The sequence below is a fragment of the Trachypithecus francoisi genome, unplaced genomic scaffold, assembly GCF_009764315.1.
Source record: "Trachypithecus francoisi isolate TF-2019V2 unplaced genomic scaffold, Tfra_2.0 Lachesis_group9, whole genome shotgun sequence".
In the NCBI taxonomy this organism is placed as follows: Eukaryota; Metazoa; Chordata; class Mammalia; order Primates; family Cercopithecidae; genus Trachypithecus; species Trachypithecus francoisi.
The window spans coordinates 71742160-71814248 of record NW_022681474.1 but is presented as its reverse complement, the minus strand read 5'-3'; the positions used below and the strand labels follow the sequence as shown (position 1 = coordinate 71814248).

The following is a 72089-nucleotide window of genomic DNA, read 5'->3' as shown; positions in this document are numbered from 1 at the left end:
TTCTATTGGTTTCTGTGGGTTAGGGATTCGTTTTCAACATGGTTGGTACACTGTGGTTCAGGGTCTCACCTGAGATTGCAGCCAGATGTAGGCTAGAGCTGCAGTCATCTGAAGGCTTGACTGGGGCTGTGGATTCAGTTATAAAGGCTCTCTTACAAAGCTGGCAAGTTGATGCCGGCTATTTTATCCTTTCTATAGTGGCCTCTGCATGAGGCTGTTTGAGTGTCCTCTCTATCTGGTGGCTCATTTCTCTCACAGTGAGAAATCCTAGGGATGCTGCAACATCATTTATGATCTTCAGAAATTAAACACCACCACTTCTGTAGGATCTATATTTACACAAGTCCACTCTAATTCAATGTGAAAGGAACTATACCAGGTTATGAGTACAAAGAGATGAGGATCTATGGGGATGATATTAGGGGATGGGAAATACAGATAAGGGTTTGTATGCAGAAATGTATTTGGACTTGTCAGCAGGGACAATACCTGTGAGGGAAAGAAGAAACCAGCATTAGGCAGAAGGAAAAGTTTAACAGTGACCCCAGCCAAACCCCTGGAGAACTCCAAAACTGCAAAAGCTTTTCAGATGTGTCCTGAATTAAGGACACATTTTATATACCCACATCAAGTAGTCATTGAATGTGGATTCTCCCTGGAGAGTTGCCCCAACCTTGAGCAAGCCATTATATTAATCCAATGGTGATTCTTAGGAAGGGAACAAGCTCTGGGCTATCAGAATGCAATATTCTTGGCAAGAGAAGGAGTAAGTACTATATACTTGAAAGACAGTCTTTGTGGTATACCACAGCAACCTCTACATAATGAAAGTTAGAAGAAAATTGATGAAATCTTTGGAAACTAAAATAAAATGGTTACTAATTTCAAATTCCATATTCAGTAAAAAAATGTCTTTTACCAATGACAGGAAAATATGCATATTTTCAGACAAATAAAATTAAGGGATATTTTGAAATAAGGTCCTCACTAAAAGTAAATTAAATAAATATCTTCAACCAGAAAGAAAACATTCCCAAATAGAAACATAAAAATGCCAGAAGGGAATAAAGACACCAGAAAGAGGAACTAAATTGGTAAATATAAATGATCATTAATTATACAAAACAATAGTCGTATGTGATCTGAGGTTTAAATTATGTGTAGAACAATTTCACAAAAGTGGGAGATAGGTAATAGTAAAGGTAACAATTTGTAATAGTTTATTATAAGCCAAGGCTATATATTTTGTATCTAGGAGAACTGCATAAATAGTTAATGACATATGATTATAAGGTAATAGAAAATGTAAATAAAATAATCATTTAAAAAGTTTTCATTCTAAAAAAGGAAAGAAAAATAGAAAAAGAAGCATAAAAACACATGACCCCAATAGCAAATGAATAGCAAAAATATATATATATAAACTTAATAATGTCCATAATTACATTAACTGTAAATGATCTAAATACACTGAGTAAAGTCTTATGGTGGTCAGATTGGATTAAACAGTAACAACTATATTGTGATCACAAGTCTTGCTTTAAATATAAAGACACAGAAAAGTAGACAATAAAAGAACCAAAAAAATGCCATGTGTGATGGTTAATTTTAGGTAATTTCCCATCAACCTTAATTACAAGCCATGGTAATACTAAGAGATGCCCTAAGAGATCTCCTGTATTCCAGGCATACTTTCTTTACTTCTAGTGTGGAGTAATAGTCCAATTTCTCCTTGGTAGTCTGGATCAATCACTTCAGACTACCACAATTCGTAATTCCATAATTCCATAATTCCCTTCTTAGCCAGCTGACTCAGAGGCATCAGGAGCCCAAAGTGGCTGGATGACAGTCTTAACTTTAATGGAATCATTGTGTCTCCTTATGGGAGCCTTCCTCCCTCTGGAACTAGGACCTGTAGGCCAGCAGAGCATAAAGTTGTGAGAACAGGAAATATGCAAAGGCAGCATATTCATCCCCATTCAACTCTCCTATTTGGCTTGTGTAAAGACAGATGAATTCTGGAGAATGACTGCGAATTATCATAAGCTTAGCCAAGCAGTGACTTCAATTGCAGTTGCTCTACCAGATGTGGTTCCATTGCTTAAGCCAATTAACACTTCTCTTGGTAACAATTGTATGCAGCTATTGATCTTGTAAATGTGTTTTTATCCATATCTGTCCATAAGGCTCATCAGAAGCAGTTTGCTTTCATTTGGCAAGGCCAGCAATACACCTTCACTGTCAGACTATGGGGATATATCAACTCTCTAGTCTTATGTCATCATTTAGTTGACAAGGATCTTGGTTGCATTTCCTTTCCACAAGATATCACACTGGTCCATTACATCGATGACACTATGCTGATTGGACCTAGTAGTGAGCATGAACTAGCAACTACTCTGGACTTACTGGTAACATATTTCTGTGTCAGACCATGGGAAATTAATTCTACTAAAATTCAGGTGCCTTTTACTTCAGTAAAATTTCTAGGGTCCAGTGGTGTGGGGCATGTCAAAATATCCCTTCTAAGGTGAAGGTTAAGTTGTTTCATCTGGCCCCTCCTAAAACCAAGAAAGAAGCACAATCTTAGTGGGCTTTTGGAAGCAATACATTTCTTATTTGGATGCATTATCCTGGCCTATCTATTGAGTGACTAAAAAAGCTGCAAGTTTGTAGTGGAACTCCAGGAGAAGGCTCTGCAGCCTCCTGGAGCAGCAGGAGCTCCAGGCTGCTATGCAAGCTGTTCTGCCACTTGGGCCAGATGATCCAGTAGATCCAATGGTACTTGCGGTGTCAGTGGCAGACAGGGATGCTGTTTGAAGCCTTTGGCCCACCCCATAGGTAAATTGTAGTGGAGGCCTTTAGTCATTTTGGAGCAAGCCCCTGGCATCATCCCAGATAACTACTCTCCTGTTGAGAGACAGCTCTTGGCCTGTCACTGTACTTTAGAAGAAACAGAATGCTTGAACATGAGTTATCAAGTTACTACATGACCAGAGCTACCTATCTGGGTGTTATCTGACCCACCAAACCATAAAGTTAGGTGTGCACAGCAGCACTCTATCATCAAATCGAAGTCGTATGTATGTGATGGGGCCTGAGCAGGTTCTGAAGGCACAAGTATGTTACGTGAAGAAGTGGCCCAAAAGCTCATTGTTTCTGTTCTTACTACACAGCCTTTTCTCTCCCAGTCTACACCCATGTCCTCCTGGGAAGTATTCTATGATCAGTTGACAGAGGAGGAGAAGACCAGGGCCTGGTTTATAGACAGTCCTGCATGATATGCAGTTACCACCTGAGAAGGGACAGCTGTAGCACTACATCCCCTCTCTGGGACATCTCTGAAGAAAAGTGGTGAAGAAAATTCTTCTCAATGGGCAGAACTTCACCTGATTGTACACTTTGTTTGAAAGTAGAAATGGCCATATATGCAATTATATATTGACACACAGGTTGTAGCCAATAGTTTTGCCAGTTGGTCAGGGACTTGAAAGGCAGGGGATTGGAAAATTGGTGACAAGACATATAGGGCTAGATCTGAGTGGGCAAAAGATATGGGGATATTTGTGTCCTATGTGAATGCTCACCTTCTCAGCAGAGGTCTTTAATTATCAGGTGAATAGGACGATCCATTCTGTAGATACTAGTCAATCTCTTTCCTCAGTCACTCCTGTCATAACACAGTGGACCTATGAACAAAGTGGCCATGGTGGCAGGGATGGAGGTTATGCATGTGTATTAGTCTGTTCTCATGCTGCTGATAGAAACATACCAGAAACTGGGTAATTTACAAAGAAAAGAGGTTTAGTGGACTCACAGTTCTACATGGCCGGGGAGGCCTCACAATCATGGCAGAAGGCAAAGGAGAAGCAAAGGCACATCTGTCCTACATGGCAGCAGGCAAGAAGGAGCATGTGCAGGGGAATTCCCCTTTATAAAGATCTTGTTAGACATCAGATCTTGTTAGACTTATTCACTATCATGAGAACAGCATGAGGAAAATCCATCCCCGTGATTCAATGACCTCTCACTGGGTCCCTCCCATGACATGTGAGGATTATTATAATTCAAGGTGAGATTTGGGTGGGGACATAGAGCTAAACCATATCAGCATGGGTTCAGCAAAGTGACTTCCATTCAGTAAGGCCAACTTGGCTATTGCCACCTGTGAGAGCTCAGTCTAACAGCAGAGACCAACACTGAGTCTCCAATACGGCATCATTTCCTGGGGTAATCAGTCAGCCCTCTGGTAGCAGGTTGATTACATTGAACTGCTTCCATCATGGAAGGGGAAGCATTTTGTGCTTGCTGGAATAGACAGTTACTCTGGATGTACATTTGCCTTCCCTGCACAGTGTTTCTGCTGAAACTACCATCTGTGAATGCCTTATCTACTGTTATGGTATTCCACAGAGAGCACTGCTTCTGATCAAGGAACTCACTTCATAGACAAAGAAACGCAGAAAAGGCTCAAACTCATAGGACTCACTGTTCTTACCATGTTCCCCATCATCCTGAAGCAGCTGGCTTCACAGAACAGTAGGATGGTCTTTTGATGTCACAGTTACAGTGCCAGCTAGGTTATAACATTTGGCAGGGCTCAGGCAAGCTTCCCCAGAAGGGTGTGTCTTCCCCAAGTCAGCATTCACTATATAGTACAGTTTCTCCCACAGCCAGGATTCATGGGCCCCAAGAATCAAGGGGTGAAAATGGGAATGGCACCACTCACCATTACCCCCAGTGACCCAGTGGCAAAATATTTGCTCCCTGTTCCCATGACTTTATGCTCTGCTGGTCTACAGGTGTTAGTTCCAGAGAGAGGAATGCTGACACCAGGAGACACAACACTGATTTCAGTGAACTGGAGGTTTAGACTACCACCAAGCAATCTTGACCTCCTCATGACTAAGTCAACAGGCTAAGGGAGTTACAATGTTGGCTAGAGGAATGATCCAGACTACCAAGGGTAAATTGGTAGTCCTTACCTCTAGGAAGGTAAGGAAGGGTGGGATATAGGAGATCCTTTAGGGCATCTCTTATTACTATCATGCCCTGTGATTAAAGTGAATGGGAAATTACAGCAACTCAATACAGGCAGGACTATAAATGGTCCAGACCCTTCAGGAACAAAGGTTTGTGTCACCTCACCACGTAAATATCCACAACCAGCTGAGGAACTTGCTGAAGGCAAAGGGAATACAGAAGGGATAGTAAAAGAAGGTAGTTATCAAAACCAGCTATGACCATGTGACCAGTTACAGGAACAAGGACTATAACTGTCATGAGTATTTTCTCCTTATTTTGCTAAGAATATCTTTGTGTATATTATACACATATTAAGCAAATACATGTTTTCATTCCTTTCTTATTCCTTTTTCATGTAACATAAGATATATTAACTTTACGTAAGTCTTTAAGTATTGTTAATTTTATGTAGTAGTATTTAAGTTACATCAGGAGAAAAGTAAACATCATCCAAGGACTTTACGTCCTCTTCTGGGCAGGGATTAGCGCATTTATGGTTGTACATAGGATGATTTTATCATGCTAGGTGGAATTATTCCCTTTTATTATCTTTATTTGCAGATTAAGTATGGTTCAAGGGTATGCATATGGCTACCAAGTTAACAAACGCTGGACTTGTCATGGTTCATTTTAGATGTCAACTTGACTGTATTAGGGAATACCTAGAGAACTGGTAAATCATCACTTCTGGGTATGTCTGTGGGGGTGTTTCCAGAGGAGACTGCCATGTGACTCAGTGGTCTGAGTAGGGAAGATCTGCCCTCAAAGTGGCTGCATGTACGTGCACCATCCAATCAGCTGGGGGCCTGGATAGAACAAAAAAGGAAAGGACAAAATTTCCTTAATCTTTCTCCTGGAGTTGGGACACTCTCCTCCTCCTGCCCTTGGATATCAGAACTGCAGGCTCTCTGGCCTTAGGACTGCACAACTTACATCAGCTGCTTGCCAGGTTCTCAGGTCCTTTGCCTTGGACTGAAAATTACACCATAAGCGTCCCTGGTTCTGAGACTTCTGGACTTGGATAGAGCCATGTTACTGGCATCCTGGGTCTCCAGCTTACAGACAGCCTGTCATATAACTTCTCAGCTTCCATAATCATGTGAGCCAATTCCCCTAATAGATCCCGTTTCATGTTTCTATGTATGTTGTATGGCACACGATGCTTCTGCCCAAACTATCATCCATGGACTTACTGAGTGCTTTATCCACTGTTATAATATTCCACATCCTGTTGCTTCTGATCAAGGAACTCATTTCACAGACAAAGAAGTACAAAAATGGGCTTATGCTCATGGAATTCACCATTCTCACCACGTCTCCTATCATCCACAAGGAGCTGGTTTCATAGAATGGTGGGACATCTCTCCAGAGAACCTTGAATAATATACCATGCAAATACAAAACAAAAGGAAGATGGTGTGCCTATATAGACAGTTCCTGAAGATGATGGTTGAGCTTTTTTTTTTTTTTTTCACTTTACAATGGTGCAAAAGTTACACACACTCAGTAGAAACTGTATTTTGAATTTTGATGTTTTCCTGGGCTAGTGATATGCAGTATGAAACCCTTGCGATGCTGGGCAGCAGCAGTGAGTTGCAGCTCCCAGTCAGCCATATGGTCACAAGAGTAGATAACCATACCCTACAGTGTTCTGTGCTGCCAGATGATTTTGCCCAACTGCAGGCTAATGTAAGTGTTCTGAACATGTTTAAGGCAGGCCTGGCTAAGCCATGAAGTTCAGTAGGTTAGATGCATTAAATGCATTTTTGATTATCAAATCAAAATATCAATTCTCAAGTTAGAATGGGTTTCTCAGGATGTAATCTCATCATAAGTTGATGAACATCACCAAAATCAGGCGAAGTAGATTTAATGCAAAAATAATTACTATGGAGATGGAGATTTCATAAACATAAAAGGGCCATTTTAGCAGGAGGCAATCACATCCCAAATCTGTATAAACTCCATAACAGAGCTTCAAATATTACTATGGTTGAAATGTTTATTTCCCACCTAAAATTTATTTGTGGAAACCTAATCACAAATGTGATAGTCGGGGGTGGGGCCTTACAGAGGGGATTAGTTCATAAAAGCAGAGCCCTCATGAATGACATCAGTGCCCTTGTGAAAGAGGCCCAGAGAGCCCCTTTGCCACTTCCATCATATGAGGACAGAGAGAAAAAATGTTATTTATGAGGAAGTCGGCCCTTACCAGACACCAAATCTGTGAGAGCCTTGATCTTGAACTTCCCATATACAGAACTATGAGAAATACATTTGTTATTAATAAGCTACCCACTTTATCATATTTTGTTATGGCAGCCCAAACTAAGATAAATGTTAAGGCAAAAATTGGCTGAATTAAAAGAAGCTCATAAAATAGTCTAGAAAAAAAATCTAGAAACATAAAACAACACGATTGAGCAATTTGGCTTATACAAAATACTGCATCAAACAATGAACCTTCTTCTCAAGTGCAAATCGATCTTTTGCCAAAATCATAATAAAAGACTTAGCAAATTTGAAAAAATTAGGATCGGCCGGGCGCGGTGGCTCAAGCCTGTAATCCCAGCACTTTGGGAGGCCGAGACGGGCGGATCACGAGGTCAGGAGATTGAGACCATCCTGGCTAACACGGTGAAACCCCGTCTCTACTAAAAAAATACAAAAAAAAAAAAAAGAAAGAAAAGAAAAAATTAGAATCATTCACAGTGTGCTATCTTTCCAAAACAGCATCAAGGCAGAAAAAATAACAAAAAGTAGCTAGAATGATGCCAACTGTTTGATAATCAAACAATAGACTTTCAAATAAACCATCGATAAATAAATAAAAATGGAAATAAGAAAAATTTTGACTAAATCATAACAAAGATACAACATATAAAAAATTATGGGATTCAGCTAAAGCTGTGCATAAGCAGAAATACACTGCTTTAAATGCATGTATTAGGAAAGAAGAAAGACAGAAGTTAATCATTTAACTTTCAATCTCAAGAAGCTAAAAAAAGAGAAACAAATTAAATTGAAGGGCAGTAGAGAAAAGAAAAAATAAAGTTAAAGCAGAAATCAGTGAAAGGCAAAACAAACATATAATTAATAATATCAGCAATACCGACAGTTGAGTATTTGTAAGGATTAATAAAATGTATAAGCCCAGAGCAAGACTGCTTAAGAAAAAGGGAACATGGCACAAATTACCATTATCAGGAATAAATAAGGGACATTAGTGCAGATCCAATAGAGAAAAGAGAGATAATAAAATAATATTTTAATTTAGCACCAATTAATTTGACAATTTGGGTGACACAAATGAATTCCCAGAAAAATACAACTTACCAAAACTGTGAGCAGTAGAAAATCTGAATAGCTCAATATCTATTAAGGATATTTAATCCACTATTTAAAAATCTCCCCTAAGGAAAACTCTAGAGTCACAATGACTTTACTGGTAAATTCTTGTGAACATTTAAAGAAGTAATAACGCAAATCTTGCATAAAATTTAAAGAAGTAACAACACAAATCTTGCATAAACCCTTCCATAAAACAGAGACAACTGTTTCTCTTATGTATCTTTTATGAGATGAGTACAACCACAATTCCAAAACCTGACAAGTATATTCTAAGAAAGAGAATTACAGACAAATCTCATATAAACATAGTGTAAAAATCTTTATCAAAATATTAAACTACTGAATCTGGATATTTTATGTGTGTGTGTGTGTGTGTGTGTGTGTGTGTGTGTATGTATATTATATACACCAAACTTCCCTTTGGAACACAATATTGGTTTGACATTGAAAAATTAGCACAATCACGGGCTGGGCGCCGTGGTTCACGCCTGTAATCCCAGCAGTTTGGGAGGCTGAGATGGGTGGATCACAAGGTCAGGAGATCCAGAGCATCCTGGCTAACACAGTGAAATCCCGTCTCTACTAAAAACACAAAAATTAGCCGGGCGTGGTGGCGGGCGCCTGTAGTCCCAGCTACTCAGGAGGCTGAGCCAGGAGAATGGTGGGAACCCTGGGAGGCGGAGCTTGCAGTGAGCGGAGATGGTGCCACTGCACTCCGGCCTGGGCGACAGAGTGAGACTCCATCTCAAAATAAAAATAAAAATAAAAATAAAATAAATTAACACAATCGCTTTAAAAAAGGAGAAAAGTTATATGAATATCTTGATAGATGCAGAGAAATTAATTGAAAAAATTTGCCCCTCTCTCTGCATATAATATATTTTGAAAAACTCTTGGCAAACCAGGAATAAGAGGTACTTTCTGAAACAAATAAAGAACATTATAAAAACCCGATAGCAAACATCATATACAGGGTGAAATACTGAAAATGTTACTTCTAAGATTGTGAATGAGTCAGGGATGCCAGCTATTGCTACTTACATTCAACATTTTACTGGAGGTTCCAGCCATTGCAGTATTTTTTTTATTAGGATTTGAAAGGAAGTAATAAAGCTGTCATTATTTGTAGACATAATTAGCATATGCCAAGAAAATTCAAAAGAATAAACTATTTGGTCTAATAATTGAATCTACAATGTTGCTTAATACAATTTCATTATTTAAAAAATCAGTTATATTTCTACACACCATCCACAAATAGAAAATTATATTTTATAACATGCTATTTATAATATCATCAAAATATAAACTATGTAGGAACAATTCTATCAAAAGATTTTCAATACCCCAACACTGAAAATTATAAAAATCCTTGAGAAAAACTAAACTTAGACATAAACTTTTAATATTTAGAAACTCAATACTGTAAAGCCATCAATTCTTCCCAAATCAATCTATAAACTCAACACTATCCCAGTCCAAACCCTATCAGGATTTTCTTTTCTTTTTTTTTTTGGCAGAAGTTGACAGACTGATTCTAAAATTTATATGGAAATTCAAAGGGCCAAGGGTATTCTAACCAATGCCCTACATTAGAGAATGCACACCTGCATGGCCACCTAATTCAAGATGAAGGCCACAATACAGTGGGTGAAAGAATCCTATTTTTAGTAAACGTTGCTGGATTAATGAGATATATGAGAAAAATGTATCTGGACCCCTTTCTATACCATTGCTCAAAATTCCATATGGATTACAGATATAAATATGAAAAATAAAACAATAAAGCTTTTAGAGGAGAAATAGGAAGACAACTTCATGACCTTGGAGTAGGTAAAGGTTTCTTAAACAAGATATAAAAGGCACTAACCTTAAAGGGAGGATTCCCATATGTATATCTGACAAAGGACTCATATACAGAATACATAGAAAATGTTAATCAATAGAAATAGTATAGACAACAAGAGAAAAAATAAAGGATCTGAACACTTTACAAGAGGATATGCAAACATCAAAAACACATGTGAAAAGTGGCTTCCACTTCATTAGCCATCAAGACCACGTAAATTAAACCACAGTGAGATACTACTGCTCACCTATAAGAATGCTAAATTAAAGTCAGAAAGTTTCAAGAATTTTAGAGATTATGCAGCATTTGGAGTTCTTATACATTGCTGGTAGGTTTGAAAATTGGTATAACATTTTTGAATACTATTAGGCATTATCTACCAAAATTAAATATATGCACATTTTATGACCTAGCAATTTCACTCCTGGGTATATGCACCACAGAGATATGTACACATGCTCACCAAAAGGCATATATTTGTGTGGAAATAAATGAAGATCATGCAGACAAGAAGAAGCAAAGGCTCTTTATCCAGAGCTTGCTCTAGCAAGGGAGTCAGCCACCCTCACTTGTGTTTGGCTGAGACTCAAAGGAAGGTGAGGACCAGGAAAGCTTTATAATGGAAAATACAGAAGGATTCGACTATGACCCGACTAGAGGTTGCTCAAATGGAGAAGCTGGAGGTGGGCTAAGTATAAGTGGGGCATACTATTTGATCTTTTAGATAAGCATACTTGGCTTTCTCTGGTTGGTCCTAAGTTATAAATAAGGGGAAAAATTAGGGAAACTGATAGTTAAGGTCAACTTGTGGCCGCTTTGGGGCCAATTACTACAGAGGTTGTGATTTAGCATCCTGGAATGCGGGCTACCAATGTAGGTCAGTGTTCCGTTTTTATATATGGTCTGGCAGTTATCTGTTTATATATTCAGTGACTCACTAGAATTTTCCTATCAATTTTCGCAATAACGCTAAACTGGAAACTACCCAAATACTCATCATTAGCATCATGTATAAATAAATGGGACATATTCACACAATGAAATACTATACAGCAATGAGAATGAACAAACTACAACTACATACAACAATATGGACGAATCTCATAAACATAATGTTGAACAAAAGTCAGATACAGAAGAGTACATACAATAGGACTCCATTTATTCAAAACACACAGAGGCAAGCCTAATCTACCCTAATCTATGCTATTAGAAGTCAAGATGATGGTACTTTTGAGGGGAGGGGTAAATACTTGATAGCAAAACACAGGAGTGTTCTGGGAAATAGAAACTTGCTCTGTTTTTTGATCTGGATGCTGGTTACATGAGTGTGTCCAGTTGTAAAAGTTCACTGGGACTTATGATATGAAAACTTTGTGTATGTGTGTTAGTTTCCAATAAAAAGTTTAAAATAATCTAACAACTCATTGTTATATAGGAGTTAGACTAGAAGGTAGAGACTGAAGAACACCATTTATTTTCACCCAATAATAAAAATAATCCAAAGACGCTACCTTTTTAACTCACTTAAAATCTTAGCTATGAGCTGCCTAGTAAAATACACCTCTTAGAATAAACTAGGAAACCACTCCTGTACTGACTGGGGGTGAAGGAGGACATACTTCTTTTTTTGTAATCAGAAAAAGTATTCCTATAAGCCAATAAAGGGTAAAAATTACTCCAATTAACATTCAGGTATCTGCATTTGGGTATAAATGTCAAAAAATGATTCATATCATACTGTTGAGTTAGCAGTTTCACTAGGATTTAGTGTACACCATGTGTTCTCTTTATATAGAGGAGAAAAGTCTATGTATATTTTATTTGCAAGTTCAATTTCTCTTTCCTATAGTTACAAGGGCTCTCTTTTCACTCTCTGCTGCTAAAAAAAATGTAATTCTCACCTAAAATAGTAGAATAAAAATGCCTATGTATTTTGGTCCCAGAAAACGGACCCTATTTTGACAGAGCATCAGTTTCATAATTTATTCTTCATGTAATTACATAATTCTAACTAATTATTTAGCAATCTTCATATTTTAACTGTATCTTTTTTCTGTATCTTTTATTCCATAGCAACATGCTTTCTAGCTCTCCCACAACCACTTTGCTTAGAGGAGGTGTGCCAAAGATTTCTCTTCACATTATAAACTATCAAGAAAGGAAAGGGCTTTAAAATTTGCAAATGATAAGCACTGAAAACCTTCTGAACATCAGTCATTTATTGCATGTTCAACCATTAGTTTTTGAGGGTCCCCAAGATGCCAGGCAAGGATTTAGGCACTAAAGATACAACAGAATAATGGCAAAGCACATAGGTTCTTAATTTAGATAGGCTAGGTTCAAATCCTAGCTATATAACTTACTGTCTCTTTAAAAATTACCTAATTATTTCTCTATGACTCAGTTTACTCATTTATGAAAGAGGAATACAAGTAACACCTTTCTCCTAGCTTTATTAGGAAAGTTAAATGGCATATCATGTGGAAACCATTGAGAATCATCCTTTGCACATAATAAGGACTTAATACTTGTCAGTTGTTATTACAAGAGGAGATGACATTTGTTATGTTTTGGATATAGTCTGGCCCCAGCAAATGTTAAAATCTGATCCCTAGTGTCGGTGGTGGGGCCTACTGGGAGGTGTCTGGGTCATGGGGCAGATCTCTCATAAACCACTTGGTGCCCTCCTTCAGAAAATGAGTGAGTTCTCACTCTATGAATCTGGCACCTTCTCTGCCCCTCCAACCTGCCCATCATGTGATCTCTGCACACGTTGGTTCCTGTTCACTTCTGCCATGAGTGGAAGTAGCCCAAGTCACTCCACAGAAGCAGATGTGCTTCTTGTACAGCCTGCAGAACTGTGAGCCAAATAAACCTCTTTTCTTTGTAAATTACCCAGACTCAGGTATCCCTTTATAGCAACACAAATGGACTAAGACAATACCTAACAATTTTGACCAATTACCTATTGACAAACTTCTCCACCATCACCACGACTGCCTTCCATGCCCTCTTCTCCAGCCACGCAATCCATGCTAGCAAGGAAATGACAAAAGAGAATTTTTTTTTTTAAACAGTCTCGCTCTGTCACCCAGGCTAGAGTTCAGTGGCACCATCTTGGCTCACCACAACCTCCACCTCCCAGGCTCAAGCGATTCTCATGCCTCAGCCTCCTGAGTAGCTGGGACTACAGCTGTGCACCACCGTGTCCCAGCTAATTTTTGTATTTTTAGTAGAGATGGAGATTCACCATGTTGGCCAGGCTGGTCTCGAACTCCTGGCCTCAAGTGATCCACCTGTCTCGGACTCCCAAAGTGCTGGGATTATAGGCATGAGCCACAGCGTCCGGCCAGAAATGACGAATGCATTAGCTGGACTAACAACTAGGATTGTGGTACTGGAAAGTCCTTAGTTCATTCCAGCTCCTGCTTTTTACAAATGAAGACATGAAGCCCAGAGATGTTGCCCAGCTTGAATAAAAATTCACACAACTAATTAGGGTATTAGATTTTGGATCTGCACATTCTTAGTTCAGGCACTGGGCTGGAGAAACCTGCAAAGTAGAAAATTAGCCCATCCTCTCATTTGGTTCATGTTTGACCCCACCAAGGGAACAAGTAACACTGCTCTTCCTAGGTGGGGGGTTTACCTTGCTGTAAGTTTTCTATTTTTAGCCCCTATAGAAGCCCTACTCCCTGCAGATTCACTCCGGCTAACAGACTGCTGTGGGATTTAAGGCACTCTCCATGGTGTTGCTTGGTGGTTGCCATGACAACGAAATTTAATAGAAATAGAGTTTTCTAGTTGAGTATTCTGGTGAAGGCTTTAAAGCCAGATTACAGCTCTCACTCTGAAGCTTAAATGATGCAAGTGATTTGTACTGGCACATAGTAGGCATACCATAATACTTGTTGAAAGTCAGAATGAATACATATATGCAATTAGTTGCATGAGGGAGCTGGAAAACCTAACAGCTGAGAACTGAGCTGTTACTTAAAGTCAGTACTTAAAAGTCAGTGGAGCAAGTTTATCATATCCTTCTTGGGAAGTGGTGTAGCTCTGGATTTTCATAATTACTTGACACTCTGTGTGAGAAATGATTTGTCTGATTCCAAAGGACTATGTCTGATGTTTAAGCCACTTATTAGCTCTGCAACCCAGGAGGTTCCTTCTGCACACAGATGTTTGCTGCAGACATGGAAAAAGTAGCAGGAATCTGACTCTGGGTTCTCCTTGCAGATTTTTTATCTGGGGCACTTATTCAAATCTTAGAGGGTCTGTGTTCAGTCCCCATAAGGCTGTTTTTTTGGCAAATGTAATCAACATATTTAATAAATGGATCAAAAAATTTAAACAGCCTGTTTGGTTCAAACCTTTCAAACCTGTGTTTGAAAGGCAGCCCTTCTGGCCACAATGGGTGAATGTTATTTAATAAATGGAGAGGAAAGACAGCTCAAAAATCTGCATTCAATTCTTAGGTCTTTCAGCAGGGATTCTCCAACCACCCCAGCCTGATGGGCTGTTTCCCATCTCAAGGAAATCTGTATTCTATATTAATCATTTGGCCTTCCTCCCCTCCTTCTTCACTTTCTTTCTGCCTCTTTCTCTGTCTCTTTTCCTACCTATTCTTCCTTTCTGCCCACCTCTTTTCCTCTCCACCACCCTTCCTTTCACAGTCATGATGGAAAGAGCCCAGGCTTTTGGAGTCAGAATTAGCTTCAAATTCTTACTACCTCTCATGCTTCTTAGTGGCGTGACCTTTAGCTGTATTCATCACATCTCCAGCAGCATTCTGTCTTGTGCATAAAGGGCTGCCAATGTCTGCCTCGTTGGTTAATGTAACAACGGAGTGTTTCTCAAACTTTAGTGGTTATGAGAGTCACCTGGGGAGATAGGTGAAAATGCAGATCTTCAAGATCCACACCTGCAGATTCCACACCTGGTCAAGGTTCCAGACATCTGCATTTTGACCAGCTCCACAGGTCCCACTTTGAGAAACACTGGATATGTGCATAAACATTTAGTATAGTAAGTTCCATTGTAATTACTCTACAGGTGACAGATATGATCATTAATAATTCAGCAAACATTTATTGAACACCTACTATGTGCCAGGCACGATGTCAGGCCCTATAAACACTTTCCATTTAATTCTTTTAACCATATATATATATATATGTTTATATATGCCATATATGTTTTTATATATGCGCCATATATGTTTATATATGCCATATATATGTTTTATATATGCGCCATATATATGTTTATATATGTACCATATATGTGTTTATATATGCCATATATCTCTATGCTTATATATATGCCTTGTTCCCATCCCACTAGTTGTAAGTGCCTGGAGGGCAGAGTAAAACAGCATAATGTGGCATAGAAAAACATCAGTGTTAGAAGACATGAACTCTAATCCTGATTTTATTATTTATTACTTATATGACTTTAGGCAAGTCACTTTACTTCCTAGAACTTTATTTTCTTCATCAAAAACTGGAAAACCCATGAGTACAGTGGTTAAAAGCCCAGGGTTTGCCATCCTGGCTCTAATGCTTTCTACGTTTGTGATCTTGAGAAAGTTACTTAACTTCTTTGGGTCTGTTTCCTCCTATATAGAAAGGGGATTTATTTGTTCATTATTCATTCTTTTAACAAATATTTTTTGAGCACTTTGATCAGCACTGTGCTAAGTCCTGGGAATATATTGGAGAGTAAGACAGACAGGGTCCCTGACTCCCATTGCTAACAATTTAACAGTGGACATAAATATTAGACAACTACACCCATAACCCAGCACACAGAATTACTGTGACAAATCCTGTCAGGATAAATTTTCCTAGTATGCACTAACCTTGTCCAGGAGCGTCAGGGAAGACCTCCTCAGAGAGGCCATACTTAGGATGAGCTCTGAGGGATTAGTAGGCATTACCTGATAAAGAGGCCCCAGAGACGGGAAGAAGCAGGACACTGTTAAGTAAAGGGATGCCAAGATGGCTGGAACTGAGTGCACAAGGTCCGCCCTACCTCACAGGTGTTCACAGATTAAATGAGGTAATTGGTGGTATACACAAGTGACACTCTGAGAACCACTGAAGGTCCTAAATGCCTATTGACCAAAGTTGAATTTCCCACAATACTCAGCTTTAGGCCCTGCATTTGATAATATTTTATGATATTTTTAGGGTGAGAAAAGGACTTTGAAAATCTCCATTCCCTCATTTAAAAGGGGAGGAACTTAGGACCAAAAAAGAAGTAGCAGCTATCTAAGAAATGGGAGGAGCTGGCCAGGCGTGGTAGCTCATACCTGTGATCCCAGCACTTTGGGAGGCTGAGGCCAGTAGATCACATGAGGTCAGGAGTTCAAGACCAGCCTGGCCAACAAGGCAAAACCCCGTCTCTAGTGAAAATACAAAAATTGGCCGGGTGGTGGCCTGTAATCCCAGCTACTAGGGAGGTTGAGGCAGGATAATCGCTTGAACCCGAGAGGCAGCAGTTGCAGTGAGCTGAGATCACGCCACCGCACTCCAGCCTGGGCAACAGAGCGAGACTCTGTCTCAAAAAAATTAAAAAAAAAAAAAAAAGGGGCCGGGCGCGGTGGCTCAAGCCTGTAATCCCAGCACTTTGGGAGGCCGAGACGGGCGGATCACGAGGTCAGGAGATCGAGACCATCCCGGCTAACACGGTGAAACCCCGTCTCTACTAAAAATACAAAAACTAGCCGGGCGAGGTGGCCGGCGCCTGTAGTCCCAGCTACTCGGGAGGCTGAGGCAGGAGAATGGCGTAAACCCGGGAGGCGGAGCTTGCAGTGAGCTGAGATCTGGCCACTGCACTCCAGTCCGGGCGACAGAGCGAGACTCTGCCTCAAAAAAAAAAAAAAAAAAAAAAGGAAGGGAAGAGTCTGAACCGGAAATCTTTTCCTCTCCAGAGCATGCTTTAGCTGTGTTTTGCCATGAAGGCAGTGGGTGTGAGAGCTTAACCTGCAGGCGCCTCCCAAGATGACTGAGATAACTTGCCACTCCAATGTGTGTACCTTTCAGACTTTAAAATTTTTTACTAAATGAATTGATTCTTGGAATAGTCTTGAGAGCGAGTCAAAAAGTAACTTCAATGAAATATAATATTTTCAAAGCAAACACACCCCAGCACACTAGCCTATCTCCATTTACATGGAAGGTAGTACATATTAATTCCTCTTCTCCTTCCTGCTTTTTAAAGGTGTGCGGGTCCCTTTCTTATGGAATTAATAATTACTATAAATGAAGTAGCAACAACGACAACAGCTGACTATCAGTGTGTGCCCCGGTCAGGTAGCGTTTTACAAAACTCCATCATCATCAGCGCATTCGATCCACCGCTATATTAAGAGGTAGGTCCTAATTATCTTCATTTCATAGATGAGGAATCGAAGGAACAGAAGAGTCTAGTTACTCGACCCAGGCCCTAGAGCCAGGATTTGAATCAAGTCTGATGCTAGAGCTTGAGATCTTCATTGCATTTGATATGATAATTCATTTGTGAAAAACAAAGCAATTCATTTGTTTTCATTTGTCAGAAACAAAACAAAATCTCAACTAAGATAACTCTTGAGTTCTTAACAGTTAAAATAAAATCAGGTGTTGAAATCAGTAACAGTAAGCCTTGAGAAGACACCCCGAGGAGTCAAGAGGATGCATTAACTGTCTACAGGTGAACAGAAGCTCTTCTTTGAACAAGAAAACCCAAAAGTAACTTTTATCTTGCTTTCACATTTCAGGAGTTACAGTATGGGCAAACCAAAACAGATTAAAAAATAGAGAGAGAGAGAGAGAGAGAGAGAGAGAGAGAGAGAGAGAGAGAGAGAGAGAGAGAGAGAGAGAAGAGCGAAAACCCAGCAAGCTGAGGCATCAGAATCCTTCAGAAGGAATATTTGCCGTCTTCTCTTCAGGACATCCTCTCTTTAGGAGGACGAATCTTTTCTCCAGGGAAAGGGGGCGTCCTCCTCAGAGATGGGGGTGTAGCTGAGGGGATCTTGTTGCTTTAACTGTTTGCTCATAATCCCTGCACTTTACTAGATTTAGTTTTGCCCCTTAACGTAGCCTCAGGACACTTGCCTCAGAAGGCTGGAGTGTACTCTCTGGGTTAGTTATTTTGGGACATTCTCGCCCTGCTGCTTGGGATGAAGAGGTCCTAATTAAATACCCGGGCCTTCCAACTGGCAGATTTTCGAAGAAGATGCCCAGCTATGCTGTATCCTCATCCACACTCTCCCGCTCCCCCTAAACTAAGTGCAAAAAAGCTTGCCAGGGCCTGCAGAAAGCGCCGCGACTGCGAGGCTGACACGCGTCTTCCCTTCCCTCCCCCGGGGAATGATCCCAGCATCTCTCGCAGTGATGTCAGTGTAATCCTGAGTCGGATCGGGCTCCCGGCTGGGTGGCGGGGGCAGATGATGCTCCCGCCAGCTGGGCAGAGCAAGGGTGTTCCCCGCGGAGGTGGCAGCCCTGGGCCGCGGCGTTCCGGAACCCCCCCACCCCCGGCGCGGTGCCCCCGGTGCCCGCGAGCGCCGCCCCCGCTGGCTAGCCGCGCCTCGCTCCGCCCTGGACGCCGCCGGTCCCGGCGCGGAGGTGCGGCGTGGGGTGGGAGCCGGCCCGGCTCAGTCTGATTTACGGCTCTGCTGAAAACCGCTTTGCTCCCGCAGCATCAGCACCGGCGGCGGCGGCTGCAGCAGCAGCAACAAGTCGGGTAAGAGGCGGCCGCCGGCTGTCTGCGCCCGCGGCTCGGCGGAGGGCACCGACCGGGGTAGCCAGGGCTGGGGAGGGGGTCCCCGAGCCCGCAGCGTGGCGGGGAGTTGGGAGAGCAGGCTTCCCGGCCCCCACCAGCAGGAACTCGTGTGCACACGAATCCACTCTGGCACCCGTGGGCTGGCACGCAGCGGAGCGGGGGCGGGGAGAGCTGGGACCCCGGGGCAGGGTCATTACCAGCCTGCCCTTCTCTGGCACAGTCACTTAGGGCTCTTCCGTGAGCCCCGTGGACTGGGGTTTCCCCTGGGCCCATAAAAGCCTGCGTGCTCTGAAGTGTGTGATTACCCATTTTCCCATCCAAAATGCCACCCTTTTCCCATTGCCCCCCTAGAATCCTGACTTCCCCTTTCTTTACCTCTTGCCAGCGTCTTTGGCCCTGTGCTGAGCCAGGGTTTGCATCTCATTCCCAGAAAACCAGTGGTTAAACACCCCGGTGTACCCATCACAGGAAGAGGTTACCCTCTCTGGGGGCCAGAGGCTTCACCTAGAAGCCTTGCCCGCCTCGCTACCTAGGGACCATTTGCACCTCTGCTTTTGAAGAGGTTGAGGACTCTTTTCACCCACAGACCCCAGCGGGGCTCCCTCATTTTGGGTCCAATGCTTGTTACATTTAAGTAGAAACCATTCACGGAAAAATAGAAGATATGCACTGCTTGCAGAATTGGGTTGCCAACAGTCATCTGTTGCTAGGGTGAAGATAATAAATTCCTACAAGGAAACCAGAACTTCCTGTTATTAAGAGAGTATGCTGATACCTACCTGGTTCACACATTGACCATCCCTAGAGGTTGTCATATAAAATAGCATCTAAGACAAGACAAATCCATCCAGAACCCTCTATTATAATAAAAATCTTGGCCATGGCCCCGCTTGTGTCAAATGGTATTTGACACATTGGGTTCCCAGGTTTCAGGAAAACTCACGTATGGGGTCTATTATTGTTATAATAAGCACTTTGGTTTATGTCATCACAGCAATACTTGAAGGAAAAAAAGGCAAAAATTTCAGGGTGAAAAATTTTCAGCTGATTGTAGGCTTAATGCCACTGTGCATAGCTTGAGTAATCTTTCCTGTACTTGAGGATAGGTTCCGAGCTTGCTGTCTTAGGACCCATTTGGACAATTCATGTGAGTTTTCATATATTCTTGTGTTCACGTATCTCGGATTGTATCCTTAAAATGGGGCACGGTTTTGCATTTAGTGTGCCAAATTCAGGAGGGCAGGAAACTTGAATTCCACTTCTGGATCTACCACTTTCCATCTGACCTTGGATTAATGGCTTTACTTCCTTGCTCCAGTGTTCTCATCTGTGAAGAGGGGATGTTACTTACCTTTTTGATTCTAGGTAGGAGATGGCAAACTTTTTCTGTAAAAGTAGTAAATATTTTAGCTTTTAGGAGCATAGAGTCTCTGTCTCAGTTACTCACCACTGCCATTTTGGTTTACAATAAATAATACAGAAATTGATACAGCAGCAGTAAATAATGCAGAAATTGATGTGGATGGATTTGGCCCGTGGGCTGTAGGTTTTAATTGCAACATGAAATATTATATGCAAAAGTCACTTGAAACCAAAAAACCTGTGCTGTCATGGAGATAAGCAGCAATCATTTTAGTAGTGTGCCTTTCAGCAGACATGTAAACTACCTATTTTCTCCCTCCCAGGACTTTTAGAGTAATGCAACAGAAGGCTTTTGAGGAAAGCAGATATCCCTGGCAGGAGTCCTTTGAGAATGTTGCTGTGTGCCTGCCATTCCGCTGCCCGAGGTGTGGAGACCATACCAGATTTAGAAGCTTGTCATCCTTGAGGGCCCATCTGGAGTTCAGTCACAGCTACGAAGAAAGAACCCTCTTGACAAAATGCAGTGTCTTTCCATCCCTCAAAGACACAGACCTAGTCACTTCCTCAGAACTCCTGAAACCGGGAAAACTGCAGAGCAGTGGCAACGTGGTAAAGCAGAAACCGAGCTATGTTAACTTGTACAGCATTTCACATGAACATTCCAAGGACAGGAAGCCATTTGAGGTGGTGGCAGAGAGGCCTGTGTCCTACGTGCAGACCTACACTGCCATGGACCTCCATGCAGACTCGCTGGATGGGCCACGGTCCGGTCCTGGACTGCCCACCTCAGACACCAAAGCTTCTTTTGAGGCACATGTCAGAGAAAAATTCAATCGAATGGTTGAGGCTGTGGATAGGACCATTGAGAAGAGAATTGATAAACTCACCAAAGAGTTGGCCCAGAAAACTGCGGAACTGTTGGAAGTTCGGGCAGCTTTTGTGCAACTGACTCAGAAAAAGCAGGAAGTTCAGAGACGAGAGCGGGCCCTGAACAGACAGGTGGATGTGGCTGTGGAAATGATAGCTGCGCTGAGGCAACGCCTGACAGAATCGGAGGAGGAGCTTCTTAGGAAAGAAGAGTAAGTGTTGCTAACAGGGGATGCTAACCCCATTGCTTTAAGCAGCACCCCAATCCCCTTACAAACAAATGCTAAGCAAGGTTGATTTTTGCTATTTGAAGGTGCCTTGATTGCATCTCTTATTGATATAGTTGAACCAGGAGGCACAGGGCTTTGATATCATTTACCTTCTGTGTGCATGGTCTGCAACCTAGCAACAAAGTCAAATATCTAATTCTTTCTCAGCTGGGAATTTGTAAACTACAGATAATGTTTTTAGAGAGAAGACTAGCACAGCCTAGCCATGGGGGGATCCGTTCCTAGCACCAAATGGCATGCAAGGGTGAGTTGAATGGGAAGGCAGAAAGAGTGAGCTGAGTGAGCTCATCTTCTTGACAGTTTCTGTATTATAAAGTCAGTAAGGCAAGATGCTGTCTTAAGTTCAGAAACATTCCTCCAGTATAAATAAGTTTGGTTTATTTGCCATGTTGTATTATCTGCCCAGATTAATTAAATGTTAGTAGTTGAGAATCCATTTAATTTAGTTTATACTTGGGAGAAGCAGACATTAGGAAACCCAGAGGAAAGACTTTCTGATATTGCTGTACTTCTATGATTTAAGTTTGAGACTTGACTTTTTGGAAAATGATGTATATCAGATTAAGTTTTGCCCACTTGCAAAGAGTTGAGATTGGTTTTCACAAGTTGTAGATCATAGAAGCTACTGCTTGAGAAATCATCATACTTAGAGAAGTATTTCCTTATCAGTAAGTATAGATTTAACCCAAACTAGAAAAGTATACATAACAAGTCAGTGTATTTCTCAAATGCAGAATGTCAGATTTCATTTTAAATAGAGGCTTAGAAATTCATGGAATCAAAGGACATTAAAATTGATGGAGTAAAACATCCTAGAAGGTAGGTTTCCAAATAATTTGAGTTCTATTATAGAGATTGATTTAATGTCATCCTTTCTTTGCCCTCTGGTACTCTTCTATTTTGTGTTGTCTCTTAAAATGTAATAATTAAAACTTCCTGAGACACTCCATAGATTAAAGAGATCATTACTTGCTATCACTTAAATGCTTCCCTTGAAGGGAAGCCTAGACATTTTTTGTTCAGGCGAGACATTTTTTAAATTATGTAGTTAGGATGGATTTGAATCAGCCTCTGACTTACTTTGCTCCTAGGGAAATAATCTCTAATGAAAAATGTTTCCCTTTTGGTTTCTGGTGTTTCCTGGTGGGAAGTTAGTGTCTAGACCCGTTAATGGCCACCGAGGTGACCTGCACCGTGCTGTTGAAAGAAGGGCAGATGTGGTTACTCTATGCGTTAAGAGAGACCTAGAATTAAATTTGAAAATTTTTGCTTCATTTAAGAGCAGTGAGTTTAAAAGGCAACCAAATTAATTTTTTGAACTTATTTATTTGTTGTATTTTACTTATTAATTACACAAGTAATAATGAACCTGAGATCTGGAGTAGTAGTTGCCTGGAGTGATGGGTTCAAAAATGCTTAATTGTTAAAAATATCTGACTAAATAAAAGTGGGCTATGCATGGGTCAGTTACATGTTATGGTTAATCCAAGGCTGCCACCTGAGCACCAGCTGAAAAACTAATACATGGAAAAACTTGAATAGGACAGAATTATATGTGTAAAAATAACTTATCCAATCCAAGCACATCCTATCCTATCCTTCAAAGACAGCCACTGTTAAGTTCCGTAAATGTCCTTCCAGACCTTTCCTGTGTGCCTACAATTGAACACACACAGATTCCATTTTTTCTAAATGAAATCGTGACACATACTGTTCTGCTGCTTGCACATTGAATTGTTTTCATTTTTAATAGAATAGATTTTAGGCATCTTTTGTTTACTAAATACAGAACTATACTACTCTTTTTGACTGTTGTGTAGTATTCCATGGTATGGATGCATCATGATCCATTTAACCAGTTTGCTATTGATGAATACATAGTTTTATTCCATTTTCCCAGTATTAAAAATAGTGCCTTGGTTATTATCCCTGTACATGTTTGTTCAGATTTTTGTGAGTATACCTGAGGATAAATTACGAGTTGATTTTTTTTTTTTTTTTGACAGAGTCTCACTTTGTCACCCAGGCTGGAGTGCAATGGCATGATCTTGGCTCACCACAACCTCTGCCTCCCAGGTTCAAGCAATTCTGCCTCAGCCCCCAAGTAGCTGGGGTTACAGGCACCCACCACTGCACCCAGCTATTTTTTTGTATTTTTAGTAGAGACGGGTTTTCACCATGTTGGCCAGGCTGGTCTTGAACTCCTGACCTCAGGTGATCTACTGAAGATTACAGTCGTAAGCCACCAAAGTGCTGAGATTACAGTTGTAAGCCACCGTGCCCGGCCACAAGGTGATTTTTATATGTCATTTTTGGACTAATAGAAAAAAGCAATGATATTTTAAAAAAAAGAAAAAGTATTTTAAATAAAAGTGCAGGGAAATTGCCTTAAACTTTTAAGCATAAACCAAGTCTTCATTTTTTTTAAACATTCATTTGGGCCAGTCCCATCAGTTTCCGTATTCAGGTCTAAAATAGTCACTCTTTCTGTACATAAAATGGGACTGAAAGAGTCTTGTTTCCAGGGAGGACACTGGAGCTCTTGGTCTAAGAATGGGACTATGGACAGCGCCCTCAGTGTCTGCAGCATCTAGCCTCCCCACCCCCATGCCCCTGCCCTCTGAATGGGGATGCAGAAGGAGCTGCCCACCTGTCACACTGTTAATACTGGGTTGATTTGACTGCATCTGCCTAGCTGGGCGGTGGGTGCCTCTTCCATCCTAACCACTACCTCAGAGAGCTGTGCCTTCCACCAAAGAGTTGGCCTTTCAGATAAGGGAAGACCCTATTTTGCCAAGGACCATACCAGGAGTTGTGTGCCCCTGCCAAACACTTCCACATGAGCTCCCTAGGCCCATTTGTGAGAGAAAGTAGGTTGTTAACAGTCTCATTCACAACTGACTTACACTCCAGGGACCCTGTGAGACACAGATGGTAGATATGGTTTCAAAAAAAGTAAACATCTATTATTGAAAATTCACGTAGGCTTCTTTTGCTTATGGATCTTCTCCTTCAACATTTTTTTTTCTTTTTTTGAGACGGAGTCTCGCTCTGTCGCCCGGGCAGGAGTGCAGTGGCCCGATCGCAGCTCACTGCAAGCTCCGCCTCCCGGGTTGACGCCATTCTCCTGCCTCAGCCTCCCGAGTAGCTGGGACTACAGGCGCCCGCCACCTCGCCCGGCTAGATTTTTGTATTTTTTAGTAGAGATGGGGTTTCACCGTGTTAGCCAGGATGGTCTCGATCTCCTGACCTCGTGATCTGCCCGTCTCGGCCTCCCAAAGTGCTCCTTCAACTTTTAAAATCCTTTCTATCAAGTTAAAATAAAAGGCCCAAAGGCTGCTTCTGCCCTGAGGGCATCTATAGGCTGAATCAGCCAGGTTGCAGAAGTTGTACATATATACTCATAGCAGACGAGGTTGTTTGAATTGAGAATACACTTGACCCTTGGACAACTCAGGTTTGAACTGTGCAGTTCCACTTAAATGCAGAGGTTTTATTGTCTGTGCCACCATTGAGACAGCAAGACCAACCTTTCTCTTTCTCCTCCTCCTTTACAATGATCCATTTCCATTTGATGAGTAGTAAATATATTTTCCTTATGATTATCTTAACAACATTTTCTTTTCTCTAGCTTACTTTAAGAATGCAGGTATGTAATACATGTAACATACAAAATCTGTGTTAATCATTTGTTTATGTTATCAGTAAGGCTTCTGGTCAGCAGTAGGCTATTAGGAGTTAAGTGTTTGGAGAGTCAAAAATTATACTTGGATTTTCAACTGCATAGGAGATTGGTTCACCAAATTCCCTGCATTGTTCAAGGGTCAACTATTTTGCACTTTTATACTGGTCGGTCTCATTGTATTCCCGTAGAAGGTATCTGCAGGTTTTGGAGTGCAAACCCAGGAGAGAAGTTGCTCACTGTCTTGACAAAGTCAGTGTAACTTTAAAAGTTCTAGTGAAACAGGTATTTACTTATTGAAGAGTATTCAGAGCTGGTGGGTAGTGCTGCCTGTAATCAGGTAAATCAATCCTGGAAACGTTGTGGTAAGGCATCCCTAACAAGAAAGGATGGAATTAGTAGCTAGGTTGCTGGCTGAGTTGGTCCCATGGGGTTTGGAAAATTTGATTGTAATAAAAGTCATACAGAATTTACATATACACTTTTCTGCAATATGGTTGAAAAGTCCTGATTGAACATCTGTAATGTGCCCAGTGCTGTGCGAGGTATGTGTGGGGAAACGTAAAATGCTTGCTGTCTTTCCCTAATGTGTCTGTGCTCTGTGTAGGAAGAATAAGGGATACCCACGAACATGCAAGGGGAGTTTTGAGAAGTGCCTCAATATAAGCACAATTCAAGTTGGTAATGCATTAGAGAACAGATTTTTCTGTGTGGAGAGGCTACACTGAGGAAATGAGGAGGAAAGGCTGAATTTGCACTGATGGCCAGAAGAGAGTGACCTTGAAGGGGCATCAGGGAGGGCTGCTAGAGATGGCCCCTGGGTAGACCATGTGATTTCTGATTTGAGAACCAGAAGATTGCCCCTGTTTCCTGCAGGATAACACACTCATTTTATACATGTTGAAAATAAGGCCCAGAGCAGGGGAATGACTTGCCCAAGAATAGAGATTTAGTAGCAAAGCTGAACCTGGAATCCAGTTTCTCTGTCTCTCTGCTGAGTGCTTTTTCCATTAGTTCACTGTGTCCCAGCCAGACTCCTGAAAATGTGATTTTTTTTCCCCAAAGCGTCAAGACTTATGTAATACTGAATGTGGCCCATTTTGGATGGGCTTGCTTCTTTGCTATTTTGAGAGGGCTGCCATGGTGACATCATTTATTTTTCTGATGTGATTAAAGAAAATGTCAGCTGGCATCTGAGGTGTAGGGAGGCAGGGGAAGGTGGCATCATCAGTGTGGTCATGATATTAAGCTTCCACAACACCCAGTCCAGGGCTTTTCACTTGACTCTCAGATGTCTTTGTTTAATCGGGGTAGGGCTTTTGCCACTGCTAGGCTTTGATCTCAATGAGAGGCCTCTTTGTGATTCCATCTCTAATTTCCATCCTAGTCCCTTGCAGGCAGTGACACATAGAATCTGTTTCCCTTTTTCCTTCATCATTTGCCTCATTCCAGCCTAAAGCCATGCAGAAGACAAATCTTTATGAGTGTTTGCTGAGCAGCAGATACTGATCTAGGTTCCGACCATGGGATGGTAAACCAAATGCGTCCAGTTCCTGCCTTCATGGACCTTATAAACCAGAAGGGAAAATTGACGTTAAACAGGTCATTAGGGGGTGTGACAAAAGAAATATAGAGGGGTTGGCCTGAGCTAGGTAAAGCCCATTTAGGTTTTTATCCAGAACTGACCTTGGAATGCTGGCCTTTAAAAGGCAAATCTGATTTGGTAACTTGCTTTGCACGACTAAATCCTCTTGCCATTTAATTCATTCCCATTTTTTGATCAGCTAAAGCAGTGACTAGGCAATGTAGTGCCCAGACTGATTCATAGCTAGGAAGCAGGCCAAGAAAAACATCACATTGGATATAGAGGTCAGTGGTGTGGAGAAGGGTCTGTTTGCTCCACATTGTTGGTTTGTGCATATAAATGGGGTCCTCTCTTTTCAGGCTGTGTTCCTTGCAGACTTAGAAACTCATACAGAATAAACGAGGTGTCAAGCATTCCCTCTCAGGGTTGGCACATGGTAAAATTCGGAAACCCAGGAAAGTTTTCTATTTCTGTCTCTGCATATTCTCTTTTCTCCACTCCCCTGCCTCCTACCACATGCCCACTCTATGCCCTTGGGACTCAGAATATGGTATTGGTCAACTTACAACCAATGAGAATAGTTTGATTTTCTCATTAGAGTTAAGGGCCAAGAAGAGTAGAGATGGGCCACGCCTCCAGACGTGCAATTGTTGCAGATTCAGGCCTGTGGTGCCCCAAAGAGAGGTCAGGAGCCGACTCCATGATATGGGTTTGCAGCCAAGCTCGCTGTGCTCGGAGGTGGTCGACTCCTGCTTTGGGATTTGCCTTGTGGTTGACATTATGGTCTGTCTGAGGTGCTCTGTGATCAATAGCTAGACTATTTTTAGCCAGAGGTATTTTTACCATTTCATATTCCTCTGAAGAGGTTCATAAATCAGTCATGTAAAATGAAATTTAAATAACTTGGTGGAGCTTTGCCTTTGGGGGGAGAAGCTGATGTTAAAGTGTTTAAGAATAGAAGAGAGGCATCAGTTTTAGATCCCACCCCCTATTCCTGTAGGAGGTACCCGTAGGTTACTCATTGGTTTGATGCCCCAGTACTTGTCTGGAAAAGGAAAATAGAGACTTAAGGATATCTGTGTTGGTTAACGATTTTCAAGTAGAGATATAGTTGCACATTTCATGCATTCAGCAGAAATGCATTAATCCTGTATTGTGTGCTGGGCTCAGGTTAGGTGCAGGGGGTACCTGCAGACAGTGAAGGAGCACACAAGGTCCGGAACTCACTGATTTTATGGTCAAATGGAGAAATGGCACACTGGTTCATTGTGATGTGCATGGTGATAGGGTACAAACTTCTGTGGAAAACACAGTAGGCCATGTCATGTACACCTGGGCGTGTGTCTGAGACTACTCCCTGGCAAGAGAGTCTGAGGTTAGAGGAATAGTTAATTGATAATTAATTGTGGGAGCTTTGGAAGAGGAGGAGGAATGACCCTGGCAGAGAGAACAGCATATCCAAAAGTAAGCATGGCTCAGTGCAAAAATGAAGGAAGTTAAAACAGACGTAAGAAATGGTTTGTGGATAGTAGATTATAACAGATGATAGGATCAGCGTGTTGTCACTCATTAAAATGCATAGTTCAATGCCTATGCAAAATTGCAGTGAGCACCACAGTGTGCGAACACGTATTTCCATTAATCTCTGCACATGCTTCTAGGTCTTGGTCACATGATAGCATGTCTTTGATTTTTCTGAATTAACTTGTCTTTAACCCATCTCAGAAGAAGTAACAGAGGATTCCATCTGTAAAAAATGAAATAATATTATCTATTTTTCAGACCATATGGTCCTCCTGTAAATGAATGAATGCATGTGTGAATGGATATATTTTCTAACTGAAGGTCTGGCTCTCTGGAAAGGACTTTTTCACTCATTGCTCCTCTTCTACTGTGTTGGTTTCTGGATACCTATCAGTCTGACAGATTTCCAGATCTGGAAATCATTCTGCATCATAATGAGCTTCAAGGTCAGTTTCTTATATTGTACTGGTATTTTTTTTTAAGTGTCAAATATTACTTTAAATTAGCATGTTTTCTACTGAAGACTAAAACCTCAGATTTAATAATATTTGGCCTTTTTTTTTTTTTTTAATGAGGAAGAAGTCAAAGATGGGGCTGGAAGTGGCTTAGAATCAGTTAAATTTCCCCAGCACTGGTCTGCACCCACACCCTGATTGAGTTTCACTCAGGTTGGCCCTTATCTTCTCATCTGGCCTTCCAGCTTTCACACTGTATTCTGAGTCACAGGGTTGAGAACCAGAAATAAAACCACACAAGTCTTCTACTGTTCTGTCCGATAGCATCATATTACTCTTCTTCTTAGTCACATTTAACTAGCTTTGTAATTACATGTTTATTTCAGTATTTCCTTCTTTCATTGTTTGACTTTCTCACTACATGTATCCATTATATGCTAACGTAAATAACATATTTTTATGAAAAATAACTGTTTTCCCAAAAATAATTTAGTGAAAAGAGCGGTATTGTTTTAAAAGTTTATGTGTGGCTTCATAGAAGGCAGCTGGACTCTGGTAGTTCCACATTCAGTCTGTTGCAAATTTGTTGTTTTGGTTGAAACAGATGAAGAAAATCTAGTCTCCCACAGATACATAGTAGGAAAATGGAGGGGTATTTTAATAGCCTTCTCAGATAATCGTGGATATTTTGCTTTGGTGCTGTGCCAAATGTGACAGTTGGTAGTTTCTTAAAGAGTCATTGCAATGTGGGATCTGAAACTGTATCAGTGAACATTTTGTACTTTCTTACCTTGAAATCTATTGGTCTGTCTTGCACTTTGAATGGATATTTAATTGTTTGGAGTGTAATTATGAAAGAGGTTACAAATGCAATGTGTTTAACCCCTTTTCTTTTCCATTCAGAAAAACCCCAAGATTCTATGGGGAAATAAGAGGTGGTTCTGGATATTCATCCAGACTGAGCAGGATGTGAATGAAAGGTGGATCTGAGATGTACACACATGATATTCCACAATGAGTTGGTTTTGATACCTTTTTCATCTAACAAAGATACCCTACACAATCTCAGTATGATGAACTCCAGTCTTTGTCTTATATTTAACCTGTCTTTTAAAATAAAATCATAGTATACCATCAAGCTTGTTTTAACTGTTTTTTTTCCCACCTTAGTTAATGTAATACATCTACAAACTGAAATTAGGTTAGCAGTTTGTGCCAGGTTGGTTGAAAAATACAGGGGGTATTGCCGGGCGCGGTGGCTCAAGCCTGTAATCCCAGCACTTTGGGAGGCCGAGACGGGCGGATCACGAGGTCAGGAGATCGAGATCATCCTGGCTAACACGGTGAAACCCCGTCTCTACTAAAAAATACAAAAAACTAGCCGGGCGAGGTGGTGGGCGCCTGTAGTCCCAGCTACTCGGGAGGCTGAGGCAGGAGAATGGCGTAAACCCGGGAGGCGGAGCTTGCAGTGAGCGGAGATGGCGCCACTGCACTCCAGCCCGGGCGACAGAGCAAGACTCCGTCTCAAAAAAAAAAAAAAAAAAAAAAAAAAAAAAAAAAAGAAAAATACAGGGGGTATTAACTTCTCAGCTTCAGGGCACAAGATAATTGGTTGAGAGAAGTTAGAAAAAAGATCCTTCTTTTCTATAACATGGCATAACAGTCTGGGAGTGTATTAAAATTAATATTAAAAATTAATATTATCAGCATTAATATTAATTTTTAAAAGTTTCACATGGAACCAGTGGCAAAATATTATGTGATTTAAAAATACAGCCACAATCATAGAAGGTGTTGCATTCAAATTTGTTCTCTTGCTTTTGTGATGCTGATCCCCTGAGATTAAGCCATCAAATGTTGCCGTCTTTGCATATGCTAGACTGCATAGCATGAGAGTCCTGGAATAGCAAATGTGCACAGAGATAAAAGACAGGAAAAAATATACTGGATATTGACAGTAACTTCTGAGTGGTGGGATTTTGGGTCATTTTTAGTTTCTTCCTTGTCCTTTATAAACATTAATTACAACAAATACTTATTCAATATTGGGTGTCAAACACAATTGTGTTGAGTGCTGGACTTAGAACAGAGAACAAAAGCTGATTCTGTCCCTGCCCAGTTGAGTCTTCCAAAAGGTCAATTTTTATATTTTCCTTAATATATGTGAACGATTTCCATAATAAGATATAGGAAATATCGACCAAAATGAATTTTTTAAAATAGTACTTTTTTTTCTAACTTTTGGTTGTTTGCCCTATAAGTACAGTTTGGGGTGATATTTAGTTATCCTAAATATCACCCAGGAAACCTCTACAATAGGCTTGTAGAAATTTGGATTCTCAGACACCGAATGAATTGAAGCCTTAATGTTGGAAATAAGAAGTATTTTCCTGTGGTGCATTTCCAGAATACTCCATCCTAAAGGACCTAAATCATAAGCAAGAACCACGAAAGGGCTGAGGATGCATTCACATGGGCCTGCCACTCCTTTGCTGCTAGTTAAAGTTTGTGGCTCAGGTAGGAGACAGATCAAAGTGAATGACGGTAGGGCTTAAAAATTGACTTGTGTTCATGGCCTGAATAATGAAGACCTTGAAAAGTACACATCTTCTATGGAGGGCTAATATGGAAACATCTGGAAATAAACTTGAAACTTGATGATTAAAAAAAATCTTTTCCAGAGGGACTCTTATTTCTTATGTGTGGATATTTCTTAGCTACTGAAAGATGATGGAATTATTATGGAGTTAGGGTTTATGTTTGATCCTGGATAGGAAACTAGAAAAAACGGGAGCTGGTATCACTAGCATTTCTTTGAGTGAATCATTATTAGAGCCAACCTGTTATCTGTTTTTATAAATATGTAATTCCCAAAGTTTCGTAGGGATGTGTGATTCTATAGGAAGTGTCAGAATAAGTTTCAGTATGGCCAAGTGTGGCGTAATATATTTGTGAGAGAAAAATCATGACTAATTGTAAAAGTGGCACACTGACTGGTAGTACAGAAGAAAAGAGCTGGAAGTCACTACCAGCTGTTTTGCAAAGATCTTATGTAAAACTCTGGCTTCCTGAACCAGACTTCCCTGAAGTTCTACTCTCAAGAGAATTATAGAGCGCAGTAGAAAATAAAGATCAAGTGGAGGTTGAGAAGATGCAGAGAAGCCAATGAATTTAATTGACTGTCTAGAACAACTGAATGAGGTTAGATAAACAAAAATTAGCATTCACGAATCAAAATTGAAAGAGCTGAAAGGACAGAAAGTAGAGTCTTTAGAATCTTGGGTAAGTTAAACATGGCAAAAACAATGAGAGGACGTTCCTTGAAGATTGAGAGAGATTTTGGAGACATCTAAAGGAAAGACTACCCAACAGATAGTAAAATTATGGAACTCATTAGCTCCAGGGGGACTGGCAGAACATACAAGGGTGATGACTAAAAGGATATTCATGGCTTCTTATTAAGTGAAGACCATATGGTGGAGAGAACTCTGGCAATATACACCTATTCATAGTGGTCCTTGGCCTGGGAAAGAGGGTGTGGAGAGACGGGAATTGAGAGTTGAGGGCCAGGTAGGAAAAGAAGGAAAACTGTGTGTGTATGTGTGCTTGGGTGGGTGTGTTTGGGGATGAGTGTGATGCTCATGAGGATGGCTAACAAGATAATGGTGGTGGTCTCAGGATAATGGAGTTTCAGGTGATCTTTCCTTTTTTATATTTCTAATGGGTTATTTGAATTTTTTAAATAAAGAGCTTATTTATAAATCAGAAAAAAATACTATTTTCATATTTCCATTAAAAATGAAAGCAAAATATAAGATGGTAAGAAAGTTATTAGAATTTTTCTGGATTTGTAATCTACTTGTGAATTATGTAGTTGAAGTATTTTGCTCAGCTTCTTACGGGAGGGCGACCCATGCATTGCTTCTCTTATGTCAGCATTAGAATAGTTTTCCTGGTGGTCTTTGGGTTGACCTCATGGTAGCTGTATAGGCTGTTTTGTTCTTAGCTGAAAAATGTACTTTTGGACAAGATGACTCATTTGATGTGCCGTTTTGGTGCTCAGCTTGGTCTCTTGCTCCTATACTTTCTCTCCCTGTAGAGTTTTCTCTCTCAATCGCCAGACTTTAAAAATCCAAGTCAGAGCTTATCTTAAAAACAATGCATCCAATGGTTTCCTATCTCATTTGTAATAAAACCGGAAGTCTCACAGTGACCTGTGAGGCCCTACCTGGCTCCCTCCTCCATATAACCCCTTACTGTACCTCATACCCATCTGCATGTCCCTGGTTTGCTCTTGCTAAACACCTGCATGGCTTCTTCCTCAGGTCTCCGTTCAAATGTCACCCCATTCAAAAGGTCGTTTCTAACTTTGCTTTTTAAAATATTATTCACTCCTTTCCTTCCTCTGTCACTGTCCCCTTGCACCCAGTTTCAATTTTCTTAGCACCTATGACCACCTGACATATATTTATTTGTATGTTTTATAGTGACTATCTTCTTCTACTAAAATACAGTCTCTAAATGTAATCACTAAGAGTTGATTACCTCTTTCATCATTGCCGTGGAGTACTACTGCCTAGGGTGGTAACTGACAAATAGTAGGCACTCAATAAATATGTGTTGAATGAGTGAATTCCTTGCCTCATATTTCCATTTTGTGTTCTGACATTTTTGCCTTACAGAGAAGTTGTCACATTCAACCATTTCCTGGAAGCGGCAGCTGAGAAGGAGGTTCAAGGGAAAGCCCGGCTCCAGGACTTTATTGAGAATCTCTTACAGCGGGTAGAACTGGCAGAGAAGCAGCTCGAGTACTATCAGAGCCAGCAGGCCTCTGGCTTTGGCCGTGACCTCAGCGGGCACGTGGTGAGTCACCCTGGACCGGCCACCAAGTGTTAGGTCCCTGTGGTTGGTGAGAATGGGCTGAGGACAGAGAAAAGGGAGCTGGGTGACTTGCAGGGACTCTCTAGACATCATTTGAGAGTATTGCCTGGGCCACGCCTATATTGTGGAAATGTTACCCGGGAGTCCAGGACGCCTGGAAATAAGGTAAATGCTGCGTGTGCCGTTTCCAGTCCCTCTTCACCCTCCCACTCCACACCATGCTGAGTTGGTAGAAATATATGTATTTTTTAAATTTGTAAAATAGAAGAGTTTGAAGTATCCAAAGAAATCATTCATTTCAGTTTTGATGTTCAGGTAGCTCGGAAGTTATTATCATGTTTTGGAGCTCTTCAAGAAAATCTTATGAATTTAGTAAAGTAAAATCAAATCACAAACACATTTTTTTTCCTTAATAGGGAGGCAAACACTGTTCAACAGTCTCTACAGGTTAAAATTCTTCATATAGATTTTCAAAAAGACTGAAAGATTCACAGGTGATAGTTCTAGGTTAGATTCCTGCATACAGTTTTGCATATAGTTTCAGGAGTTTAAGAAATGCCTAGAGCCCAGATGAGATCCCTGGATGTGGATAAAGATCCAGGTTCTCATAAGTGGCTTGATCAGGATTCCCTTGGTCTCATTGGAGGGCAGAGGGAGGTACAAATAACTATACCCTAGGTCGGCAAGGGGGCGGGGGCAGGTGGTCATATCTGCCCTCTCTACAGTTCCCTACAACAAAGCCAAGGACAGAGTTTTGGATGCCCCAAAGCAGTTTATTTATAATATTTCCATTACTTGTTGAACTTTATTTATGCTTACTTCTTTCCTAGAAGATTTTTAAATGATTTTTTTCTTACTGCTTCCACCCCCGCAGCAAATGGGCTCTATTATAAGGAAAAGAAAAATAGGCAACAACATTTATGCTGATCAAAAGATTAGCAAGGTTGCTACTGGTTGATTAAAAAGTTTACTTAGAGCTTTCTGGAAGCCAGGGTGAAAAGGCAACATGATTAAATAATAAAACTAATTGTCCAGAAGAAGGAATGAGATGAAAGGCAGGTGGATAAAAGAAGGAACAGCAGAGAGGAAGGACGGAAAGAAATTAAGAAATCCTACATGGTGCTTGCAGTAATCATATACACTTGGCCTTAGCGCAGCTCAGTGATATAAGCCCCAGAACTTTCCAGAACAAAAAGAGACTGGAAGGAAGTGTGTTACATCTGTGAGGTTTCAGGCACTATATTCAAAGCAGTCTCATCCATGTAACATATTTATTTTTTTCTGGGTGGATGTCTGTGGTCTTCTATGTGAAACGCTTCTGAGGGGGAAGTCACGTCACACCTTGATCCCTCTCTGTCGCCTCCTTGGGAAACCATGAGAGTGTCCAGCCTTGACTAGCTGTGGCTGGAGGGACTATCTGAGCCTCTTTCTGCCATCTTCTTTCATCCTGCCCTCTCAAGAGAGGGTTGGGGCATGAGGTTATGGTACCTAGATGTGAGGTGAAAAGGCCTGAAAATACCTGGCTTCCGGTTTATTCTTACCCTACTTCTGACTGGGCAAGATAGTTGGTCTCCCTGGGCCTGTAGTTCTTCTGTAAAATGAAGGGGTTGGATTCAGTGCTTTCCAAGTTGTTTTGGCCTCTTAACTTATCTGAGCATCACCTGACTTTGATGGTTAGGAATTCTAAAATTAAAATGTAGCATTGACACTTTCATATTTAGAATTATAAGTCATCCAGAGCTAAGAAATGTATGAAATCTTCCGATACTCAGTCAAGAGGAATCTCAAAGAGAAGAAACAATGGAGGGCAAGGAGGAAGAAAGGAAGCCCATTGACTCTCTCTTTTAAAATTGTTTTTGCTCATCTCTTTTGCTTAGTTTACTTTTTTGGCTTGAAAGTTGAACATTTTTTAAAGAGACATAGCCAGTCATTATTTCTCATCAAGCCAAATAATGTAATCAAAAGTTGAGTAGCATTTTGGCTCTTCTAGTTAGATATGTACATGCAAGATTATATCCAGTTGTGTTGCTTGACAATGTGACACGTTCTAAAAAATGTGTGGTTGGGCAATTTTGTCATTGTGTGAGCATCATAGAGTGTATTTACACAAACCTGCATGGTATAACCTACTACGTGCCTAGGCTATATGGTTTGGCCTATTACTCCCAGGCTATAAACCTACACAGCATGTTACTGTACTGAATGCTGTAGGTGATTGGAGCACAATGATAAGTATTTATGTATCTAAACAGAGAAGAAGAGAAGGCACAGTAAAAATATGATGTTATAAAAGGTAAGAAATGGTATAGCTGTATAGGGCGTTCACCATGAATGGAGCTTACAGGATTGGAATTTGCTCTGGGTGAGACGGTGAGTGTCTGGTGAGTGAATGTGAATGCCTAGGACATTACTGTACACTACTGTAGACTTTATGAACACTGTACACTTCGGCTACACTAAATTTGTTTAAAACTTTTCTCTCAATAATAAATTAACCTTAGCTTACTATAACATTTTTACCTTATAGACTTTTAAATTGTTTTTTAATTTTTTGACTCTTTTGTAATAACAGCTTAAAATACAAACATTATATAGAAGTACAACAATATTTTCTTTTTAAAATTTTTTCTATTTTTTAATTTTTGATTTCCATTGGTTTTGGGGGAACAGGTGGTATATGGTTACATGAATAAATTATTTAGTGGTGATTACTGAGATTTTGGTGCACCCATCACCCAAGCAGTGTACACTGTACCCAATTTGTAGTCTTTTATCTCTCAACACCCCTCCCACCCTTTCCTCCTCCACCCCTTCCCCGAGTCCTCAAAGTCCATTGTATCATTCTTATGCCTTTGCATTCTCATAGCTTAGCTCCCACTTATGAGTGAGAACATATGATGTTTGGTTTTCCATTCCTGAGTTACTTCACTTAGAATAATGGTCTCCAATTCCATCCAGGTTGCTGAGAATGTCATTATTGCTTTCCTTTTTATGGCTGAGTGGTAGTCCACAGTACATATAAACCACAATTTCTTTATCCACTAGTTGATTAATGGGCATGAGCATTTGGGCTGGTTCAGTATTTTCTCATTTGCAAATTGTCCTGCTATAAATGTATATGCAATTATCTTTTTCATATAATGACTTCTTTTCCTCTGGGTAGGTACCCAGTAGTAGGATTCTGGATCAAATGGTAGTTCTACTTTAGTTCTTTATGAAATCTCCACACTGTTTTCCATAGTGGTTGTACTAGTTTACATTCCCACCAGCAGTATAAAAGTGTTCCCTTTTCACTGTATCTCTGCCAACATCTATTTAAAAACTTTTTTTTATTATGGCCATTCTTGCAGGAGTGGGGTGGTATCACTTTGTGGTTTTGATTTGCATTTCCCTGATCATTAGTAATGTTGAGCATTTCTTCATATGTTTGTTGGCCATTTGTATATCTTCTTTTGGGAATTGTCTATTCATGTCCTTAGTCTACTTCTGATGGGGTTTTTTTTTCTTGATAATTTGTTTGAGTTCCTTGTAGATTCTGGATATTAGTCCTTTATCAGATGCATAGATGCGAAGATTTTCTCGCACTCTGTGGGTTGTCTGTATACTCTGCTGATTGTTTCTTTTGCTGTGCAGAAGCTTCTCAGTTTAAGTCTTATCTATTTATCTTTGTTTTTGTTGCATTTGCTTTTGGGTTCTTGGTCATGAAGTCTTTGCCTAAGCCATTGTTTAGAAGGGCTTTTCTGATGTTATCTTCTAGAATTTTTATGGTTTCAGGTCTTAGATTTAAGACCTTGATCCATCTTGAGTTGATTTTTGTATAAGGTGAGAGGTGAAGATCCAGTTTCGTTCTTCTACATGTGGTTTGCCAATTATGTCAGTACCATTTGTTGAAAAGGGTGGCCTTTCCCCACTTTGTTTCTGTTTGCCTTGTTGGCTGTAAGTATTTGGCTTTATTTCTGTGTTCTCTATTCTGGTCTATGCTGTTCCATTGGTCTATGTGCTTTTTCTTAATTATTTTTTAGACAGAGTCTTGCTCTGTTGCCAGGCTAGAGTGCAGTGGCGTGATCTCGGCTCATTGTAACCTCCACCTTTTGGGTTCAAGCGATTCTTCTGCCTCAGCCTCCTGAGTAGCTGGGATTACAGGTACCTGCCACCATGCCCAGCTAATTTTTTATATTTTTAGTAGAGATGGAGTTTCACCATATTGACCAGGCTGGTCTTGAACTTCTGACCTCAGGTGATCCGCCCACCTCGGCCTCCCAAAGTGCTGGGATTACAGGCATGAGCCACCATGCCCGGCCCTATGTGCTTATTTTTATACCAGAGAAGTACAATAATATTTTCTTTATGTCCTTATTCAACAAGGTTTTTTTCTGTTTTTACATTTTTAAATTTTTCTTGTAAGCTTTTTTTTGGTTGTTAAAATCTAAGACACAAATGCACACAGAGCCTGGATTATCAATATTCCTGTTCACATCTTGTCCCACTGGAAGGTCTTCAGAGGCTGTAACATGTACTGAGCTGTCATCTCCTATGGTCACAACGCCTTCTTTTGGAATACTTCCTGAAGGACCTGCCTGAGGCTGTTTTACAGATAACATTTTATTTTTATAGAACAGCTACACTCTAAAATAGAAAGATAAAAAGTATAGTGTAGTAAATACACAAACCAGTAACATAGTCATTTATTGTCATTATCAAGTATTATGCTCTGTACATAATTGTATGTGCTATACTTCTATGTGACTGGCAGCACAGTAGATTTGTTTACACCAGCATCACCACAAACAAGTAATTCATTGTGCTGTGACCTTATAACAGCTGTGGTGTCACTTGGTGATAGGAATTTTCCAGCTTTATTATAATATTATGGGACCACCCTCATATATGCAGTCTGTCGTTGACTGAAACGTAGTTTTGTAGTACATGACTGTGTATATGTGTGCATCACAAACAAATGTACCTATACATGTACATGCATGCATATACACACATAAGTACATGCACAAAAATGTACACACACATATATACATACACAAATGGGAAATTAATAAATATTTATGTTTGTACCTTCTGTACTCCAAATATGATATGATCTACCTTCACGGACTTGCTCTACCGAAGGAAAAATGGACTAATTCAAATAAAATACAGTGCAGTTAGAATAGAGCAAGAAATTTAGAGATGAGAGCTGTGTATGAGTGGGGCATGGTCAGGCTGTGGTGAGGGAACTGTTTGAGGGTTGGAAGGTGGATACATTGCCCAAGGAAGACCAAGAATGAGGTATGTGATTTCTGAAAGGATTAGGCAGATATGGTTTCCCCTTGTTTCCTTGTATGGCACTCTAAACTCTGCTTTGAACCATAGTCAGCCACATTAAGAGACAGTGTGCACACCCTGTAGACCATTTTTTCTTGTAACAGTCTGTTTCATTGTCATACAGATTGAATATACCTTATCTGAAATGCTTGGGACCAGAAATGTTTCAGTTTTAGATTTTTTTAGAGTTTGAAATACTTGCATGCAGCTTACTGGTTCAGCATTCCTAATTCAAAATGCTCCAGTGTGAGTATTTCCTTGGAGGGTCATGTTGGCTCTCAAAGAGTTTCACATTTTGGAGCTTTCGGCTTTTGGGTGTTTGGATTAGGGATATTCAGGCTGCGGTAGTTAGCACTATGTAAAATTATATTCGTTTGTTTATTCGGTAATTGTGTCCCCTTCCTCACTGAGAGCAGTTTCCTCAGTACCAGTAAGTTCTGCACCCCAGCAAATATGTGTTAAATGAATTACTGCTAGTCCTGATTTAGCAACCTGCAGGACATAAATGCAACACTTAAAATAAGATTATCCAAGCTGTTTCATGACCTTCCATTTGAGCAGTTGTGTGAGTGGTTTTGACAGATGGGATAGTAGGTCACTTTGTGTCTAATTCGACACCATTTTTCAGAGCATAAAGATACAATATCTGAGTAAGCATATTATATTTTTAGAAATCAGCCAGGTGAACAAGAACATAAATGCTCAAGGGAATTGAGGGAAAGATACAGATGCCAAAACATTATTTCAGCAAAGGCACTAAATGTGAGGGGAAGGAAATTTTTCCATTGCAAAGAAGATTCTTAATGCTGTAAGTCACCTTAGAAAGAAGAAACTTACATATCAATCTAGGAATTTCACTGCTCTCTAGAGGTAGTAATGAGAAAAAGAGGGAAGAGAAGAGAGGGAGGGAACTTAGGTGGTGTAAGAAGGGAAATGAGGATCTACGCTGTTTTTGTAGTGCAGCCTTAGTGGAGAGAGTGAGATCTGGGCTGGGGATGGTATTCCTCATTGTTCTAAAGGAGGAAACTCAGGTGTGCAAGCAAGAAGGGGAGAGTGGGGAGTAGAGTCAGAATCTTCTGCTTGTTCTGTGGTGCACTGGGGTGAGAAGCTATCCTTGGTATGGCTGAGGCTTCAGAAGCCTGGGTTTCTGGGCTCTCTATACCTTCACTAAGCTAGGCCAAAGATAATATTTGAAACTTTCTTTGTTAAAAGAATCTGAGTTATTCTTTGTCTCTATAGCCACAGATATCCTGGGCAGATTTGGCACTTTGATGATATCCTGGGCACAGATTTGGCAGTTTGATGATATCAAAGACATGGCTTCTTATTTTATAGGTGAATGTATATTAGAGGCTGAGCATCCCTATTCCAAAGATCTGACCTTTTTTTTTTTTTTTTTTTTTTTTTTTTGAGGCCGAATTTTGCTCTTGTTGCCCAGGCCAGAGTGCAATGCTGTGGTCACAGTTCACTGCAACCTCTGCCTCCCCGCTTCAAGCGATTCTCCTGCCTCAGCCTCCTGAGTGGCTGGGATTACAGGTGCCTGCCACCATGCCCAGCTAATTTTTTTTTTTTTTTGTCTTTTTAGTAGAGACAGGGGTTTCACCATATTGGCCAGGCTGGTCTCGAACTCCTGACCTCAGGTGATCTGCCCACCTCAGCCTCTCTAAGTACTGGGATTGCAGGCATGAACCACTGCGCCCGGCCAAATCTGACATTCTAAATGCTCCAAAATCCAAAACATTTTGAGTGCTCTCCAGGGTCATGCTCAAAGGAAATGCTCGTTGGAGCATTTCGGTTCTCATATTTCTGGATTAGGGTTGCTGAACCGGTAAGTAGAATGCAAATATCCTGAAATTCTAAATCTGAAGCACTTCTAGTCCCAAGCATTTTGGATAAGATTTAGTCAAACCTGTACTTAGGTTGGCTTTTAGTACAAGGCTGTTTGTGTTTTTCCAACCTGGGACCTTGATCAAAGGCTCTTTTGATCTTCATCTTAACATCCTCCTCTCCCTAATCAAAAAGAAAACAAAAATGTTGTACTAGGAGAAAATGGAAGTAGGTAGATGGGCTAAGTGAGAAAAGGTTTTCCATCTGCCTGAGGCCAAAGGGGCCAGGAGGAACAGTGGCCTCTTGTGTTCACGGAGGGAGCAGAGGAAATTCTGTGGTGGCTGTGATGATAAACCCCAGCCTCCACCCCAAACCTCATCATTTATAGGATCCTTGGAGGAATTCTAGTCCAGCCATTGATTCCACTTAATTTATTGTGTACATACTTTTTTGTTCTTATATTTATGTACATGAACACGTAGTTTTTAAGAAGACAGTACAGAGTGAAGGCTTGCTCAGACTTAGAGTCTGCTAACTTGGATTTGAAGCCCAGCCCGAACACTGGTAAAGCACTGAGGCTTCAAGTCAGTTACTTAACTCTGCTACCATAGCTTCCATATCTGTAAAATTGGAATGATGGTGCTTACCTCCTAAGGGCTGCTATGAGGGTTAATCCTGCCTGTTATGTGGTCAGTATTTGATCTGGTGTGTGACATTTACACATGCACAATTTATAGTACTTTTATCTGTGTGAGCTTCATGACCCATCTTTACTCATCTTTATCATGCATTTCCCTCTCGTTAAGACACAGTAAAGTCCTTTCATTTCTTGAGGTCCCAGCAGGGCCCATTAGTGACATTCATAGTCACTAAGGTTGGTGTTCTAAAAACATTTTTGAAATCAGAGATCACTTTGAACATGTGATAACACTGTTAGCCTTTTTCTTAAGGAAAGAAGCATACATACACATGTATTTCTCTCTCTCTCTCTCTCTGTCTCTCAATTTTCTCAAAATTCCAAAGAGCAGTATATATACAAATGTATGCAACAGATCATTCAACTGCCACTTACATACATACAAACAGTAAAGTGAACACATTTTGTTATACTCCAATAATTTAAAAAAAAATAAGGAGGAAAGATTTAAAGGAAGAAACACTCTGTTTATTTTTACTGTTTACACATTGACTGAAGTTCACTGAAGGAGCCCAGCTGAGAAATACTTTTTGGTGTTGGTGGGGTAGAGAAAGTTGATGCCAGTGGCTTCGGGTCCCCAGAAGCTACCAGCTTGGTGCTTTCCAGAGCCATCTGTCCCACCTTCTTTGTATGTTGCATAATCTTTGGGACCTCATGTGAGAATGGTGCCTTTTTCTGTTACAATTTACTAATCTCAAGCCAAACCCAGCCTGCATGAACAGGGTCAAATATTGCTGAGTTCTGATTGTGTCAAAAGACAGAACACAAGAATCCTGTCTTGTCTCTTCGTGACATGAGCCTCCTTTTTTTAAGGAACCTCCTTTGTGGCTTGCTGCGGTCAGAAGAATGCAAGCGATGATCCTGTTAGGCTGAGCTTGGGTTTTCAGATTATTTTAGTACAGCAGGGACACATGTTTTGGCCACACTGGCCCAATACCAAGGTGGCCTTTTCTCCATATTTTATTTGTCGTTTCTCTTCTTCTGTTGGTCTGCCTGCTAATGTGACACCACTTATTCTAGTGAAAGCTATATGAGGAAGATCAGGATCAGGAGAATGGAAACATACTGCCTATACACTGGATGGTGACATCTCTATCACAAAATGAGAATTATCAATTTATTCTGCAAATGATAATATTCCAAGCCCAACCACAAAAGTGCATGCAGATATTTTATTGCATGAGTTATTAGGAGTAGGAAATCATCTCAATGAGAGACAGCCTCAGGGACAACTGTGGGGTTGTTCTTCATATTCTCTCATTTTAGAAATGATGTATTATAGGCAAGAAACCTTTTATGTCAATGTTCTCCTTAGTTGATACATTGTGACTGGCCACAGCTATAGATTAGCTGCAAATACAGCCTGCATCAATTAAGAGATCATGACAGATCATTTCAGGTTATCGAATTTTATGTATTTATTTTATTTCAATAGTTTTGGAGGGAACAGGTGGTTTTTGGTTACATGAATAAATTATTTAGTGGTGATTTCTGAGATTTTGATGCACCTATCACGTGAGCAGTGTACATTATACCCATATGTTGTCTGTTATCTGTCACCCCACTCCTTAAAGAACTAAAAGTAGAACTACTGTTTGATCCAGCAGTCCCACTACTGGGTATCTACCCAAAGGAAAAGAAGTAAATTATATGAGAAAGACACATGCACACACATGTTTATGGAAGCACAATTTGCAACTGCAAATATATGGAATCAGCCTAAATGCCCATCAACCAATGAGTGGATAAAGAAAATGTGGTATATATAAACTGTGGAATACTACTCAGGCATAAAATGGAATGAAATAATGGTCTTTGCAGCAAGAGGCCATTATTCTAAGTGAAGTAACTCAGGAATGGAAAACCAAGTATCTTATGTTCTCACTTATAAGTGGGAGCTAAGCTATGAAGATGCAAAGGCATTCCAGTATTTGAAAACATATTTCTTCAGATGTTGCTCTACCTGGAGGCTCTTTTGAGTGTTTGAGATCTGTTGACATAGACTTCTCAGAAATCTCAGAACAAGTGCCCACAGAGGCTCCTGGAGTAAGCAAGCAAAGACTGAGCATGAGATGTTCTTGTTCACCAGTGCGATGGATGGTGCTGCAGGTCATGCTACCAGTAACAGTTACTGACTCCCTTAATGGGAATGCAAGTTTTAGAAAATAAAAGAAATATTTTAAAAACCAAATCCAGCCCTCAAATGCAGTAACATTTTTTCTTATTTGTCTTCCTTCAGCTTACAGACATCTCCTCAAATAGGAAACCCAAATGCCTGTATGTATGTCTTTTTATACTTGGGCCATTTGATAATGTTTGTATTGTATGTTTTCCTGTTGCATTTTGTATGAGATCATATCTATTTTATATGATATCTATATTATAAGTGGATTTGAGAGGCTTAAGTGAAAACTGACCTGCATGTATACCTAACTTTGTGAAAAGTTGATGTGACCTTTCGCTGTCCTACTAGTCTATTAGTATATGCCACTATGATGGTACCAGAGGATTATTTTTAGAGTATTATATTGTATAACTTTCTCTCATTGAGGTATAGTGTGGCCGTAATAACTCTGTATACTATTAATGTAGTTCATGTACTACATTGTTTATGTAAATTCATACTGGGAGTTATATGCTTTCCAACGTCTATGCAGTGAATTTTTCTGAGTCTGCTAGTCGTCACTTAACAAGTCAAGAGACATGAGTTCTGGTCCCATCTTCTCCATAGACCAACTGTCTGTATTATTCTGGGTAGTAATTAACATTTTCTGTACCTCAGTCTTATCACTGTAAATAGGACTAGTAATATCTCCCTGGGAATTTAGTACCATGTGATCATTTCATGGAGACCACAGGAATTTTTGGAAGAAAAATACCCATATTATGATTTGTCTTTGTGGTAGCATTATCACCACTGTAGCATGTAGGAGAGATTGTGCCATGAGTAGTTATTCTTTTAAGGTTTTAAAGAAATCTTTCTTTCTGCTCATCTCTTCTCCACTCCCCCCAACCCTCTGTAGAAGCCGAGGGCACCCGCATTCGGTGTGTAACCATCCTGATCTCAAGGCCCATTTCTACCCAAAGGGAAGGAACTACCTGAAAAAGGCCAAGGATGACAGAGCCAGCATGCAGCCTGCCAAGGCCATTCACGAACAGGCCGAGTCCTCAAGAGACCTCTGCAGACCTCAGAAGAAAGGGGAGCTCCTGGGGTTTGGCCGCAAAGGCAACATTAGGCCCAAAATGGCTAAAAAAAAGCCAACAGCCATTGTGAACATCATCTAAAAGGGTGGGTGATGCTGGACCAATCATTGCTGGGCTTTGGGGAACGTTGTTCCAGGGGCCAACAGTAATGTCCTTCTGGAAACATTCCGTGGTAAGACACATTGGAAAAGCCAAGGGCATAACACAGGCAAGCACCTCGATTAACCAGAGGTTACCAAATGGGAATCTTAGTGAACCAGAATTTTATTATAACCCCCTTTTAGAAGCTTGCAAATTACAGAAAGAATAAAAAATTAAATCAATCCTAAAGCTCTAACTTCTAAAGTAACTGGCCCAGTCTCCAGTAATCTTGGCCTCTGGGCTTCTATGCAGTGGTCATTAATTTTCAGGCCCAAGGCCACACAAAATGTCAGGCCTAGGGAGAAAATTCATTGTGCCCACTGCTCTCCAAAGTGCGAGGCAAGGAATGGGAGTGTAAAGTTCTGTTAATAGCAGTAAAATGAAAATATTTGTATTTGTGTATAACCTTCGCCTCAGCTAATTTGAAAGCCTCCAAAATAAGGATTCCCATTCCCTGAGTATTCTGGTTAATCAAGATTTCAATTTCTGGGTTGTTCAAGGGACTCATTCAGTCAGACTTCAGTTCTCATTTCGACAGAGTGTCTTTCAGTTCGTTTGTTTGATTGAGGTTTTTTGGTGGCCTAGATGCATGTTTATTCAGATTTTGGTACACCTCTGCCGTCTTGTTTGGCTGAGTATTCTGCACCCACAGACCACGCTGCCAGCCTCTATCTTAATAGCTGCTTCTGTGGATCTGGGTGGGGAGTGCAGTAAAACCCTCTTTTGATTAGCACCCAGCATGGGCTCAGTGTCTAGGTGGTTGGAATGACAGTGGACTGCGCGCTTGGTGCATTGTGATCATCCTGGAAGCACTGTGGGTATCGCCAAGCCCTTTCCTAAGACCTGCTTCCTGGACAGTGTCACTCTCCCTCTCTCTCTCTGCTATGGGCATGACTTTCTCTTCGCTGGCTTAACTTTTCCACTGGGTGGTTCACTTCGCCTCCTGCTGCTTCTGTGCCCTGTTAAGGCTTCAGGTATCTTTCAACAAAGTATCTGGAGTGTTCACTGTATGTTGCATTCTCAAGTAATTTTTGAACTAAACAATGCATGTAGGAGCCAGAATCTGACACTGTTTTCCCCTCCTTGCTTCCCTAAAATGGCTTTTGTTTCCACAAAGAGCTGTTAAGAATTTCCTGCTGTATGATTTTCCTCAAGAATGAATTTCCATGTTATTTTTTCCTTAAATTTAGCAATATCATCAGGTCTCATGCAGAGTTTACAAGTGCTGACATTCTTCTGAAAACAGGAATAATTTTGTCCACAAATATATACATATATACATATATATAACACATACAAAATATATATGTTAAGTATATTAATAATTTATTTTTAAATACTCATGGAGAAAGTGTGTGTTTGTGGTGGGTGGTTTTTAAACTATATATGTTTGTTCATGTAAACTGGATTCTCTTATTTAAAAAATCAAAACTATAACCTAATTAACATTGGCAGAATTATGATTGTTATTGCAATAAGCATCAGATTAGCAGTGCATTAAAAATAGGTAATAAAGCAGTTGCTTAAATGCCAGTCAATTAAAAAGTGTAACTTACCATTATACAAACATTTTGAACCTACCATAATGAAAATGTCCATTTTTGAATCTTCACTTTGACTTTTGGTTTCTGGGGGGTGGATATTCATGTGATGTATAAGCAGCTATCAAGTGGGGAAAAACATTGTTGTGAATATCACTGTTTTAGGCTAACATTGTAAAAATTGTAATGTTATAATTATTTTTTATTTGAAGAATTAAGTTCCCCCTCTAAAGTTATTTATTATTGATGCTTATACCATGATCGCACTTTAGCCTTTTACATACTAAAAACATGACTTGTTAGTTGTATTGCATGCTCTTTGTCCCGTACTGTGTGTGCAATGACAACTTGTTTCTGTTTTATTTAAAGTAACTGACATTTTGGATTTTCATCTAACATACCTAGAGGGCACGGCAACTTTCTCTGACAGTGGTACCCCATGATCTTCAGGAAGTATCATAATGTCATCCTACTCTACATTTCACAAGACAAATTATTTTGAGATTTGTTTATTATATTAAAAATCTTTTTAAGTTCCCACTAAATTTTGACCCCCATATAAAGAAATGTGTTATGTATGTTGTGCCTCCTTAGAGACATAAATTTAGTGTCAAAACATGGGAGATGGCTTACTCAGAAGCATACTCCACTTAACACACCATGAGCCGAGCTAAGTGCCATGTCCCGTTTGTGTCTTATTTTTAAATATTTCCTTTGTCCACATGGGCAGTTGACCTCAGAGTTAAGGCAGTTGCTTTTTTGAAGAAATCACCAAAGTGTCTGGGAAACTATGTTCAAGGTTAAACTGGAGAGTAGATTTAATTTTATTTGTCTTGTAGGGAAGAAATCTTCCCTTGAACTGTTTTTCTTGCTTTTTCCCTTTTTCCCAAACTAGGTTACAGATCCTTATCTGCAAGGTTCAAGTTGCTTAGACACTGTTTTCCAGTATTCTGCAGGGCCAGTCAGTTGTACAGAAGTTGGAATATTCTGTTCCCAGAATTAAAGAAGTTTTTAGATTATGAACTATTATGATAATAAAGCTATATTTCTGACTAATGTGTTGATATGTTTTGTCTAGCTGGAGTGTTTTTTGGGGAGCCAAGTATGTTGGTCCACTAACAGGAAACAAAATGGTCCTTCATGAATAAGCTGTTCATCATACGTATAATCACCAGGATCTTGTGTACCTATAGGTTTTCTTGAAAATTTAGCTAGATCATTTTTGTTCATCATAATGCCTATGTCTAAAAGTTATTTTTGCATATGTTCACACTGAGACAGCTTCATTAAAAGCCCATTTGGCACTTTTCCCCATCTTCCTCCACAACCATGAGTAATTTTCCTACACTGTATTTTTAAACTTGTCAGCTCTTAGCAATTCATAAACCGATTTCACAGTATATATCCCAGCCTATGTATGCTATACATCCAAGACATTGCAAAGCCCAGAGAGTGATCAGGATAGATAACAGAGAGAAGTATATGACTGGTGGAATTGCTCAGCCATTGTTCTTTTAAGAACCATGAAATCAGGAAAATTTAGGGAACTCCACTTGTTTAGGAGCTGTGAGAGTTATTCGGGAGGTGACCTTAGTCTGCCCTTATAGTTGACCCTTGAACAGTGCAAGGGTTAGGGACACCGATTCCTGTGTAAGTTAAAATCCATGAGTAACTTTTGACTGCTCAGAAACTTAACTACTGATAGCCTACTGATGACCAGAAGCCATACTGATAACGTAGTTAACACATATTTTGTATGTTAAATGTATTATCTACCATATTCTTACAATCAAACCAGAGAAAAGAACACATTAGTAGGAAAGTCATAAGGAAGAGAAGATATAGTTATATTCATTAAGTGGAATTGGATCATCATAGAGGTCTTCATCCTCATTGTCTTCACATTGGGTGGGCTGAGGAGGAAAAGGAGGAGGAATGGTTTGTCTTGCTACCTTTGGTGGCAGAAGAAATTAGGGTAAAACTGGACCCGCTCAGTTCAAACCTGTATCGCTCAAGAGTCAACTGTATTTATGTCAAAGTTAATGGGTTCCCCAGGTTATAGTGTTTTTGAGAAATAGCTGTGACATTCCTGATTATCTCAGTTTATTAGAAAACATAAATCCCAGTATCTTGATCCTGCGTAATCTGGATCCTTCAGAAGTGAATTCCAGGGGTGGCATGTCTGCTCAATCCCAAACACAAGCCCTGGAGCAATTTCCAATGTTTAAATGATGGAGAGCTTTAGAAATTGAATTCCTTTTGGTGGAATTAAGTAAATTTTATCTTTTGTGTTCCTTTTTTTGTTGTTGTTCATGTTCTAGGTCAGAACACATCTGAAATTTTCATTTAAGAAAGGAGTATTCAAACTGTAGCCCTGTGTTAAATTTACTCTGGATTTTCAGCTATTATTCCAGGATGGAAAAGAGTTTTTCCAGTAGAGGCACCTCACATATAGGCAGGCTAGATTCTCCTTCCCAACCTGTAATGGGGACACTGATACATGTTGCATATGTGGAGGTAGATGCCTAGGATGGTAAGTGAGAACTCTGGTACCAATGTCTTGTGAGAAGAGGAGAGATGATTGCTGCCCTTAAGTATCTGAGGTGTTATCACATAGAAAAATACATATTTTGTGTGGCTGCAAAAGATATTACTGAAATCTGTGAGAGAAAGTTCTGAGGAAGCAGATATCAAATCACTAAATGAAAAATTTCTAAGCACAATGGAATAGGTCACCTAGTTAAAAAGTGAGTTCCCTGTCTCTGAGCTATTCTTTCCTTTATGTTAGACTGGGATTCTACACTGGGTTGGGAATTGGGCTGGGTTCTTCCAAAAATACTTGTAGCCTTGGGATTCTATTGTTATATATATACTCATGTTATATTAATGTAAATGTTGGCCACATAAAACTTAGTGTTGACATGGTAACTTGATTTTGGAGATCTTATTTCACTGACTTGGGCTTTGCAAAGTTTGTAAACTTTGTAAAGTCACAAAGATAACACGCACCCATATTTATTCGTACAGAATCCTTTTGAAGCAAGTAGGGCTGAGGAGGTACAAGTTTCTACTCTTAGCAGGTGAAGAAACAGCAGTTGGGGAAACAGGAGATGTACATCTGTTACTATTACCTCAGCATGATGTGCTTCTTGGAACGGAAGCATCTCACCTCCCTGAATGTAATTTCAGTGTTTAAAGAGAAGGTACATTTTTTGTTACAACATGACTCCTGAATGCAAGCCAGGAACCTCATCTGGTGTTCAGTTAAATCAACAGCAGTTCTTTCCAGCACTGGAAGATAAACTAGCAATGTTGGACTTAGAGATGGTGTGTGTCATGTCAGGCTCCAGCATCATGCCTTCTTCAGGCATTTTCCAGGTAGTTTTGATGATTCTTCAGCTTTTGCCTTTCTTATTAATATACTTAAGCAGGTGACATCATCACATTTTGCAATGAGAGTGAGGCTTATGATGGCTTGAAAGGGTTTCCATGGCCCAGGAACGCCTCTGTGACAGAGCTTCAGTGAGAAAAAGAAATTGTCCTTCTACATCTCAACCAATGCTCCTTCACCATGTTCTACCTCCTCATTGACAAAAGTCCAGAAAATGGTCCTATATGCATTTGTTGATTACATAAAGGTTCTCAGTGTCCTGAAATTCTGTTTTTAACATTTATGATCAGTTATTGCACCTATGGAAGCCACTGTGGGGGTTATAGACATTGCCACTCTACAGGCTCCAGACCTCTGCCACCCCTGAGAGCTGAGGACCCCAACTTGCCAAGGAATTTCAAAGTCTCAGATTGAAGTCTGTTAGATATTAGTGCATATGTTTGTGGACATTTCACATTGGTTGTTTGCTGACTGACAAGTGACGTTGTTCACTTTGGTTGAGTATATCATAGAGAAACAGAAAGATGGTTTTGTATCTCAACCTCTCCTCTTTCCAAGCCCTAATTCTTTGTTCAAGGGTGAGACCCCACTTCCCCATTCTCAGGAATGTACTGTATTTTTATCTTTAAGTGTGCCTGTAGCTTGAAATCATAGCTAACACTTCTCATGTAGTCCTAAACACAGAGGTCTGGTAGAGGGAACCAAGATTCTTAAAGGATAAGCGATACTGGAGGAGCTTACAGTGAGTAAGGGCAAGTAGAGTGGACACACAGTTAGTTATTGGGACGAAGATCAAAGCTTTGAATTTGCCCTGCATGCCCTGGCTCTGGCCTGCCTCTCTACTCCAGCCAGCACCAGACCTCTTGCTCCTTTCCAGCCACTGCCTTCCTTTTAGAGCATTAGAGATACCGTGCTCTCTCCATGCACTGCTTCCCTGACATGTTGTGTCTTCTGTCTGGAATGGCCTTCTCTTTCTTTTTCATCTAGTTAATTTCTGTTCAGCCTTCAGATTTGAGATCAAATGTCACTTTCCCAAGGCAGCTTCGTAACTCTCAGAATACCATGTACCTATTCCTTGTAGGACTGATTCCAGGTGCTCCTCTATAATATTTAATGGTGTGATGACTTGACGCATATCTGCCTTCCTCACTGTTCTGTCCTTTCCATAACAAGGGGCCAAGTCTGTACCTTTTATCCCTGGTATGTCCCGAGTGCCAGATGCAGTACCCAGCATAGTGTGGGTCCTCAATAAGGTATTTGTGGAGTATGGGAACATCAGTGGCCTCAGATATGCTAAAAAATAAAAGTACAATGAGAAAATGGACTTTCTTCCAGCTGGGGAGGATCAAAGAGGAAATAGTGTTTGCAGAATGAACAGGATTGGAGTTAGCAAAACAGAACAGAGCATTTTAGGCAGTCTGAGTGTGGTCATGGAGGTAGAAAGCACAGGACTAGTGAGCCCTGGGAAGTAATATGATTTTTCCTTGTATATCCATTTCTTGGCCAATCTGTATCCCTATTTTAAGGGTAAGCCCACCAGGTCTGCAGCTATCCTGTAGTGTTGTATCCCATTGTGGAGAACTGTATCTACCCTGATGCTCCAGCACCTAGCTGGGCCTGCCGCTATGTAGGGATTCAGGAGATCCAGTGAGACAGCATCGTTCCTGGAACCTGGGCAGGGGCTCAGCTTGCCAGAGGGACAAGTAGCTCCAGCTCTAGGAATAGAAAAACTACAATGGTATGGAATCAGGCAGAGTGTTGGAGCACTCTGCTTCTGCTTCTAAGGGTCCTTCCAGCAAGGGCTGGAGCCCACACACTGGCTGCCACTCTTCTTATTGAAGCCATTCCTGCAAATTTTATAAAATTAATCAGAGAAGCATGGAGGGGAGAAACAAAAATAAACCAAGCTGGCAGCGCAGTCAGTGTTTGTCATGAGGTCAGCTTGCTCTCTGACCTGCTTCCCCATAGTCGTTTGTAGCCTATTGTCCCAGAATCATGCAGACCCTGCTGTAAGACTATAGCCCCCTGAACTGCTGTATAGATAACAACTCAAACACTACAAAACATTAAGCTTTTCCTCTGAGATATTCCTTCAGGTCCTGTGTACCAGTGAAACTACTGACACCTGCTTGCCTGAAGGACCCCACAAGATGCTGACTCACTAAAGAATGCAGTTCCCATATCCCCTTTACCCTTCTTAGGAAAACTTTTGACTTTTGACCCTCATTGTCCCTGATCCCCTTAAAAACGCCAGCCCAGGAAAAATCAGGGAGATGGATTTGAGGGTCTCCACTCATTTCCTGACTCAGTGCCCTGTGATCATTAAACTCTTTTTCTGCTGCAAACCCTGCTGCCTCAGTGTATTTAACTATTACTGTGTAGGAGGCATATGAAACTGTTGGTCCTACAGCCTTATCGGTAGCTATTTTAATACTCTCCTTCTTTTAGCCTGCATCTATGGTTAGATAGAAAATACATGGCATTTCCTTCTGAATCCATGGTAGACATTGCTAATTGACCAGGGTTATCTTTCCTGATGAACACAGACATAGCCTCAGAATCCTTCTTAACACAGCCTTAACCAGCTGTGGTAGGCAGAATGTCTACCCACCCAAACTTTTAACTTTGGAAGAATCCTTTAGATGATAACTATGTGTTGTTTAAGCCACTAAACTTGTGATAATTTGTTACAGCAGCCATAGAAAGTGAGTATACCAGCTAGTCAGCACACAAATCACAATCTATTTGCCCTTCCTCAAAAATGGTGCCGTTGTAAGGGCACTGGTGTTGGCATCCTGCTTTACAAATTACATCTGCTTTGACTGTGGGTCCACTTTCCTCATCTGGAAAATAGATAGAATGATGTCTTGCCTTGGACATGTGGAAAGCACATGGGAACAACCATAAAGTCTTCTTTCTCCCCTAATAACTTTCTAACCAAGAACTTGGACATAGAAAAACAAGATTCTTCCCTGTGTACTAAAACAAAAGGCAACGTTTAATGAACTAGAGCAGAAAATCATAAAGTTACATTAAACGGTCTGAATGGTGGTGAAGAACTAACTATAACCTGTTTGAAGATATTAACCTATCTAATAGAAACAGATAGGTATTAACATATCTAAAGAAAGACATCAGGCTTCGCCACTTACTAGTTTTATTATCTTGAGCAACTTACTTAATCTATTAGAGCCTCATTGTCTCTCTTTGTATTCAGATTCAATAAGATATCCATATAAAGTTTTTAGCATAATACCTGGCACAGAGTCAGTACTTAATATATTTGTTTATTTGAGACTGTTGGCTAAATATGGAGACTTAGAAAAGAGAGTGTCAGAAAACAAATATCAACAGCATCTTTTGGGGGATAAATGGGCCAGTAAATAAAATTCCCCTCCCAAGTTATGAATTAACCAATACTTATTAATACACAAGCCCAATGCCTAGAGACCAAAATATCAGAGCTACCGGCAAGACTAGATTGTAGAATACTCTTTCTACTCATATATTGATGCATTGATTTTACACCTTCATGCAATTGCTTTGCTTTGCTTCTTAGTGCCCTATGTTTTTATTCCCCAGCAGGATCAAGAGAGTGTCTCTGGTCTTCTTTTCTTGGATCTACTTTCTCTACTCCAGCTGTAGTTGACATCTGCCCTTCTTTTTGGCTGTTCCGAATTCAAACCCCCTTCTTGTATCTGCAGGGAGATTCCTTCCCTGATGGGGTAGGGCCCTCTCCTACTTAGAAGCTGAAAATGCCACATGCTCACTTTCCTAGCTTTTCCTGAAACTCTGTGACTTAGACTCTGCCTATCAGATATGTCCACCCCAAGTTCTGGTCCAAAGGAATTAACTTAAGGAGGTGGGGGTGTCTAAAATCCTGTCTGGTGATGGAAGAGAATGGAGGCAGCAGCTCCATCTAGTTGCCTGAGGCATTGGCAATGACAGTTCTGACAGCAGAATCTTAGTGTTTTCAGTAGACCAGTTCAATGGCATAATTTTGGCATTGTTTCTGGCTGGCTAGCACCTCCACATCTGGTTCTCTGTCCTCCCCAGAGATAATGTGATGTAAGAATGCCATTTTAATAAACTCTTTTCTAACAGATCGCTAGAATCCATCTCTGTTGCTTGCAACTAAGAACCCTGATGAATAGACCACACCCGCTTCAAGTACTTGGGGAAGTGAGGAACCATTTCCCTTGAAGGGTCTGTAGTGCATTCCAGTTGGGCTGTAATGAAGTGGTCATTGACTCTGTGGCACAAAAGGGTTTTTTTTGTATTCTTCCTCAGCCCATTTCCTTCTTGTGCTTCAAGGTCAGGTACAGAGTACTGCATATGCCTAATAGGAGGGAGCTGTTCATCAAACTGAATAATCAGTTTGGCTCAATAGCTTAAACAAGTCCTGGTTTAAGTCCTCACCAGATGGATCTTGTCAGAATCACTAGAGTTAACTAGATATTCATCCATCCAACCAACCAACCAACCAACCATTCACCAATATTTATTTGGGGTCCTGTATAAGCCAGTCAAGCAATTGTGGGTACAGGAGATACAGGCTGCCTCATGACCAAAAATATATGGGGGTAACTGGTGAAGTTTTCTGAAGCATCAGGGCCAATCCCATCTGAACCATCAGGGTCGATTTCCTCTCTGTGATCGTGTCCACATTACTCTGACTGGCCCTAGTGCATTTATAGCCGTTCTAGGACCACAAGATCTCAACAGAATCCCTGACTCAGTCATTCTCTGTCCCATGGCACCATGTATTTTCTCAACAGCACTGACTACTATCTGAAATTATCTTATTTGATGGTTTACCTGTTTATTGTCTTTCCCTTCCTTTTACCTCATGGGACTGCTTTGTTGGTTTTGTTCACTGACTACTACTAAAATCCTGATTGACGAAGCCTTGTTCAAAGAACCAATAAATTGGCTCTAGAGAGAAAACTCTCTTGAGCTGTGATTTGGAGCAGGGCTAAGGGATAGCTACTGTTGACTAGGAGGTTACAATGAAAAGACTTTGAGGAATTCCTGCAGTATGTAGAATGTATAGAGGAATCTCTCTTTTTTTTTTTTCCTTCAACTTTTATTTTAAGTTCCAAGGTACATGTGCAGGATTTGTTACATAGGTAAACATGTGCCATGGTGGTTTGCTGCACAGATCAACCCATCACCTTGGTATTATGCCCAGCATCCATTAGCTATTCTTCCTGATGCTCTCCCTCCCAACCCATAGGCACCCGTGTGTGTAGTTCCCCTCCCTATGTCTATGTGTTCATATTATTCAGCTCCAACTTATAAGTGAGAACATGTGGTGTTTGGTTTTCTGTTCCTGCATTAGTTTGATGAGGATAATGGCTTCCAGCTCCATCCATGTCCCTGTAAAGGACATGATCTCATTCCCTTTTATGGCTGTATAGTATTCCATGGTATATATGTACCACATTTTCTTTATCCAGTCTATCACTGATGGGCATTTGGATTTATTCCATGTCTTTGGTATTTTCATGTCAAACAGTATTTCTGCTTCTAGGTCTTTGAGGAATCATCACACTGTCTTCCACAATGGTTGAAATAATTTACACTCCCACCAACAGTGTAAAAGTGTTCCATTTTCTCTACAACCTTGCCAGCATCTATTGCTTGTGGACTTTTTAGTAATTGCCATTCTGACTAGTGTGAGATGGTATATCGTTGTGGTTTTGATTTGCATTACTCTAATGATCAGTGATGTTAAACTTTTTTTCATATGTTTGTCTGTTGCATAAATGTCTTCTTTTGAGAAGTGTCTGTTCATGCCCTTTGTCCACTTTTTAGTGGGATTTTTTTTTTTCAATTGTAAATTTGTTTAACTTCCTTGTGGACTCTGGATGTTAGACCTATTAGAGGGAGAGATTGCAAAAATTTTCTCCCGTTTTGTAAGTTGTCTGTTCACTCTGATGATAGTTTATTTTGCTGTGCAAGAAGCACTTTAGTTTAATCAGATCACACATGTCAATTTTTGCTTTTGTTGCAAAACTGCTTTTGGTGTTTTCATCATGAAATCTGTGTTATGTCTATGTCCTAAATGGTATTGCCTAGATTTTCTTCTAGGGTTTTTATAGTTTTAGGTTTTACATTTAAGTCTTTAATCCATCTTGAGTTAATTTTTGTATAAGGTGCAAGGAAGGAATCTAGTTCCAATTTTCTGCATGTGGCTAGCCAGTTCCCCAGCACTATTTATTAAATAGGGACTCCTTTCCTCATTGCTTGTTTTTGTCAGGTTTGTTGAAGATTCGATCATTGTAGCTGAGCAGTCTTATTTCTAAGTTCTCTATTCTGTTCCATTGGTTTATGTGTCTGTTTTTGTGCCAGTACCATGCTATTTTCATTACCGTAGCCATGTAGTACAGTTTGAAGTTGGGTAGCATGGTGACTCCAGCTTTGTTCTTTTTGCTTAGGATTGTCTTGGCTATTCAGGCTCTTTTTTGGTTTCATATGAATTTTAAAACTAATGAGAACAAAGAGACAATGTACCAGAATCTCTGGGACGCAACTAAAGTAGTGTCAAGAGGTAAATTTATGGCATTAAATGCCCACATCAAAATGCTGGAAAGATCTCAAATTAATAACCAAAACTAAAAGAGCTACAGAACCGAAACCAAACAAACCCCAAAACTAGCAGAAGACAAAAAAAAAAAAAAAAAGAAAACTTCAAGCCAATATCCCTGATGAACATTAATGAAAAAATCCTCAATAAAATACTGGCAAACTGAATCCAGCAGCACATCAAAAAGTTTATCCATCACTATCAAATTGGCTTCTTCCCCAGGATGCAAGTTTGATTCAATATATGCAAATCAATAAATGTAATTCATTACATAGGCAGAACTAAAGACAAATACCACATGATTATCTCAATAGATGCACAAAAGGCCTTCAATAAAGTTTGACATCCCTTCATATTAGAAACTCTAAATAAACTAGATATTGAAGGAACGTACCTCAAAATAATGAGAGCCATATATAACAAACCCACAGCCAATATCATACTGAATGGGCAAAAGCTGGAAGCATTCCCTTTGAAAATCAGCACAAGACAAGGCTGCCCTTTCTTACCACTCCTGTTCAACATGGTATTGGAAATTCTGGCCAGAGCAATCAGGCAAGAGAAAGAAATAAACAGTATTCAAATAGGGAGAGAGGAAATCAAATTATTTATGTTTGCAGTTGACATGATCTAGAAAATCCCATTGTCTCAGCCCAAAAGCTTCTTAAGCTAAAAAGCAACTTCGGCAAAGTCTCAGGATACAAAATCAATGTGCAAAAATTATTAGCATTCCAATACACCAACAACAGGCAAGCAGAGAGCCAAATCATGAATTAACTCCCCTTCACAATTGCTACAAAAAGAATAAAATACCTAGGAATACAGCTAACAAGAGATGTGAAGACCTCTTCAAGGAGAACTACAAACCACTGCTAAAGGAAATAAGAGAGGACAGAAACAAACGGAAAAACATTCCATGCTCATGGATAGGAAGACTCAGTATCATGAAAATGGTCATACTACCAAAAGTAATTTACAGATTCAATGCTATTCCCATTAAACTACCATTGAGCACCATCTGATCTGAATGCTCTTCCTTAAATGAAGGCAGTTCAGAGCTGATGCTGGTCCTCCCAGGGATAGCATGGACTTTGGCAGAGCAAGTTGGAAAGAGAGAAGCTTGGCTAACAGGCTACTCTCCATCCTCAAGTAGTAACAAAAACTCCTCTGAGATTACTGTATAGCAATGTTTCTCAGACCCTGATGGGTATCACAGTTACCTCTGGAATTTAGTAAAACTACGAAGGATCTGATGTTTTCTATTAGCTCTCCAACTAATTCTGATATACACCAAAGTTGTAAACTACTGCTCAATGATATGGTGGTATTTCCCAAAGTGTGTTCCATGGATCGCTAGTTCCTCCGACTCATACTAGTTAAATAAAGGAATTGTCAGGCTAAACATATTTCCCTACTGTAGACGGTTTAGCATCACAACAATGAAAATGTGCATTGTGAATCTTTTAGAGGAGAAAAAGGATACAAATGCTCCCTAAACTTATTTGACCATGGAACTGTTTCTTCCAAGGGAACATGCATTAACATCTTCTGCAAACACAGTAGTTACCGTTCAGAATATATTATAGTAAACACTTCAAAATTACAATCACTGAGCACCACTCTGTCTTCTTAGGAAAACTTTTGACCATCTCTGTCTTAAGGCAATTCACAACTGTCAGCCAGAGTGGTCAAATTTAAGTGATTTAGGGTGTACCTAAAACCTCATTTTAAAAAGTGGTCTGTAGTCCATCAGTATCCAGGATCACTTGGAAGTTTGTTAGAAATGAGGAATCCCAGGTCCCACCCTAGATCTATTGAATTGGAATCTGCATCTTAATAGGATTTTTGGATGGTTCCTTTGCATTCAATAAGAGAAGCAGAGGTTTTTAACCAGAAATTTGAGGAGGAGCCATCCAATATGCAAATATTGGCCCTCTCTTCACGATCCTCTATCAAAACTTCTGAATCATTCTTGTAAACAACGTGAAACAGAAATATGCTTGTAGATGACTCTGATGCACTCACTAGATCTTCCTTTCTTTGGTTCAGTTTTTCAAAGGCTGGACTCCTGACTGAGAGAGTCACAGATAGCAGTCCTCATAAATTCAGGATTATCAGCGAGAAGCAAACACTTCCTAAAACTTAGTGTTTCTCAGCCAATAAATTATATATATTAGTTTATTGGATATAATAAAGAAGAAATGCTTTGTGACTCTAATTAGTGCAAAAATTACTTAGGATTTTAATCATTGTTTTTAGGCTTCTTAGCACAAGTGAACTATAAATGAAGCTCAAAATTATCCTATCTAGTTCTTTTTTTTTTTTTTTTTCTGAGCCAGAATCTTTCTCTGTCGCCCAGGCTGGAATGCAGTGGTGCAATCAGAGCTCACCTCCTGGGCTCACAAGATCCACCCACTTCAGCCTCCCGTGTCGCTAGGACCACAGGCATACACCATATCTGACTAATTCGTTTGTTTTTTTTTTAATTTTGTTTTAATTTTTGTAGAGACATTATGTTGCCCAGACTGGTCTCAAACTCTTAGGCTTTAGCAATTTTCCCACATTGGCCTCCCAAAGTGCCAGCAAATGTGAGCCACTGTGTCTGGCTATCTATCTGGAGCTTTATCCTTACAAGTTTTCAGCTCCATTTCTGAAATACTCTGCCAATTGTACTACCCAGTGGATCATCCAGGTAATGCATCTTCTTTTTTTTTTGTGCATATGGCATTTCCCTCGTTTACCTTTTGCTTCACACTCAGATTCTCTTCCTTGTCTTGCCTTTGGTTTTCAGCAGTTTTATTATGATGTGTTTAAGTGTGATTTTATTTGTATTCATGTTGCTTATGGTTGCTTCTTGAATGTGTGGCTATTATATTTTCAAATATTTCTTCTGCCTCGTTCTTTTCTATCCTTTTGGGATACAGACTATATGTATGCTACGCCTTTTCACTGTGTTCCACATGTTTCCTGTGCTTTTTCTATATTTTCCATTCTTATTCTCTCTCTGCTTCAGTTTGAATATTTTCCATTGACCATTCTTCTGGTTCATTAATCCTGTCTTGTGTGTCTAGTCCCAGGCAAACTCATAATTTCAGGTGTTACATTTTTAAAATCTAAAATTTTCATCTGATTTGTTTTTAGAGGTTACAGTTCTCTGAGAAATTCCTCATTTTAAAAAGTACTTTTTTATTTTTTTGAACATATTAATTACAGTAAAAGTCTTTGCTAATTCCATTATCTAGGTTACCTATGGCTCTATTTCTATTGCATTTTTTCTCTTGGTTTTCAGGAACAAAGTCCTGACTCTCAGCATGTCTAGAATTTTTTTTAATCAAATGCTGATCACTGCATGTAAGAATTATATAGGCTCCACATGACTTTTTCTTTCTCCCCAGTGTGTTCACCCTTTCCACTACTGGGCAAACGAAATTAAGACTGATTATTTAAAGTAATGAGGGTTTGAACTGAGTTGAGGCTGATATTTAGTTTTGGTAAGATTCAGTCTACCTCTGATTTGATCCTGCTATTAAGATATTGTTTCTTAGGGTTTTCAGCTGAAAGCTTGGTATGTTCACTGGGCTCTCTCTCTCTGGCAGAATCTAATCTTGATCTCATTAGCATTATCAAACAGTAAAAAAACTCTTCTGATTTTCAGGTTTTGGGCTTAGCTTGCAAGTTCTAAAAGTTACTCTTATTTCTCTAGTACCATAATTACAGGAAAAGCATGCTACCTTGTGTTTCATATATTTTCTGTGTAACTTTTCGATCTCCTGACCCCATATCTTCTGAAATTGGCAAAAGTGTTGAGGGGTTGTGTGTTTGAGGTTCCTCATCTTCAATTCTCTACAGACCCTCAAGACCACTAAAATCTTTGCTGGTATTTATTTCTAACAGCAGTCTAGGAAAACCTTAAATTGCCAGTTTCTTAAAATTTGCAAATGCCCCCAGGGAAAAGTGACTGCCTGGTACCAACTCAACCTTTCTGAGGTTCTTTCCTGTTTAGAAAATTAGCCATTCTTGTCCTCTTTGGTTCGACAGCTATCTGATGTTTTTGAGAATTAATCTATATTTTATTCAGTGTTTATAGTTTTCTTGAAAGAAGCATTGGTCAGCCACAAATTATTCCCCTTCTACTCAGAACTGGATGTTCCTATCTTTATTCTTCGATTGACACTTCAATCACATAATTTCCCTGGTTTTTCATTTAGATTTCACCTTTGCATTCTATTTCTTAGATTGCCCTCTGCTCTGAGCTGTGCAAATCTCTTGATTCCTCCCTCAGCACAGGTCCTTCCACAGGTCAAGTGTCTTAGGCTTCTTTCTACCTGGTCAGATAAAATATTACCAGAAAAAAACAACTATGAAACTAAAACTCAGCATAAACTGAACACAAAGAAAGCCAAATGCGGCCGGGCGCGGTGGCTCAAGCCTGTAATCCCAGCACTTTGGGAGGCCGAGACGGGCGGATCACGAGGTCAGGAGATCGAGACCATCCTGGCTAACACGGTGAAACCCCGTCTCTACTAAAAAATACAAAAAAAAACTAGCCGGGCGACGTGGCGGGCGCCTGTATCCCAGCTGCTCGGAGGCTGAGGCAGGAGAATGGCGTAAACCCGGGAGGCGGAGCTTGCAGTGAGCTGAGACCCGCCACTGCACTCCAGCCTGGGCGGCAGAGCAAGACTCCGTCTCAAAAAAAAAAAAAAAAAAAAAAAAAAAAAAAAAGAAAGCCAAATGCAAGAAACAACTTGGTAAAAGAGTGATTTGTACGCAAGTTAATGTCCTCCTAACAAAAGAAAGAGAAGTACTTTCTCTAGGTATTCATTCTCTGAAGAATGCTTTTCATATGAAATGTTCCCATGTTTTCCTAATACTGAATCCCAAAACTAAATGTCTGATATCTCGAATGGATAGCCTATTATTTCGAATGTCTTGAGGACAGAAAATGAGAAAAAAAATGGATGGATTAAAGATGCTTGAAAGGTCATGGATCCTTTGCAGCTCAAAATAAACTTTTTCTATTTATGTTGAAACTTATTGGGGCGGAGAGAATTGAGCAGATATATAATTGTAGAACATGAAGTTACAGGTTGAGCCTCCTTTTTCGGAAATGCTCGAGACTAGAAGTGTTTTGTATTTTTTTTTTTAAACATTTTAGAATATTTGCATTATATTTACTAGTTGGGCATCCCCAATCGGAAAGCTTGAAATCCAAAATACTCCAGTGAACATTTCATTTGAGTGTCATGTTGGCACTCAAGAAGTTTTAGATTTTTGAGTATTTCAGATTTTGGTATTTTGGATTTGGGATGCTTAACCTTTATTACTATAATTTAATGTACTTCTCCAAACCAATTAAAGAGCCCTTGAAGGCATGTTTCTCAGTAATTCAATAACCCAGAGAATTTCAGATTACTTGAGGTCAAATAGACCTATTTTGTTAGCGTAAGACTTACTGGAAAAATATTAAAATATGTATTTCTTTTCAAGAGAAATAACCTCAGGCAGTGTACTTACTTTGTTTACCAATGGCCACTTGTGTTATTTCCTAAAAATTTCCAACATTGGTCCTCAACGACTTGAATGTACTTGAACTAAACATGTGATTCTTTCTCCTTCCTTTGCGTCATTATAATGTTTGCTCCTGCATCAGCCTAATGCTGATTATTAGCGTGCATCTTGTCTGAAGTGTTTGGAGTAGACTACTTTAGTACTTTGTGCTGTAGTAGTCATTTTTTTAAAATACCGGTAATGATCCCAGTGAATAAAACATTTAATAATCTTTCGTAAATAGAGCCTGCTATAAAAATGAACAAAATGTCCATTCTCATCAATTTGCTAATGCCATGTTTGGTTCAACTACAGTTCATTCCTGCAGGCTTTACCGCTAAATGGTTGGCAGGGAAAATGAGAAGAAATGAAAATCAACTCATCTAAATAAAAACACTGGGACATTTGCTAATATTCCTCAGATCTCTTTCTCCAACTCAAGCTAGATGTGATTCAACATCCACAACTCAAATTTTGTTGTTTTATTTTTGCCTTAGAAATGAACAGAACTTAGAGATCTTTAATCTCCTGTCTTTAATCTTTTTTTTTTTTTTTTTTGAGACGGAGTCTCACTCTGTCGCCCAGGCTGGAGTGCAGTGGCCGGATCTCAGCTCACTGCAAGCTCCACCTCCCGGGTTCACGCCGTTCTCCTGTCTCAGCCTCCCGAGTAGCTGGGACTACAGGCGCCCGCCTCGTCGCCCGGCTAGTTTTTTGTATTTTTTTAGTAGAGACGGGGTTTCACCGTATTAGCCAGGATGGTCTCGATCTCCTGATCTCGTGATCCGCCCGTCTCGGCCTCCCAAAGTGCTGGGATTACAGGCTTGAGCCACCGCGCCCGGCCCCTGTCTTTAATCTTTAATCTTTGTTTTAATACTTGGAGAAACTAAATACAGTGACATTCCAGGAATCACCTAGAGAGTAGCACGGAATACAGACTGAGTCTCTTAATTTTCTCAAACTTCAAGCTCCTTGACAGCAAGTAACACATTTGCTTTTCTTTTTTTTTTTTTTTTTTTTTTGTTTTTTTTTGTTTTGTTTTTTTTTTTTTGAGGCGGAGTCTCGCTCTGTCGCCCGGACTGGAGTGCAGTGGCCGGATCTCAGCTCACTGCAAGCTCCGCCTCCCGGGTTCACGCCATTCTCCTGCCTCAGCCTCCCGAGTAGCTGGGACTACAGGCGCCCGCCACCTCGCCCGGCTAGTTTTTTGTATTTTTAGTAGAGACGGGGTTTCACTGTGTTAGCCAGGATGGTCTCGATCTCCTGACCTCGTGATCCACCCGTCTCGGCCTCCCAAAGTGCTGGGATTACAGGCTTGAGCCACCGTGCCCGGCCACATTTGCTTTTCTTAAAAAGACTGACTTTTTGTGTGAAAGGGAAGGGGATATATATGAAAAAGGAAATATGTATGTATTTACAAAAGGAAGCAATGAAGTGATAAACTAAAACCTAATAAAAATAGTTAATTCTAAAGGGAGTGAGAGAATAGGAAGGAGGGGACAGGAATGGAACTAAGACCTCAAATTACCTTGTTTTATGATTTTCATTTTGGACATAATAAACAATTTAAATGTAGAAAAATTGAAAAGGTAGGAAAATAATGACAAAAATGCACAAACAACTAAAGGAATAAAAAATAGAATCTAATGTATTCACTATCAGAATAATTTTAAGTGTTCTATCTTATAGTATTGATATTTGAACATCAAAATGAAAGTCTCAACTCTGGTCAATATTTCTTTTTTTGACAGAAAAAAAGCACATACATTTTGTCAATATTTATATGGTTTGGGGCTCACAAAAAAGTAGGCTGGTTAGAACTGAATAAGTTAGACTCAGGGGCTTATTGACCCTTCTAATGGAGAAAAATAGTTTGGAGTTGTTAAACAAAGTTTATGGGAGGCCGGTGTGTGAAATGACCAAACCAGAATGGAGTTTCTGGAGCTAGGTGCCACATACTCTATCTTTAAAATGACACAGTTTTCCAAAAAAGAAGTGATGTACAGCAACCAATCAGAAGGGGTGCCTGAGACAGCATAAGGATGTCTCCTCTCTGTTAATAGCTTTAGGGAAATTAACTTTGAAATGATTCTAGAAAAAGTCAATTAGATGTTTATAATAAATTATTTTGTAATAAAAAAATCAGGCTTGGCCGGGCGCGGTGGCTCAAGCCTGTAATCCCAGCACTTTGGGAGGCCGAGACGGGTGGATCACGAGGTCAGGAGATCGAGACCATCCTGGCTAACACGGTGAAACCCCGTCTCTACAAAAAATACAAAAAAAAAAACTAGCCGGGCGAGGTGGCGGGCGCCTGTAGTCCCAGCTACTCCGGAGGCTGAGGCGGGAGAATGGCGTGAACCCGGGAGGCGGAGCTTGCAGTGAGCTGAGATCCGGCCACTGCACTCCAGCCTGGGTGACAGAGCAAGACTCCGTCTCAAAAAAAAAAAAAAAAAAAAAAAAAAATCAGGCTTCAAGTGATTAGGAAGTATGAAAATACGTGGGTGAAGTAATGGAAGATAAGGGCTATTTTTATTAAAGTCTGTTTAAGCATATTCATCTTGGTATTGGCTCTGTCTTCGATAAGAGTAAGAATAGTAGCTCTTCTCTCCCTAGTATAAAGGGGCACCTTCCTCAAAGGGCAATCCATACCTTGCTTTTATGCAGATAAAGCCTAGAAGAGTAGAGAGCTATTCCTGCATCTATTGAGTCTCAATTGCCTTTAGCTCAAAATAATCCTTATGCCAATGTGGTATAATTTTGGAATGATTTATTCTGAACTCTTTTCGCACAAGCTCAGATAGGCAATAGAAACAAAGAACCTTAAGCAAATAGCCAACAATCTTACTAATATTATACATGTCTGATGAACATTGTAAGTATACTCTGGAAATTTATTGCCAATATCAACATTGACTTCAAGGTTGCTTTCCTTAATGTGGTCAATATTTCTAATGAAAGGAAATCTAAAAGTAAATGTGTGCATTCTGCTTTGATACAGTCTACTCCTGAAGATAGTATAACATATGTTACATGGCCAATCTCCAGACCATGTTACTTTTAAAGATGGTACTACATACTAGCTTTGATTTGGAGGCTGTACAGTTGGATTAATTTTACTATGTTTGCAAACTTAGACAAGCTACTTAACTTCTCTGAGCTTCCGTTTGCATATGTAAAAACTGCACATAATGACATTTATCAGTCTAAAAGGAAGAGGCTGAAGCAAGACGTATACTTTAAAGAGTTTACTTGAGCCAAAGTGAGAACAGTTATCTGGAAGACTCAGATTCAAGTAACCTTGAGTATGAGCTCCATTTGGCTTTTGTTACAAGCAGGTTTTTAAAGGAAAATAATAAGAAAAAGAAAGGACGGGGTGGGCTTGTACAAAGTCGTTTGTCAGGAATTCTCATTGGTTAACAGAGATACCACTGATTAGTGATCGGGTGCACATTGTTAACCTATTGAGCATGGATTTTAGTGTCTGATGTGACATTGTTCAGTTAATTTATAGCTATTTGTAGCAACAGCAAGCAATTTCAAAAGATGAACACATAGCTCAAAGTGGGGAGTAGGGTTTTTCTTGTATTATTTATTGTGTTTGGATGAACAAAAGGTCGGAATGTTAAGGTAGTCAAGTTCATCAATAGTCTTTTCCTTTATGCTTAGTGCTTTTTTGTTTTATTTCCTACCCAAGGTCATGGAAATATCCTCATATATTAATTAATGTTTTATCATTGAGTATGATCATTATTGTAGGTTTTTGGTATGTACACTTTTTAGGTTATTATAGTTCCTATCAATTCCTGGTTTGCTAAGATACATCACAAAAATGTATAAATTTTAAGAGATGTTTTCTCCTTTATCAAATGAGATTTTGCTTTATATTTCTCCTTTAAAATCTTAATGTAGTAGATTATGTTAACTTATTTTATAACATTAAATAAACCTGAGCTCTTTGAATAAGTCATACTTGGTCATTACATGTTATTTTTATATACATTATTGCATTTAGGTTGAAATTAATTGGTCTGCAATTTTCCTTTTTTTGTATTGACATTGTCTTATTTGGATACCAAAGTTAGACTAGAATTTACTATTTTTGAAACAGTTTGTGCAAATTTGAAATTAACTTGTAATAAATATTTGTTAGAACATGCTTGTAAAAACATTTGGGATTCACTTTGGGAGGCCGAGACGGGCGGATCACGAGGTCAGGAGATCGAGACCATCCTGGTGAATATGGTGAAACCCCGTCTCTACTAAAAAAATACAAAAACCTAGCCGGGCGAGGTGGCGGGCACCTGTAGTCCCAGCTACTTGGGAGGCTGAGGCAGGAGAATGGTGTAAACCTGGCAGGCAGAGCTTGCAGTGAGCTGAAATCTGGCCACTGCACTCCAGCCTGGGCGACAGAGCCAGACTCCATCTCAAAAAAAAAAAAAAAAAAAAAATCTGGGATTTTGTTTCCTTTGAACCAGTGATTTAATTTTTTTGTTGTTGTTCAGCTTGATGGAGCTTGCACCATCTTTGTAACACAGAGACTTAAGCTTAAATTTAAATTTGTATTCTTGTAGATAGCTATGTCACAGAAAGAGACAAGAGAATTGCATATAGGATTTTATCTGTCTTAACTCAGAAATGATTCACATATTTTTTCACATTTTAATTGGTCCAGATAACTGCAAAGAGGTTAATAAATAAAGGAAAGTAAATAGAATACTTAGCAAGCTTTCTGTCTCTGGCAGCCTCTGAGTTCTTGGCCTGGACTACAGAAGTAATACCTTGATTGATTGTAAGTTGGCAGTGAACTTGAAAATAAAGGGATGACCTACCTTGACTTTCTCTCTTCTGGACCTTCCATTGCTTTGTATGCACCTAATCTCTTAGAATGGTTTCTGTTTTTCTTTTTTTGAAAATCTCTGGCGTTTTTTTTTTTTTTTTTTTTGAGACAGATTGTCACTCTGTCACCCAGGCTGGAGTGCAGTGGCGCCATGCCAGCTCACTGCAACCTCCACCTCCCTGACTCAAGTGATCCTCCCACCTCAGCCTCCTAAGTAGCTGAGACCAGAGGCACCTCCCACCACACTCAAGTAGTTTTTTATATTTTTGTAGAGATTTTTTTTTTTTTCTGAATACTGACTGATAAAGCATCTTGTACCAGAAGAAGTCTGGAAAACAGACTTTGAAAGATAGAAATGTGGCCTACTTGGGTTTAAAGACATTGGCAACTGATAGTGGTAGCTCATTGCTTATATTGGAAAAATATGTATTTGTCTATTTTGATTTGATTGTTGATATCTAAGTCATCAACAATCATATTGTCATCACCAATTTTCTGAACTGAGCTAGTTCACAAATCGAACAGGTCTTGTGAATGTAGGAGAGTCTAGTCAACTTGACAAAAGATCGTACAATACTGGCACAATTATGTACCACAAATCTGTTACCCGGCCTTTACCAAAAGAATCTGTGGTCATTTACAAGGGTGAATCCACAGTCGATAAAGTAAAATATCCAGTCTTTTTAGGGATTACTTCTCACCAGCCTTGAACTGATACAAATTTCTCAGGACCATAAATCCTCGATACTCCATTAGTTGGGCGGGGTGGAAGGGCTTTAGAAGTCGAAATGTTAACCAAGTCCATACCACATAAAGCCAGAAACTCTGCAAAACCACACTGTGCTAATCTCTGAAAGCATGGTTGAAATAGATTGAATTATGTACTGACAGCCTCCTGACACTGGCATGCTCACTGTTGAAGTAAAGGCTTTAATGATAGAGATATCCAATAAGTCCTTGGGATTTCTTTCTCCAAATAGTAAACAATAATTAATACTACATCCCTGAGGGAATTGCAAAGATCAGTGCTACCGTCAAAATCTTGAAAGCTGCAGAGCTATTGATTTCTTTCAGGTCAACATTAACTCATCTGTTTGGTCTATGTGGAATACAGATGAATGTGGAATAATGACAGTAGATTATTACAACTATAGTTGTTACAGATGTGAACTCCTTGCTGGATCAATAGCTGATACTCAGCTATTGATTTGGATAATGTTTTACCCCTGTATTCTGAATAGCAAAAAAATATCAGAAGCAGTTTGCTTTTATCTGCAAGCTACTGCTGTTTTCTTTCTTGTCTTCTTCATTGTCTTAGTTCAGAGTTATGTTAGTATTCTGGTTTTCGGCAATAATCTAGTCCACAGAAACCGAGTCTCACCATTCTACAGGGCAGGATGTTGGTCCATTATATGGATGACTCATGCTGAGTGGGCTATGTGAGTAGGAACGAACTAGTGTTTTAGATGCCTTGATAGTTGCATGCATGCCAGAGGTGGGAGAACACCCCATGATAATTCAAGGCATGTCATCTTGTTCATCTTGATGAAACTTCTAGGGTTGGGTAGACTGGGAAATGTGATATCTCATAAGAAAGAGAATATAAGTTGCTATACCTTACACCCTCATCATTAAGAAGGCACAATGTTTTGTGAACTTCTTTGGTTGTTAAAGGCAACATACCCCACATTTGAGTGTACTGCTCTGACTCTTTTACCAGATGATAACCTGTAAATTTGCCAGTTTTGAATGGACCTAGACTAAAGGAGGCACTGCAGCTGGTCTGGACTTCTGTGAAAACCACTCTACTATTTAGGCCTAATGACCAGGTAGACCCAGTGATGCTCAACTTGTCTATGGCAGCTAGAGGTGCTGTATAAATGGAGCTGTGAGAAACCCCAGTAGGAGAAACAGTGCAGATGCCTAGGGCTTTAGAGTGCGACCATGCTCTATTCTGAAAAAGATCATTTCTTCAGTTTGGAAGTAGTTCTTAATTCTCTACTGGGCCCTAGTAGAGACTGAATGCCATACCATCTAAGATGCCATACCATCTAATCATGAGTTAGGTGTTATCTCATCCACCAAACCTTACAATTGGGTGTTTGTAGAGTACTCCATGATCACAAGAAAAGAAAACTGCATATGAGATTGAAATGAAGTTGATCTTGAAGGCGAAACTAAGTTGTGTGAGTACCTGGCACAGACTCCCTTGGCACCTACTTTTGCTGTCTTACCAACTTGTTCTCAACTCACACCTCTGGTCTCCTAAGGCATATCCCTAATGAGTTGTCTGAGGAAGGAAATATTATGGCCTCTTTCGTGGATGGTTTCACATGATGTGTTGGCACCAGCTAGGGGGAGACTTACTATAATGTTAAATGAATTTATTGTGGCAACTAACTTATATAATAGATACTCCGTAAATGTTAGTCTTTCTTACCAATTTCCAAACTGTGTTCTGTAGCATGTCACTAAATAAGATACTTGAAAACAATTCCTGGTCTATACAACATTTTTAATAGAAACTTAAAAAAAAAAAAACTCTAGAAGTTCTAAAGGAGTTAGTATACTAAGATACATTTTGAATTTCAGCATTTCTCAAGCTTACTTGACTCTAAGACTCCCACTTCACAGGGCATTTCACAGGGTTAGTGCTTTTCAGAATCTACCTTGGGAATTTCAGCAATTCAGACTTGGACAGAATATTAGTTCTGATGACCAGGAATGATTTGGGTACTTTCGATCGTTCTAGTTTTGCCAGAATATTAGTTGTGATAGCCAGGAAGGAAAGTGTTAAATTTTTATACTAACTCAAGGATGTAAGATGTGCTCATCTTGGCTATTCTAAATGACTAGAATTCTTAGTTCAAAAAGATATTTTAATAGAAAATCCTTGCCATGAGGGTAATGTAGGTGACACTACCCAAAAGGAGCATGTAAATCAAATTTAATGATGATTTTTCCATTTTATAATAGGGATTAGGGTTACAAGGAGATCACAGCTCTCTGAATCCAATTAGGACATAATAAAATGCATGCTTTGAGCTTACAAATGAATTGATTTAGAGAGAGAAATAATTATAATAATAAGCATGATATTTGGCACTATGATTATATATTAGGTTATTCAGATTATTAGAATCATTCTTATTTTCAAAACTGAATTACATAGTTTTGCACAATGCAATGAAGTTTATGGAGTCTGAAGTATATTATACTCTCTTTGAGAGACTGATGGAAGGAAAGAATTGTAAACAAGATAAGGGCACGGGGTTAGGATAAAGAAAAAAATTAGATCTTATTAGAGGTGACTGTGTTATTAATGAGCTTTTATAACAGACCTTAGCAAATATTATCTTCAGAAAGAACAAAAAATGATTGATCAGACCAAATTTCTGAGAACTCTATTAATTTGAGAAGCCCATGAGTGAGTATGCTTGCCCAGTGAAGCTTAATTTGATTTTTATCCCATTACCCCCACCCCTTGCTATCAAATTAAACACTTAATGTTCTTTTTGTAAGTGATATGAGATGAAGAGATGGTAAGGTCCAAGAAAGTACACTTTTTTTTTTGCAGGCACGAGTACCATGTCCAGCTCTTCTCAACCAGGGTTTTAGGAGAGAATTGAAGCATGATGCTCTCAGGAATCTATTATATGCAATGAACGAACTTCCCTCCTATACATCTAGAGTGATACTAGTTATGTTTCATCCTTGGGATAATCGAGAAAATAGTCATTTGATAATTTTCTGTAGGCCTAGTTCTCTAGTGGAAACTTTTTAAACAGAGGCTACTTTGGACCACTGATCACAAAACACCTGTCAATGAGAGTTTTAAAAATTCTTGCATGCTGTCTTCACTGATTTGGATTCCATTGATCAGGAATGGGATTCAACAGTCTGTGTTATAAAAACCTCTCTAGATATTTCTGATGTAACCAAAGTCTGGGAGCTACTGCTCCGAATACAGAATACTGGTAGCCAAGATACTTTACGAGACAAATATTCCACGGCCTGCAGTGCCCCAGTTGGGGACTTACAATGACTTTGATGTATTAAAGAATGTCAATTGTCCTAGAGTTACAACACAGTTATCCCAGGTTTCTGAAACTTATTTCGAGATGGAAAACGTTTTTGCTGGATATCTGTAATCATCCTGTGGAGCCAGAGTGCCGCAGAAGCACTTTGGGAAATGAGGCTAGAGAGTGGCTGGTGGCATCCGAGAATGCAGGCTTCAGCAGGGTCTTCTGCAGCCAGTTTCCACACAGCCTCCCTGCTCTGTCATCTTTAGAAGCTCATTCTTTTGGGTCTCAGAAGTTTTTCATTTCAAGAGTCCCTTGTTTTTCAAACAGTAAACTGACTTTGTTGATTACACCAAAATAAACTCCAGATGTATTAACATTCTAAATGTTATTTTTAAGTTCATAAAATTAAAAGAAGGAAAAAAAGAATACATTTTTTCTTCATTCATGGAGTGAGGATAACATAAGACACCAAGTCTAGAAGCCATGAAGAAAAGGTTGATAAATTTTATTACCTAAAATGTAATACTTCTGTATAGCAATTATGACTAAATATATGACATATATAAAAATACATAATCTCAATATAAACAAAATAAAAACACAATGGTAAGCTGAGGAAAACATTTGTAATATATATGCTAGGCAAGGGCTCATTTCTTTAACATGTAAAGGATTCCTAATCAATAAGAAATGACAGGCAAGCTAAAAGCAAATGCGCGTATGAACAAACAGTTCACAGAGTAACAACTACAGATTCTCAATAATTACTTGAAAAGAGGGGGCCAGATATGGTCCAGCCAAGGACCTGTGTGCTTACTGTTCCCTCTGCCTAAACAGTCCCTTCCCCAGATTTTCTTTTGGCTCTCAGGCTGACCTGTGAAGCTTTTGGGTCAATGTCACTTTCTCAGGAGGCCTTCCCTACTTCACAGTGCACACTCGGCATTCCCCATTTCCTTTCCTTGCTTTACTTTTCTTCATAGCACATATCACCGTCGGATGTACCATATATTTTCTTATTTATCTGGTTATTGTTCATTTATCATCATAAGAAGACATGGTATATGAAGGCAGGTAATATGGTGCTGACAGCTATAGCCTTCACAGTTAGACTCATACCTGGCATCTAGTAGAAATTCGATAAACATTTGCTGAATGAATAAATGAATACATAATAAGATGCTTAAGTTGGTCATAATTAAAGAAATGCCAGTCCAAACAACCATTTTGACTCAGTAATGACTGACAAACTTGCCAACAATCAATCAAAATGTTTTAATCCCTCCCTATATGTTAAAGCCTATACTAGCAGTTTTATTTTTAGAACTCCAGAACCA

General features: G+C 39.8%; 1 protein-coding gene across 2 annotated transcripts; it reads left to right on the top strand.

Annotated features, from left to right (window-relative positions):
• Window positions 1-18647: 18647 nt before the first annotated feature.
• Window positions 18648-47436, top strand: ZNF365 (zinc finger protein 365). Of its 2 annotated transcripts, XM_033208968.1 has the most exons (5): window positions 18648-18958; window positions 20683-21438; window positions 33445-33625; window positions 43726-43763; window positions 44510-47436. In XM_033208968.1, the coding sequence occupies exons 2-5, from the start codon at window positions 20696-20698 to the stop codon at window positions 44769-44771; spliced, it is 1224 nt and encodes a 407-aa protein (XP_033064859.1). In that variant the 5' UTR covers window positions 18648-18958; window positions 20683-20695; the 3' UTR covers window positions 44772-47436. The 2 variants fall into 2 exon arrangements, with proteins under 2 accessions (XP_033064859.1, XP_033064860.1); XM_033208969.1 differs by lacking the exon at window positions 43726-43763 and having other exon boundaries at window positions 44510-44676.
• Window positions 47437-72089: the final 24653 nt, after the last annotated feature.

What these genes read in the sequence shown, in the direction of transcription:
- ZNF365 (XM_033208968.1), top strand. Translation starts at nt 20,696, where the DNA reads ATGCAACAGAAGGCTTTTGAGGAAAGCAGATATCCCTGGCAGGAGTCC. An exon ending in GTGACCTCAGCGGGCACGTG is followed by an intron (nt 33,626 to 43,725) that starts GTGAGTCACCCT and finishes GTCTTCCTTCAG; the next exon opens with CTTACAGACATCTCCTCAAA. An exon ending in AATAGGAAACCCAAATGCCT is followed by an intron (nt 43,764 to 44,509) that starts GTATGTATGTCT and finishes AACCCTCTGTAG; the next exon opens with AAGCCGAGGGCACCCGCATT.